This window comes from Gorilla gorilla, chromosome X (assembly GCF_029281585.2).
Source record: "Gorilla gorilla gorilla isolate KB3781 chromosome X, NHGRI_mGorGor1-v2.1_pri, whole genome shotgun sequence".
Classification (NCBI taxonomy): Eukaryota; Metazoa; Chordata; class Mammalia; order Primates; family Hominidae; genus Gorilla; species Gorilla gorilla.
Window position 1 is genome coordinate 159616776 of NC_073247.2, and position 72089 is coordinate 159688864.

Below are 72089 nucleotides of genomic sequence, written 5' to 3' on the forward strand. Positions count from 1 at the left end.
AACATCATACACTGGGGCCTGTCATGGAGTGGGCGGTTGGGTGAGGGATAGCATTAGGAGAAATACCTAATGTAAATGACGAGTTAATGGGTACAGCAAACCAACACAGCACATATATACATATGTAACAAACCTGCACATTGTGCATATGTACCCTAGAAATTAAAGTACAATAAAAAAAATAGAGAACCCAGATATAAATCCATTCATTTATAGCCCACTCATCTTCAACAAAAGCATGAAGAACATCCAGTGGAGAAAGGACAGTCTTTTCAATAAGTGGTGCTGGACAGGCTGGATAACTATATGCAGAAGAATGAATCTATACCCCTATCTCTCACCCTACACAAAAATAAAATCAAAGTGGATAAAAGACTTGAATCTAAGACCTCAAACTATGAAACTACTAGAAGGAAACACTGGGGAAATGTCCCATGACATTGGTGTGGGCAAATATTTTTTTGTGTAAGACCTCAAAAGCACAGGCAACAAAGTAAATGTAGATAAATCGGATCACATCAGATTAAAAAGCTTCTGCACAGTAAAGAAAACCTATCAACAAATTGAAGAGACAATCCACAGATGGAAGAAAATATTTGCAAACTATCCATCTAACAAGGGATTGAAAACCAGAATACATAAGGAGTTCAAAATACTCAATAGCAAAAAAAGTCCCAAATAATCTGATTTAAAAATGGGCAAAAGAGCCGGGCGCTCTGGCTCATGCCTGTAATCCCAGCACTTTGGGAGGCCGAGGCGGGCAGATCACCTGAGGTCGGGAGTTCGAGACCAGACTGACCAACATTGAGAAACCCCGTCTCTACTAAAAATACAAAATTAGCAAGGGTGGTGGCACATGCCTATAATCCCAGCTATTTGGGAGGCTGAGGCAGGAGAATCGTTTGAACCTGGGAGGCAGAGGTTGCGGTGTGCCAAGATCGTGCCATTGCACTCCAGCCAGGGAAACAAGAGTGAAACTCCGTCTCAAAAAAAAAAAAAAGGCAAAAGATCTATATAGACATTTCTCAAAATAATACATACAAATGGTCAACAGGTATATGAAAAAAAGTTTCGACATTACCAATGATTAGAGAAATGCAAATCATTAGAGAAATGCAAATCAAAACCACAGTGAGATATCATCTCACCACATTTAAAATGGCCTGTGTCAAAAAGACAGGCCCTAGCAGATGTTGATGAGGATGAGAAGAAAGGTGAATCCTCACACACTGTTGGTAGGAATGTAAATTAGTATAGCCACTAACAGTATGGAGGTTCCTCAAAAAACCTCAACATAGAATACCATGTGATCCAGCCATTCTACTACTTGGTATGTATCCAACAATAAAAAGGAAATCAATATATTGAAAGGATACCTGCACTCCCATGTTTATTGCAGCAGTATTCACAATAGCCAAAATATGGAATCAACCTAATTTCCCAACAAAGGATGAATGGATAAAGAAAATGTGGCATATATACAGGAAGGAATATTATTCAGCCTTAAAATATGATGAAATCTGGTCATTTGCAGCAACATGAGTGGAATTGGAAGTCATTATGTTAAGTGAAATAAACCAAGTAAAAAGCGACACATATCACATGTTCTTACTCGTGGAAATTATAAAACTGAATCTCATGGAGGTAGACTAGAACAATGGTTACCAGAAGTCAGGAAGGTTGAGGGGAGAGGGAGATGAAAGGAAAAAAAAAAGAATATAAATATATTTACTACCACTAAACTGTACACTTAAAGATGTAAAGGTGACAAATTTTATATGTATATTTTACCTCAACAAAAAGGCGTAAGAGTAAACAAAGAAGCAAACGATATTAAGTCTTAAGAAAGCAACTGGTTAATATTTAATTATATTATAATTTTTAACAAAAAGGAGAACAAACATCTGCATATTTTTCTATTGCGCTAATGAATAATAGCAATGGAATTACAGTATAATAACATTTGCACTATACCTCACAGTTGTCACACAGTTTCACCATAAATTTTAAACACAAATAAAAACTTCAAGTGGTATCATAGAATGACAGAACTGAAGAAACTGAGGTTTTTTTGTCTTCATATTTACAATAACTGTGCTATTGTTCAAACAGAGGAATGTTTAGCATCACAAGTGTTAGAAACATGAAGTAACTGTACCTGAAGGAAGCTTGAATGGGTTTTAAACTGTGATGAACTTTCTCTCAAAACAGAAATGTATAGTTAGGTCCAGGAAGCCTGGGGATTGCGTGTATAACTGGAGGTTTTCCAAATTAACTTCCATTTAGAATACAATGTTGATGAAAAGAGATGTAATTTAAATGTGCTGATTTGAAGTATGCTTATCTATTATTGCAACTCAACAGTAGTCTCAGCAATTTGTTTAGAATATAGCTCAACAAATGATTTTGTTTTCAGAGAAGAGCGTGTTCCCACTGACATGATTTAGAATTGTTGACATGGTGATAATAACAAAGCAGACCAAATTATAATTGGTTTTCTTCTTCTTCTTCCTTCTCTAGAGGCAGTGCACTTCCTCATTGCCTGCAACCAAGGAAATGCTCCCATTGCCCTGGCCTTGATATGTCACTGGTTTCCTACTGTGTTGTTCTAGAAATTTTTCCTGGAAGCCCAGATGAGCCTCCTCCTCCAGTCCTTCCTATAATTCTGTAATCAACAAATTCCCTATATGAAAATCCCTCTTTGCTTAAACTATCTAGTTATGTATTCTAACTATTCTAGTTATCTGCAACTAAACCCTGACTGATACAGATAGTAGGCAAGGAACAGGGGATTTTGCTTAGAGCAATAGCTGTTAAAAACATTTATTCCTTTATCCATCCATTCACTCAACAAATACTTACATGGATCTCTCTGTATATATAGCTATGCCTATGTGTTATTCAAATTTGGGGTATTTTCTCCTGAGAGCATTTAATTTTGACTAGGCGATCAAGTCATGCACGAGAGATGGATTGGACAACTATATTATTTACAAAGCGTTTGGCTGTCAGAAACAGAAACACTAACTCAAAATGGTTAAAACTATTAGGAAATATATTATCTTACAAACTGGAAGTTCCACAATGGGTCAAGTTTTGGGGTAGCTCAATGATATCATTAGGTATTCAGGTTCTTCCTGTCCCTCTCTTCTGCCATACTCCATATTGACTTCATCCTTATACCGGCAGCAAGATGGCTTCAGCTCAACCAGAAACAACAATGATCAGAGAAAGAGAACAGAATGATTCTCTCTTAGGAGTAAGTAGATTGCTGTGTCATTACGGCCCCACTCACAGGTGATCTGTAGGACAACGGGGAAGGGAACCTGTTGGGCAGAACTTTGAGTCATATATTTGGTTGTCCCCTTCGTCTGGAACTTGTCTTATGTGCCAGGAAGAAGAGAAAGGCTGTGGCAAGGATCTATGCTGAATCATGGCAGAGACTAATGTTGCGGCTGGATGGTCAGGGTCTTGGAAGAAGCAAGTTTGGAGTATTGCAAGTTTGGAGCAAGTTTGGAGCAAGGAAATTTGAGAAAGAAGTATGTGAATTGATCTAGAATGTATGTCTTGCATATGAATATTTATCAAAAGGTTCTCTTTGTAGGAGAGCTGCTAAATAGTCAGATGGGCTTAATGCCCATTCAGTGGATATCAATCAGACTCTCTCTACCACTCCGGTGCTTTGATGGATGAGCTCATATACAAAGTGGCCTTGGGGACAGAGATGAAAATATGCATGGACTCAATCATATGAATTTCTTCTCACCAAAACTTACTACTTCTTGGATGCCCAATTTACCAGCAGCAGCCATTAGCCCTGGGTCCCTGATATGGTATAATATCCTATGGGTACCAACGAGCCATCTTGGGACAGTTTGATTGGTTTGGACCCCTTTTATTACAGACTGGACAGTGACTTTTTTTCTTAACTTGAATAGATTGTAACTCCAAATTGGATTTGTTTTCCTGTTTACCATACCTCGGCTAGCCCTACCATCTGTAGATTTATTGAATACCTTACACAGCACTATTGTATCTCACACAACATTGCTTCTATCAAAGGAACTCACATTACCCTGATCTAAGTACAGCAATGAAATGAAGCCTGTTGGCTTCACTGGTTTTACCACATGCCAACTCACCTAGAAGAAATCAGCCTAATAAAACAATGAAGTCACCTCTTATAGGTCTACTTATGACATGGCCTAGCAAAAAACACCCTGTCAGTTTGGGGTACCATCTTGCAGGAATGTGCTGTACATGCTGAACGAGGACTAGTGATCAGCATATGGTGTTGTTTCCTCCATAACCAGAACACATGGGGCTGAGAACCAAGGGATGATGGCAAGATTGACATCTCATGATCCACCTACAACAAATTTTGTGTTTTGCTTCCTATTCTCACAACTTTGGTTTCTGCTATTTTAGAATTAGAAGCTTATTATTATTCAATATTTCTTTCAGGGAACACAACAATGATTCCCCTCAATTAGAAGCTGGGACTGCCACCTCATGCTGGTAGGCAAACCAGAAAAAAAAAAAGATAATTACTACCTTGGCTAAGGCAACTGATCCTGATTATCATTAAATGTTATACATTATAGGAATGAACTAGTTTGCTTTTATTACCCTACTGAGACATCATTTATGTTATTTCCACTGTAACAATGAACATTGTTGTACATGTCCCCTTGTACACATGGGTGAAAGGGTAGATACCTAACAGTGGAATTCCTAGGTCACAGAATATGTGAATATTTAACTTTACAATGTGTTGTCAAAAACTCACCAAAGTGGGCCAGGCGCAGTGGCTCATGCCTGTAATCCCAGCACTTCGGGAGGCCGAGACGGGCAGATTACCTGAGGTCAGGAGTTCGAGATCAGTCTGGCCAACATATAGTGAAACCCCTTCTCTACTAAAAAATACAAAGTTAGCCTGGCGTAGTGGCACACACCTGTAGTCCCAGCTACTTGGGATGCTGAGGCAGGAGAATTGCTTGTACCCGGGAGGCGGAGCTTTCAGTCAGCTGAGATCGTGCACTGCACTCCAGCCTGGGCAACAGACCGAGACTCTGTCTCTCAAAAAAAAAAAACACCAAAGTGGTTGTACCCATTTGTAACCCCACCTACAATAACCAAAATCCTATTTGTATATATTCGTGTGGATATTTATTTAGTTTTGCTAATCTGATCAGTGTGAAAAATCTCATTATTGATTTAACTTATATTCCCATGATTACTTGAGCTCAGGCATCTTTTCATGTCTGTGGTGATATTTGAAAAAAAAATAGTGTCAATTATGTTTTCCACAAGAACAGTAGTTACATTCTGAGCAGTGGTATGCACCATCTCATGAAACAATTCTTGTATTCATGCCCATGCAACACATTTTTATCTCTAATTAGGTCTGGGTTGTTTAGTATCAAATTTAGCTCCCTTGAGGGTGTAGGACAAAAGAGGAAAGCCAGTGCAGGATTTTAAATTTACATCTGATAATCTGTAAAATGGACACTTCACATGGCTTGTGTGTGTGTGTGTGTGTGTGGAGCGGGGGCCTCAATCTCTAATTAGTGTTGTGTAAACCAGGAAGTGCTGAGATGTAATCTTAGGGATTTTGTCCCTTGAGTTCCTGTTAGTAATTTGGGTTTCTAATGGTATAACGTGGATTGCATTGTAGTAGAACTGCCACGCCTCAGGGGTTTGCAGCAACCTCAAATGCTACAGTCAAGTATGAGTCATAGCATGCCAGAGCTGGATGGTATCTTCACAATCGGGCTATCCACAGCCCATAATTGGTGAAGGGGGGAAACTAAGGCGAATAGAGCTCAACCTGTGAGGTGGCAAAGAGCTGAGTTCCCAATTGCGTGCTCCAGCTTGATCTGAGACCTCAGGGTGGCTGTGCGGTGTCTGGTCATATGATAATTTTCCACCTGTGCTATGACATGAACAAGGCTGCTGTTGGGAGACAATTTTCCATGGATTTGTTGAGTTTCTGTATGTCTCAGGAGAGCTTTTGTCCTTTGTCTCTGACTCAGCAGTCTTGCATCTTCTGCCAGCATCTATAAAACTGCAACTAGTTACCTTGTTACTTGAAAGAAGAGTAAAATCTCAGATACTTCACAGCTCCTCACAGTTGAAAGCAGTAGTTTCAGAAGCTATTAATAAATGTTTTGTGTGATAAGAATCCTCTCATCAAATTCGTTTTGGAAAAGCTGAAGCCAAAAAAAGAATTTAAAAAAATATAGAAGGAAAGTGGGTTCTTTTCCTGTTAGACTCTTTGATAAACTAAACAGCATTATGAATGGCTCTTGGGCATGGGGCAGGGATGGATGGAGTGTGCTACGTTTCAAGAATTATTGGAATAGGAAGCCTTGCTTCTCCCTTCCTCTGTGGGATGCTTAGGAACACTGGAAATAACAATAGAATAAAAGTAGTAGAAACGGAAAGTACGTATAATATAATTATGAATAAGGATGGAAATGCAGTTGGGGTGGTTTTCATATCCTTTGTAAACTAGAATGTGGTAAGTTGACAGTTATGGAAGCAGTACCTACACAGTCCTTTTGCTGGTGTGCCCAAACCAAGGAAGATAATGGGATTTTGCCCAAGGGTCAGATTTTAGAGCCAAAAGGGGGTCTAGAAACAATGTCCAACCCTTCCATTTTACACATGAGGCACCAAGGCCTAGTGGGAGGAAGGCATTTACTTAGAGCCACCCAGTTCATGGGTGGTAATTTTAGCAATAAAACGTTAATGATTTTAGTCACTTTTCAGTGTTTGTCACACATTATTTGTTCTCATGTTATCGTATTGTTTTATTTATTTGTAACTCAGTTTTAAGGTTTCATAAGGCAAATAGCATTTTGTCTAACACGTAAAGCTTCTACTAAAGTGTAACAATCTATTGAATATCTACGATATTCACTAGTCACTCTTCAAATCCAATACTGCCCAAAACGACTTTTTGCCATGATGAAAATGCTCCAGCCGGACACGGTGACTCACACCTGTAATCCCAGCACTTTGGGAGGTCGAGGTGGGCACATCACCAGAGGTCAGGAGTTCGAGACCAGCCTGGCCAACATGGTGAAACCTTATCTCTACTAAAAATACAAAAACTGGCCAGGCGTGGTGGCGTGCGCCTGTAATCCCAGCTATTCCAGAAGCTGAGGCAGGAGAATGGCGTGAACCTGGGAGGCAGAGCTTGCAGTGAGCCGAGATCGCGCCACTGCACTCCAGCCTGGGAGAGAGCAAGACACCGTCTCAAAAAAAAAAAAAAAAAAGAAACAAAGAAAAAAAGTCCATATTGCCAGTGTCCAGGATGGCAGCCATAAGCCACATGCGACTATTGAGCACTTGTTAATGTGGCTACTGTGATTGAGGAACTGTTTTCTTAATTTCATTTAATTTTAAGTAATTGAAATTTGCATTTAAATAGCCACATTTGGCTAGCAGCTGCTGTCGTGAGCGCTGTAATGATGAACTGTAGTGACCATACACTACAGTGTGCACTCTGGGAATGAGGAGGAATTAACGGCTAAGGTTGGAGTCAGAATCCGAGTTATTCCTTTTTGTTGATCTATGGCAAGCAGTCATGCCACTGGTGCAGGCCTGAAGCCCCGTTCACTTGTTCCACAAGCATTTAGCAAGCACCTATATGCCAGGCTTTGAGTGGGAGTGTGGGGGTGCACCAACCACTGGCCACGTGGTTATAAGGGTCTGGGCCTGTGGAATGAAGCAGAAGACGTCATCGTGAAGGAATCAGTTTCAGGCCTCGCGAGAGTTGGCACATGCCACGCGAGGGTCACTGCCCCATTGGCTTCTGAGTCACAGACTGCCCCGGAAGCTTCTGGGCCACGGACTGCCCCGGAAGCTTTTGGGCCACGGACTGCCGGACCGTTGGGCTGTGAGGCAGCGTCTCAGCGAGGCGGCACCCGGAGCCATGTCTTCACAAAGGAGGAAAGCGAAGAGGAGGAATAGAGGAAGTCACCATGCCATGCGTGTGGCTCACTTAGAGCTGGCAACTTATGAGCTGGCGGCAACTGGGTCGAATCCCGAGAGCAGCCATCCTGGATACGAGGCCGCCATGGCTGACAGGCCTAAGCCAGGATGGCGGGAATCTCTAAAGATGCGGGTCAGCAAACCCTTTGGGATGCTCATGCTCTCCATTTGGATCCTGCTGTTCGTGTGCTACTACCTGTCCTACTACCTGTGCTCCGGTGAGTGCTGGCTCAGGCCAGGCAGAAATGCTGGGGGAGGGGGAGGGAGAGGGGGCGGGGTGTGGCAACACACCGGCACCAACCATAGGCCTTCCTGCCCCTTCCTGTCCTCTCTCCTCCCAAAGGCCTTTATGGCCCTATCCTCAGCAGTCCTTACAAAGTCCTGCCCTCTCTCGCCTGGCTGCAGGAAGTCTTTCCTGCCTAAACTCACTTATAAAAGACTTTCCCTCCCCAACTTCCCCTAACAAAAGCCTTCCCTTCCTCACTTCCCGCCACAAAATAGACTAACCTCCCTTGTCACCCCTTTTTAAAAATTGAGGACAAGGCACGGTGGCTCACATCTGTAATCCCAGCACTTTAGGAGGCTGAAGCAGGTGGATCACTTGAGGTCAGGAGTCCAAACCAGCCTGGCCAACATGGTGAAACCCTCATCCCTACTAAAAATACAAAAATTAGCCGGGCATGGTGGTGCACGCATGTAATCCCAGTTAATCGGGAGGCTGAGGCGGGAGAATCGCTTGAATTCGGGAGGTGGAGGTTGCAGTGAGCTGGCATGGTGCTACTGCACTCCAGCCTGGTGAGAAAGCGAGACTCCGTCTAAAAAGAAAAAAAAAAAAGGACTGGGTGCAGTGGCTCACGCCTGTAATCCCAATACTTTGGGAGGCCGAGGCGGGCGGATTGCCTGAGCTTAGGAGTTCAAGACTAGCCTGGGCAACAAGGTGAAACCCCGTCTCTACTAAAATACAAAAAAATTAGCTGGGCGTGGTGGCATGCACCTGTAGTCCCAGCTACTTGGGAGGCTGAGGCAGGAGAATTGCTTGAACCCGGGAGGCGGAGGTTGCAGTGAGCTGAGATTGCACCACTGCACTCCAGCCTGGGCGACAGAGCGAGACTCCGTCTCAAAAAAAAAAAAAAAGGCCGGGCGCGGTGGCTCATGCCTGTAATCCCAGCACTTTGGGAGGCGGAGGCTGGTGGATCAAGAGATCAGGAGATCGAGACCATCCTGGTTAACACGGTGAAACCCCGTCTGTACTAAAAATACAAAAAAATTAGCCAGGTGTGGTGGCAGGCGCCTGTATTCCCAGCTACTTGGGAGGCTGAGGCAGGAGAACGGCGTGGACCTGGAAGGCGGAGCTTGCAGTGAGCCAAGATCGCGCCACTACACTCCAGCTTGGGCGACAGAGCGAGGCTCCATCTCAAAAAAATGAAAAAAAAATTGAAGTGAAATTCATATAACATAAAATTAACTATTTTATAGTGAACAATTAAAGGGATTTCGTTCCTGTAAATGTTGTGCAACCATCACCCCATGTAGTTCCAAAATATTTTAACCACCCCAAATTAAAACCCATACCCATGAACCAGTTACTCCCAATTCCCCAGTCCATAAGGGTACTTAATTCCTTTTTATGGCTGACTAGTATTCCATTGTAGGGATATACTATATTTTTATCTAGTTTTTGAAATTTACCGAATTTGGGTTGTTTCCACTTTGGGCCTATTATGAACAATACTGCTATGAGCATTTGTGTACAAGTTGTTGTGTAGACATGTTTTGAATTCTCTAGGAGTAGAATTGCTGGGTCATATGGGAACTCCATTGATCTTTTTGAGGAAGTCCCACACTGTTTTACAAAGTGGTTGAACCGTTTTACATCTCCACTAACAATGTTTGAAGGTTTCAATTTCACCAATATACGTTATCTGTCCCCCTTGTTATACATTATAGCCATTATAGTAGGAGTGAAATAGTATCTCATTATGGTTTTGATTTATATTTTCCTAACGCCTAATGACGTTGAGCATGTTTTATATGCTTGTTGGCCATTCGTACATCTTTGGAGAAATGTCTTTTTAATTATTTGACCATTTTTAATTGGATCGTTTGTGGTTTTGCTGTTGAGCTTTAAGAATTCTTTATATATTCTGGATACTGGACCCTTATCAGATACCTGATTCGCAAATGTTTCCTCCCATTCTGTGGGTAGTCTTTTCACTTTCTTGATAATGTCCTTTGATGTAAAAATGTTTTTAATTTTGAGAAAGTTCAATTTATCTATTTTGTCTTTGGTTGCTTGTGTTTTGGAGTCATATCTAAGAATCCGTTGCCAGATCCAAGGTCATGACGATTACTCCCATGTTTGCTTCTAAGAGTTTTACGGTTTTAACTCTCATATTCAGATTGTTGATCCATTTTGAGTTGATTTTTGCATATGGTGTATGTTAAGGGTCCAACCTCATTCTTTTGCGTGTGGATAGCCACTTGTTCCAGCACCACTTGTTGAAGAGACGATTTTTTCCTCTTGGCAGCCTCCTGAAAAATCAGTTGATTATAGATTTGTAGGTATAGCTCTGGACTCTCAATTTTATTCTGGTCTACGTGTCTATCTCTATGCTGGTACCACATTCTTTTGATTACTGCAGCTTTATAGCAAGTTTAGAAATTGGAATGTGTGAGTCCATCATTTTCGTTCTTCTTTATCCATACTGTTTTGCGTATTCATGGCCACTAACAACTCTATATAAATTTGAGAGTCAGCTTTTCCGTTTCTGCAAAAAGGCCATTGGAATGTTGATAGAGTTGGCATTGAATCTGTAGATCACTTTGGAAGTGCTGCCATCTTAACAATATTAGGTATTCCAATCTGTGACCACAAAATGTCTTTCCATTTATTAATGTCTTCTTTAATTTATTTCAGTAATGTTTTGTAGTTTTCAGTTTACAAATCTTTAACTTCCTTGGTTAAGTTTATTTTTAGATATTTTATTCTTTTCTATGCTACTGCAAATGGAATGGTTTCCTTTTTCTTTTCATATTGTTTTTTGCTGGTGTATAGAAGCACAGCTGATTTTTACCTGTTGGTCTCGTACCCTGTAAAATTGTGAAATTAATTTATTAGCTCTAGTAAGATTTTGTGGGCTTTTTGGATATTCTAGACATTGAATCATGTTATCTGTAAATAGAGAGAGTTTTACTTTTTACTTTCCGATTTTCATGCCATTTATTTCTCCTTATTGCTTAATTGCTCTTGCTAGAACTTCCAGTACAATATTGAATAGCAGTGATGAAAGCAGGCATCCATGTTTTAGAGGAAGCTTTTGGTTTTTCAACATTGATTATAATGTTAGCTGTTCATCAGCTCTTCATCATGTTAAGTAAGATTCATTCTGTTCCTAGTTTGCTGAGTGATTTTATTACGACAGGGTTTTAGATTTTGTCGGATGCTTTTTTTGCATCAATTGAGATATGAAATTGTTTCCCTTTGTGTATTATGTTGACTGATTTTCTTATGTTCAACTGTCTTTAGATTAGTGGGATGAACCCCACTTTATAGTCATTGTGTATAATCCTTATAATACGCTGTTGCATTTGGTTTGCTGGTATTTTGTAGGAGAATTTTCTATCTATAATCATAAGCGATAATGGTCTGCAGTTTTCTTGTGGTGTCTTTGCCTGCCCTTGGGATCATGTTACTACTGAACTCCTAGAATGAGTTAAGAAGTATTGTTGCTGGAAGATTTTGAGAACGATTGATGTTAATTCTTCTTTAAATATTTGGTAGAAATTACCAGTGAAGCCATCCGTTCCTAGATTTTTTTTGTTGAAACATTTTATTTTTGATTTTATTTTTACTTTAAAAAAAGTTATGGGATACATGTGCAGAACGTGCAGGTTTGTTACACAGGTATACATGTGCCATGGTGGTTTGCTGCACCTATCAACCTGTCAACTAGGTTTTAAGTGGTATTTGTCTGAATGCTCTCCCTCCCCTTTCCCCCAACCCCTCGACAGGCCCTGGTGTGTGATGCTCCCCTCCCTGTGTCCATGTCTTCTCATTGTTCAACTCCCACTTATGTGTGAGAACATGCGGTGTTTAGTTTTCTGTCCCTGTGTTAGTTTGCTGAGGATGATGGTTCCCAACTTCATCCATGTCCCTGCAAAGGACATGAACTCATTCTTTTTTATGGCTGCATAGTATTCCATGGTGTGTATGTGCCACATTTTATTTATCCAGTCTATCATTGATGGGCATTTGGGTTGGTTCCAAGTCTTTGTTATTGTAAATAGTGCTGCAATAAACATACGTGTGCATGTGTCTTTATAGTAGAATGACGTATAATCCTTTGGGTATATACCCAGTAATGGGATTGCTGGGTCAAATGGTATTTCTGGTTCTAGATCCTTGAGGAATTGCCACACTGTCTTCCACAATGGTTGAACTAGTTTACACTCCCACCAACAGTGTAAAAGTGTTTCTATTTCTTCACATCCTCACCAGCATCTGTTGTTTCCATACATTTTAATGATTGCCATTCTAACTGGCTTGAGATGGTATCTCATTGTGGTTTTTATTTGCATTTCTCTAATGACCAGTGATGATGAGCTTCTTTTCATATGTTTTTTGGCCTCATAACTGTCTTCTTTTCAGAAGTGTCTGTTCATATCCTTCACCCACTTTTTAATGGGGTTGTTTATTTATTTCTTGTAAATTTGTTTAAGCTCCTTGTAGATTCTGGATATTAGACCTTTGTCAGATGGATAGATTGCAAAAATTTTCTCCCATTCTATAGGTTGCCTGTTCACTCTGATGATAGTTTCTTTTGCTGAGCAGAAGCTCTTTAGTTTAATTAGATCCCATTTGTCAATTTTGGCTTTTGTTGCCATTGCTTTTGGTGTTTTAGTCATGAAGTCTTTGCCCATGCCTCTGTCCTGAATGGTATTGCCTAGATTTTCTTCTAGGGTTTTTATGGTTTTAGGTCTTATGTTTAAGTCTTTAATCCATCTTGAGTTTACTTTTGCATAAGGTGTAAGGAAGTGGTCCAGTTTCTGCTTCCTGCATATGGCTAGCCAGTTTTCCCAACACCATTTATTAAATAGGGAATCCTTTCCCCATTGCTTGTTTTTGTCAGGTTTGTCAATGATCAGATGGTTGTAGAGGTGGGATGTTAATTCTGAGGCCTCTGTTCTGTTCCATTTTTCTATATATCTGTTTTGGTACCAGTTCTATGCTGTTTTGGTTACTGTAGTCTTGTAGCATAGTTTGAAGTCAGGTAGTGTGATGCCTCCAGCTTTGTTCTTTTTGCTTAGGATTGTCTTGGTTACACGGGCTCTTTTTTTGGTTCCATATGAAATTTAAAGTAGTATTTTCTAGTTCTGTGAAGAAAGCCAATGGTATCTTGATGGGAATAGCAACGAGTCTATAAATTACTTTGGGCAGTATGGCCATTTTCACGATACTGATTCTTCTTATCAATGAACATGGAATTTTTTTTCCATTTGTTTGTGTCGTCTCTTATTTCCTTGAGCAATGGTTTGTCGTTCTCCTTGAAGAGGTCCTTCATGTCCCTTGTAAGTTGTGTTCCTATGTATTTTATTTTCTTTGTAGCAATTGTGAATGGGAGTTCACTCATGGTTTGGCTCTGTGCTTGTCTATTCTTGGTGTATAGGAATGCTTGTTATTTTTGCACTTTGATTTTGTATCCTGAGACTTTGCTGAAGTTGTTTATCAGCTTAAGGAGTTTTGGGGCTGAGACGATGGGGTTTTCTAAATATATAAAATCATGTCATCTGCAAACAGAGACAATTTAACTTCCTCTCTTCCTATTTGAATACACTTTATTTCTTTCTCTGGCATGATTGCTTTGGCCAGAACTTCCAATACTATGTTGAATAGGAGTGGTGAGAGAGGGCATCCTTGTCTTGTGCCGGGTTTCAAAGGGGATGCTTCCAGCTTTTGCCCATTCAGTATGATGTTGGCTATGGGTTTGTCATAAATAGCTCTTATTATTTTGTGATGCTGAGAAGAATGTATATTCTGTTGATTTGGGGTAGAGTCTTCTATAGGTGTCTGTTAGGTCTGCTTGGTCCAGAGCTGAGTTCAAGTCCTGAATATCCTTGTTAATTTTCTATCTCGTTGATCTGTCTAATATTGACAGTGGGTTGTTAAAGTCTCCCACTATTATTGTATGGGAGTCTGTCTTTTTGTAGGTCTGTAGGAATTTGTTTTATGAATCTGAGTGCTCCTGTATTGGGTGGATATGTATTTAGGATAATTAGCTCTTCTTTTTGCATTGATTCCCTTTACCATTATGTAATGCCCTTCTTTGTCTTTTTTGATTTAAATTTGTTTTATCAGAGACTAGGATTGCTTTTTTTTTTTCTTTCTATTTGCTTGGTGAAATTTCTCCATCCCTTTATTTTGAGACTGTGTATGTCTTTGCATGTGAGATGGGTCTCCTGAATACAGGACACCAATGGGTCTTGGCTCTATCCAATTTGCCAGTCTCTGTATTGTAATTGGGGCATTTAGCCGACTTACATTTAAGGTTAATATTGTTATGTGTGAATTTGATCCTGTCATCATGATGCTAGCTGTTTTGCACATTAGTTGATGCAGTTTCTTCATAGTGTCATTGGTCTTTGTATTTTGGCGTGTTTTTGCAGTGGCTGGTACTGGTTTTTCCTTTCCATATTTAGTGCTTCCTTCAGGTACTCTTGTAAGGCAGGCCTGGTGGTGACAGAATCCCTTAGGATTTGCTTGTCTGTAAGGATTTTATTTCTCCTTCACTTATGAAGCTTAGTTTGGCTGGATATGAAATTCTGGGTTGAAAATTCTTTTCTTTAAGAATATTAAATATTGGCCCCCACTCTATTCTGGCTTGTAGGGTTTCTGCGGAGAGATCTGCTGTTAGTCTGATGGGTTTCCCTTTGTAGGTAACCTGACCTTTCTGTCTTGCTGCTCTTAACATTTTTTCCTTCATTTCAACCTTGGTGAGTCTGATGATTATGTGCCTTGGGGTTGCTCTTCTCGAGGAGTATCTTTGTGGTGTTCTCTCTATTTCCTGAATTTGAATGTTGGCCTGTCTTGCTAGGTTAGGGGAAGTTCTCCTGGATAACATCCTGAAGTGTGTTTTCCAACTTTGTTCCATTCTCCCCGTCACTTTCAGGGACCTCAATCAAACGTAGGTTTTGTCTTTTCACATAGTCCCATATTTCTTGGAGGCTTTTTTCTTCCTTTTCAATCTTTTTTCTCCAATCTTGTCTTCACGCCTTATTTCATTAAGTTGATCTTCAATCCCTAATATCCTTTCTTCTTCTTGATTGATTTGGCTATTGATACTTGTGTATGCTTCACGAAGTTCTCGTGCTGTGTTTTTCAGCTCCATCAGTTCATTTATGTTCTTCTCTAAACTGGTTATTCTAGTTAGCAGTTCCTGTAACCTTTTGTCAAGATTCTTAGCTTCCTTGCATTAGATTAGAACATGCTCCTTTAGCTCAGAGGAGTTTGTTATTACCCACCTTCTGAAGCCTACTTTGTCAAACCCATTCTCTATCCAGTTTTCTGCCCTTGCCAGAGAGGAGTTGTGATCATTTGGAGGCGAAGAGGCATTCTGGTTTTTGGAATTTTCAGCATTTTTGCACTGTTTTTTCCTCATTTTTGTGGATTTATCTACCTTTGATCTTTGAGGCTGAAGAACTTTGGATGGGATTTCTGTGTGGGGGTTCTTTTTGCTGATGTTGATGTTACTGCTTTCCGTTTGTTAGGTTTTCTTCTAACAGTCAGGCCCCTCTGCGGCAGGTCTGCTCTAGTTTGCTGGAGGTTCACCCCAGACCCTGTTTTCCTGGTTATCACCAGTGGAGGCTGCAGAACAGCAAAGATTGCTTTCTGCTCCTTTCTCTGGAAGCTTCATCTCAGAGGGGCACCAGCCTGTGCCAGCCAGAGCTCTCCTGTATGAGGCGCCTGTCACCCCCTGTTGGGAGGTCTCTCCCAGTCAGGAGGCACAGGGGTCAGGGACCCACTTGAGGATGCAGTCTGTCCCTTAGCAGAGCTCGAGTGCTGTGCTTGTAGAACCCTCCTTGTCAGGGTCCACTGCTCTCTTCAGAGGTGGCAGGCAGGAACGTTTAAGTCTGCTGAAGCTGCGCCGACAGCCGCCCCTTTCCTCGGGTGCTCTGTCCCAGTGAGATGGGAGTTATATCTTTAAGCCCTTGACTGGGGTTGCTGCCTTTCTTTCAGAGATGCCCTGCCCAGTGAAGAGGAATCTAGAGAGGCTGTCTGGACACAGCTGCTTTGCCACACTGTGTTGAGTTCCACCCAGTCCTTAGCACAGTCAGGGGAAAGCTGCCTACTCAAGCCTCAGTAATGGCGGATGTCCCTCCCCACACCAAGCTCAATTGTCCCAGGTCGACTCCAGACTGCTGTGCTGGCAGGGAGAATTTCAAGCCAGTCATTCTTAGCTTCCTGGGCTCTGTGGGAGTTGGACCCACTGGCTTGGCTCCCTGGCTTCAGCCCCCTTTCCAGGGGAGTGAACAGTTCTGTCTCACTGGGGTTCCAGGTGCCACTGGGCTAAGAAAAAAAAAACAAAACAAAGACTCCTGCAGCTAGCTCCGTGTCTGTCTGAACAGCTGCCAGTTTTGTGCTTGAAACCCAGGGCCCTGGTGGTGTAGGCACATGAGGGAATCTCCTGGTCTGTGGACTGCAAAAACCATAGAAAAAGCATAGTATCTGGGCCAGATAGCACAGTCTGTCACAGCTTCGCTTGGCTGGGAAAGGGATGCCTCCGCTCCTTGCACTTCCCAGGTAAGGCGACACCCCACCCTGCTTCTACTCACCCTCCGTGGGCTTCACCCACTGCCTAACCAGTCCCAATGAGATGAACAGGGTACCTCAGTTGGAAATGCAGAAATCACCCAACTTCTGCATTGGTCTTGCTGGGAGCTGCAGACCAGAGCTGTTCCTTTTCGGCCATCTTGCCAGCAGATGCCCCTGTTTTTGTATTTTTATATTGATATATCATAGTTGTATGTATTTTTGGGGTATATGTGATATTTTAATATGTATATACAATGTGTAGTGATCAAATCCAGGTAATTGAGATATCCATTACCTCAAAAATTTATCTTTGTGTTGGGAACATTCCAATTCTTCTCTTCTAGCTACTTTGAAATATAAAACAAATTATTATTAACTATAATTTCTCTATTACAAGGGAGGTTTTGTTTAGTGTTTCAATCTCTTTATTTGTTATAGGTATTCTTTGAAAGGTCTTCCCTCCTTAACCTCCCTTCACAAAGTACTACATTTCCTTTCCCTTCTTTCAGAAATGACTTTCTCTCATAGGTGACTTTCCTCCCTCATCTCTCCCAAGACCTTCTTTTCAGTACCTCCATCACATGGGACTAACCTTCTTCACCGCACCACTGAAACCACTAACCTCCATCATCTCCTCTCTTAAAGCTTTTCCACCCCTAACCTCACTTGCTGAGGTTACTTCACCACACATTTCCTCAATCACCTCCCTTCACAAAAGTCTTTCCTTGCTCATTTCCCCTCATGAAAGCCTTTCTTTACTCACCTTCCATCACAGAGTCCTACCCTCCCGCATGTTCACTCACAAATGCTTTCTTTTATCTCTCTCTAAAGGCTTCCTACCACACTTCTTCTGAAAAAGTGCTTACTTTTCTCACCTCAGTCGTGCAGGCCTTTAATTCCTCAACTCTTCACTAAAATTCCTTGTCTTCCTTCACAAAGACCTTCCTCCCTCATCTCCTCTCACAAGGGCCTTTCTTCTTTCACCTCCCTCATGAAATAATAACCTCCTTCATCTCCTCTTCATAGTCCTTTCTTATCTCACCAGTACATTCCCTGCCTCACCTTTGCTTATATAGTTCCAACCTCCCTTATCTCTCCTCACAAAGGTATACCCTCCATCTTCTCCTCTACCAAAATCTTCTTTCCATGCTCTCCCCTAACAAAATTCTAACCTCTTTCACCTCCCCTCACAAAGACCTAATCTTCTTTCATGGTTACCTTTCCTGCTTTCTTTACCCTCACAATTGACTTCCTTCCCTGCTCAAAGGCCTCCTTCCCTCAAGTCCCCTCACAAAACCCTAACTTTCTCACCTCCTTTCCCAAAAAACTTCCCTCCTTCACTTATCATCACAAAGGCCTTCCTTCTTTTACCCTCACAAATGCCTTCCCTCCTTCATCACCATTCCAAAAGTTTTTCTTGTCCTTCAGTCAAGGTCCTTTCATTTCTCACCTCCCCACAATGACTTTCCTTTGCTCACTTCACAGGCCTTTTCTCAAAAGCTTTTCATTCCTTATCTCACAGAGCCCTTTTCTCCTCTCTTAAAGTCTTCAGTCCCTTACTTCCCTTCTTTTACCTTATATCATCCTCTCCCTCTCTAAGCTACCTTCACTAAGGCCTTCCCCTCTCCCTCAAATTCCTTCCCTTACCTCTTTATTTACCCTCCTCCTGGCCTTCATTCACTCCCTCTCAGAAGCCTACTTTCAGCTCTCCAAAAGTTCTTCTCCCCACTCAGGTTTTCCTTCCTTCACCACCCAAAGGTACTTTCCACTTCTTCCCCAAAAGCCTTCTTTTCTTCCTTCCACTTAATGGTCTTTCTGCCTCACTTGCTTCACTCAAAGTCTTTCCCTCCTCCTCCAGATTCTCCCCACCTGAACTGCTTTTCCTTTTCCTACAACCTTCTTTCCTTCCATAACCTTCCTAAGTCTCAGATGGTTTTCTCAAAACAGCTTTCTCAATATTACCCATAATGGCGTGCCTTTTCTCCCAACCCCCTCACAAACGTATTTTATGTTCTCATCTGCACAAAGGCCTTAGATTTCCCACAGTCTCCTGCCTTTGAGCTCCAGACCCAAGCCCAAAGACTTCAGCATCCCCACCTCTAATCCCAAGGGCTTCTTTCTCCCTGCTCTCCCTAGAGGTTTTCCGTCTTCTCAACCAAGGTCCACCCACAGTCAAAGAGGGAGGCAAAGATTGGGCAGTGGCATCACAACTAAAAAGAATAGAGACTTCTATACACTATGTCACAACTACATGGGTTTCTAGGTTTTTGTGAGGAATGAAATTCGAAATTAAATAAAGTATATGCTGTGTTTTATCAATTATTTGAAATAAGTTAGAAAATATGATTTCTGTTCTTTGAAAAAATGTTAAGATATTTTTAATGATCATTTACAAATCATAATATTACTACAAATTATTCAGGTTTATTTCTACTATTTATCTAAAACACCAAAGTATTTCTGAATTACTGTATTTGTAATAGTACAATACTAAAAGTCTTCTTATCCTCTAAAAAAGTAAGCTGAAAAACAAAACTATAAATTGTGTATTTTTTCTTAGTCAGTGAGTTCTTCATTTTCTATTTCTATTTTGAGTAGAACTCCCACACAAAAAAGAATACTGTCTAATTCAGTGTGATTTCTTTATTTCCAGGAGTACTTTTTCCATTATAGGTCTAACATGTTTTCTCCTAAAATAATCTATGATTCATTCTTTACATTGTTAGATTTCCCAGATTCTCAGGAGGTAATATGTGACTGTATGAATTAAATTTAATTTGCATTTAAAATTATTTCACTTAATTAACATAACAAAATGCACTTGTTATGGGTTGAATTGTGTTCCCTCACCAAAAACAGTTGCAATTATAACCCCAATACCTTATTTGTGATCTTGTTTGGAGATAAGGTCTTCATAGAGATAATCAAGTTAAAATGAGGTCATCTGAAGTGTATTTTAATCCACTATGAATGGTGTCCTTATAAAAAGGGGAAACTTGGATGCAGAGACAGACACCCATTCAGGAAAGACTATTTCAACCTGCAAGCCAAGGAGAGGCGTTTCCTCACAATCCTCAGAAGGAACCAGCCCTACTAACACCTTGGTTTTGGACTTCTAGCCTCCAGAGGTGTGAGACAATAAATTTCTGTTTTAAGCCACCCAGTTTATGGTATGTTGTTACAACAGCCCTAGAAAACTAATATACATCAGAAGGTAAAATAATTGTCCATGGTCCTGTAGAATTATGGCGAAAGCAAAACATATGGTTCTGACATTAAAATTCCCTTTCTCATTTCTAGACGGACCCTAGTGAGTTCTCTTAGATTTAATGGTACTGACAGGAATTGAAGTTGAGTGACCTGAGGTAACTCTGGGATATACCTCCAGTTTGTATTGTCATTTGCATTCCCAAGCCACATTGCCTTTCAAGTTATATTTATGCAGAAGACGTACAGACCAGTGGCATACAGGATGAGGAGAGAAGCAAACTGTGGACTGGGAGTTTGATTCCACCAATAATCTGTAACCTATTCAGTCAGTCCTAATTGCTCATCCTTTTCAGGGAAATTTAAAAAATGAGAAATAAAGATGGACTAGTAGGTAATATTTTCAAATTGCCTTAGCTGCATGGACAAATCTCAGTAACTAGTTTCTGTATCATTATATTAGAATACTTTATTTATCTGATATCCTTGGGGAGTGAATGAGGCATTACACATAGAAAGTCTGGCTGCCTGCCGTGTACCTAATTGAGCACGAGGCTAGCTTTTGCTTTAACCCTGTGTACGTGTGGTGTAGTTGGAGGAGCCCTAAGCTAGGAATCAAGAGATCTAGGTTGCCCTGATTGTTCACACTAACTTGCTGTGTGACCATTGATGAGTCATTTTACCTCTTTAGGCTCCAGTTATCTTATCGAAAAAATGAAGAAATTTCACTAGGTGGGCATTTTTCCTGTGCAGTCAAAATGCTTGGTTATCTTAATGATACCAGTCATTCATATTTTCCTTTAAGCTACCTTACTTTTTTACATTAATATATTTATTTAAAAAGGGAACTGTACCATAGTTATAAATGGAAAGTTGACCATATTTGCTATTAAGAAAGTTATTAATAAAAATAAATATCCTGAAAACAAAGTAATGATATTAAATTTAAAATAGTAAGCAATAAAAATAAACGATGAAAGAGACATGTAACAAACTGTTTTGCATTGTATTAAGCACTTCACATGTGACTTCATTTAATCCTCATAACACTTCAAAATAAATATCACCATTTTGCAGATGAGTAAACTGAGGCAACGAGAAGTTTACTGACATGCTCAAGTTCACCACCTAGTATGTGGCAGAGTCAGGATACAAGCTCAGGTCTGTTTGAGGCCAACACCCAGAAAGACAATGGCATAGGTAGACCCTCAACTTGAAGCCTCAGTAAAATCCTTTAGAAACTGATACAGTTAGCCACTGCTCTTTCTGTCTCCTCACCCTGTCATTCAGTTTCTCATCTATTAGACCTCACACCAGAGCGGGGATGGGGGGGCGGGGGCAACATAATTTGTAAAATGAAAATACAAGATCTCTCATTCAAAATTCATGGATTTCAAAATGGCGATAGCAAAACATTAAACCAAGCATGGAGCTCCCCAAGTGTGGGGCCCTGTTTGACTGCACAAGTCACATATAGATGAAGCTCTCTGTCTGCACTGAGTCTGGTGTTTCTTTTCCGTTGAAATGTAGTTAGATTTTTAGTCTTTTATTTGTAACAGGGAAATTAAAAAATAAAAATTCTTTGTGACAAGGAAACATAATTGGTTCTTTAATATTTTCTACTACCAATTTAAAAGGCTGACTCCTAATCTTTTATTTGCTGAACATGCCAATGAGTGTAAAGATGCAAATTAGAGGCAAAGAGGATGACATTATTCTTCATATGAAAAATAATGGAGGAGGGGAAAAAGGCTGGAGGCTGTCTGGGTAGAGAGGAAGACCTGAGAAAAAGGCTTGTGTGCTAGCTGGTGGGAGACTTTGGAGAGAGTTAAAGAGGAAAAGGAGGCAATTGTCCCAGGGAAGAAAGAGCAGGGACAAAAGTTTATAAAGCCTAAGCAAAAAGAACAAAGCTGGAGGCATCACACTACCTGACTTCAAACTATACTACAAGGCTATAGTAACCAAAACAGCATGGTTCTGGTACCAAAACAGACATACAGACCAATGGAGAAGAACAGAGGCCTCAGAAATAATGCCACACATCTACAACCATCTGATCTTTGACAAACCTGTCAAATACAAGCAATGGGGAAAGGATTTCCTATTTAATAAAGGGTGTTGGAAAAACTGGCTAGCCATATGCAGGAAACAGAAATTGGACCCCTTCCTTATACCTTATACAAAAATTAACTCAAGATGGATTAAACACTTATATGTAAGACCTAAAACCATAAAAACCCTAGAAGAAAACCTAGACAGTTCCATTCAGGACAATGGCATGGGCAAAGACTTCATGACTAAAGCACCAAAAGCAATGGCAACAAAAGCCAAAATTGACAAATGGGATCTAATTAAACTAAAGAGCTTCTACTCAGTAAAAGAAACTATCATCAGAGTGAACTGGCAACCTATAGAATGGGAGAAAATTTTTGCAATCTATCCATCTGACAAAGGTCTAATATCCAGAATCTACAAGGAGCTTAAACAAATTTACAAGAAAAAAAAAACCCATCAAAAAGTGGGCAAAGGATATGAACAGACACTTCTCAAAAGAAGACATTTATGAGGCCAAAAAACATACGAAAAAAAGCTCATCATCACTGGTCATTAGAGAAATGCAAATAAAAACCACAATGAGATACCATCTCTCGCCTGTTAGAATGGCAATCATTAAAATGTATGGAAACAACAGATGATGGAGAGGATGTGGAGAAACAGGAACGCTTTTACACTGTTGATGGGAGTATAAATTAGTTCAACCATTGTGGAAGACAGTGTGGCAATTCCTCAAGGATCTAGAACCAGAAATACCATTTGACCCAGCAATCCCATTACTGGGTATATACCCAAAGGATTATAAATCATTCTACTATAAAGACGCATGCACACGTATGTTTATTGCAGCACTATTTACAATAGCAAAGACTTGGAACCAACCCAAATGCCCATCAATGATAGACTGGATAAAGAAAATATGGCACATTTACATCATGGAATACTATGCAGCCATAAAAAAGAATGAGTTCATGTCCTTTGCAGGGACATGGATGAGGCTTGAAACCATCATTCTCAGCAAACTAACACAGGGACAGAAAACTAAACACTGCATGTTCTCACTCAGGAGTTGAACAATGAGAACATATGGACACAGGGAGAGGAACATCACACACCAGGGCCTGTCAGGGGGTGGGGGGCTAGAGGAGGGATAGCATTAGGAGAAATACCTAATGTAGATGACGGGTTGATGGATGCAGCAAACCACCATGGCCCATGTATACCTATGTAACAAACCTGCACATTCTGCACATGTATCCCAGAACTCAAAGTATTAAAAAAGACAAAGTTTATAAAGATTTGCCATATGGCAAGTGATGTCAGCCGTGTTTGGTGTCATGGTAGGTTTGATATGTTACTCATATTTTTTTCTTTTACACTTTCAAATAAACTCATAGCAAACATTAATATATGCATAAATATTCATCTATGTTCCACCTAAAATTCTTATGTACTACTAGTGATAGACTACACTTTGAGACATACTGCTCAAATTAATTTAAAAATAATTTTCTTTCAGAGTACGGAAGAAACCAAAGGTGGAGGGCAGGGTAAAATATATTCTAGACTTATGGTTGAGACTGCCACTGATGTTGCTCATCTTAGTTAAGATGTTTAATTGTCGCTTTCATTTCAATGCCCATTGTAATGACCGAAAGATCTATAAAGGGTGAAAACCTGGAGAACCTAGAAAGTTTCCATCTGGCATCTATATGCCAGAAACTTGGAGGGTTCTCTGAAAGATAAAAACATGATGGAGAGAAATCACAGCAACTTGTGTTTCATGTCAAGCCAAGGGCAAGCCTGTCCGGCAGGGTCTGGAGGCTAGGGCACTCTGAGTTGGGGACTCTAAGTTGGGGGATCAATATTCTAGAGGAATTCCAGAGAGCACATAACTTGCTGAATATAACTTAGAATGGAGACTTGGGCCTCAGTGTGCTAATGTCAGCCAACACTTACTTCAGATGGTGTGCTGAATCGAGTGGCAACAAGGACAGCAAATTGACGAAGGGGGACACTGAGCAAACAAACAGCAATATGGAACTAAAGTCTTGTCAAGGTCCCTTCCATCTGTAGCTCCCTTCTCATGTCATGTAGGACAGAGGGTTCTCTGATCTGGCAAAATGTGCCTAGCAACATTAATCTCATTTCTTGTCCTTGTGCTGGAAGGACTCTCCCAGGCCCTTTGTTCAGCCAGCTACTTCTAGTCCTTTTTTTTTTTTTTCCACTTAAATATCATCTCCTCAGAGAGACTGGCTCCCATTTAAAGTAGCCGCCCTCCTTTATTCTGTATCAGTATCCACTTTTCTTCATAGCACTCATTACAATTTGTAATTACTTAATTTGTTAGTGGTCTGTCTTCTCCACTGCATTGTAGTAAGCTCCATGAGGGCAGGGATCTTGTCTGACTTGTTCACTGATATATCCTCAAAACACAGAATATAGTGGGTGTTCAATAATGAGTAAGCATTAGTAGAAAACAAGCAGGACAAAATGGATTATGTTTAATATTGTCAAGGTGTAATATATAGTGAAGATAAAATTGTCATGATTGAATATGCACTATTGGAATATATGAAACAAATAGTTTTAGAAATTTAAGTAGAAATCGTCAAAACCACAATCATGGTGAGATACTTTAATATTTATCTTTTAGTCCTTGACAGAAAAATAAAGATACAGAGCATTTGCATAATATAATTTAGCTTGATTTAACATTTATAATAGAGTTCATTGTGAGAGTACACATTCAAATGTATGTGTATGGAAGTTGCTCTCATTAAAATGAGAAAGAAGATATTATCATTGATATAAAGGAGATTTAAATGTTACAAGTGAATAGTCTTATGATTCCATGCTAATAATTGCTTTGTAAGTAGATGATTTCCTAGCAAAATAAAAATAACAAAATTAACTGTGACCATGAAGAAGCAAAAGATAAAGAACTACCCCTCTCCAAAAAATGAAGACTCAGACTTTTTCTGGATGAGTTTTCCCAAACCTTTAATGGATCAAATCATTCCTATATTGTTTCATCTGTTTTAGTCTAGAAAAAACAACAGGAAGCTTCCTAGGTTGTTTTATGAAACAGGTATAACTCTCATGCCAAAATTTACAGATGTAGCACACAAAAGAAAACTGCAGACACACTTCACTTAGGAATGTTGAATCATGAATCCTATATAAAACATTAGCACTTGTGGACTTTGTTCAAGAATGCAAGAATATTTTAATATTGGCAAATATATTAATAACATTCAATAATTAATAGGCAGGGGGAAATATCATCATGGCAGTAAATATTAAAAGGATTTGATAGAATCCCAGTTCTATCCCTGATTCAAAATGAAACAAAATAACAACAGAAAATTTGTAGAAAACTAAAACTAGAGAAATACATCCTTAATTTAATAAAGGGTATCTACCTTACACCAGCAGCCAACATTATACTTCATTATGAAATACTAGCACATTCCCATTAAAGTCAGGAATGACTCAAGAACGCCCATTATTATGGTTATTAATCAACATAGTTTAAACATTTCTAGGCAATACAGTGAAAGAAGAAAAATAATTCAGGTGTTAATATTGTAAAGAAAGGAGACAAAGTCATCTATATTTAGTGATAATATTATTGTCTATCTGGAATGAAACTGAAGAACAATGAGAACTAACGAGAGTTAACTAAGGGAGTAAGAAAATACATGTATAAAAATCAATAGCTCTCTTACATACCATCAATCCACTAGAAAATGTGGTGAAATGGATTATGTTCACAAAACAACAAAATATATATGATGCCTGGGAATAAATGTACTAAGAAAAGTGCAGGGCCTATCTGAATACAATGATAAACCTTATTCAGGGACATAAAAAGAGACTTGAATGAACAGAGAAACAAAACTACTTAGGTGAAAAAATTTTGTAACATTATCAATTCTCTCCAAATGAGTCTACATTTAATTGAATTCATGCCTAGCACGTGGGACACACAATAAATGATTTTTGAATGAATGATAAATAAGTGAACATAATTACCATAAAATTTAGAATTTTTTTTGACTTGACAAAATGATTTTAAGGTTCATCTAAAAAATTCTCAGAGCTGAAAATAAAATTTGATAGTAGAGACAATGAAAGGATTACCAGATCAGTTATTAAAACATAATGACATAAGATAGGCCGGGCGCAGTGGCTTACGGAGGCCTAGACGGGTGGATCACGATACCATCCTGGGAAACATGGTGAAACCCCGTCTCTACTAAAAATACAAAAATTAGTTGAGCGTGATGGTGCATGCCTGTAATCTCAGCTACTCGGGAGGCCAAGGCACAAGAATCACTTGAACCAGGAAGGCGGAGGTTGCGGTGAGCTGAGATTGCGCCATTGCACTCCAGCCTGGGCAACAGAGCGGTACTCTGTCTCAAAAAAAATAAAAGAAAAGATAAAATAAACAATAACATTAGTATTGGCACATGAATAGATAGGTTGGTGGAACAGAATAGAAAGTCAAGAAGCAGATCTATGACTATATAAGGATTTAGAATGTGATGATGTTATCTTAAGTATAATAGAAAAGGATGGATTTAATAAAGGGCCTTATGACTGCTGGAAAAATTGTATCCCTACTCCACAACACACTCCAAAATATACTCCAGGTGTATTAAATATTTAAATTTAAAAAGTACAACCATGAAAATGTTGGGAGTATTAGAGTATAGAATGGCTTTATAGAGGTAAAAATAATAAAGGAAGAGATTGATAGATTTAATTACATATAACATTTTAAGCTTCTGAGCTTCCCAAACACCATAAAAAAGGAAGGATAACCAATTACCTTGAAAAAAATATTTTAAATATGTGGCAGATTAAGAGTTAAGTTCTCTACTATGCAACACAATATGAAATATGTAAGCTCACTGATTTGAAAGTTGCAAGTTAAAACAAAAGATATTTTGTTTTATTTTGGCCATCAAATTGGCAAATAATAAAAAAATGGAGAGGTGTCAGAAAACTGGCACTTGCCTGTACTACTGGTAGAAGTGTATTTTGGGGTTGCCCTGCTGGAGGGTAATTTGGACATATTCAAGAGCCACCATGCCTTAAGAATTTATCTTAAGTAATTTTTCATGAATATTTGCAAATATATAAATATAAAGCTTCAGTGATAATCATTGCAAGCTAACGATAATGTAATGATAATCACTGCAGTATTCTTTATAACATCAATAAATTGTAAACAGCCTAAATGTTTTCCTATGGAGAAATTGCTAACTGAGTTATAATAGAGCCATATAATGGAATTCTGTGACATTATTAAAGATAGTTTTGGGAAATATTTAATGCTGTGGACAAATCTGTGTTATCCTCTTCTCTCATGTAGGAGGGAATTGTGTAAATAAGACTAAAAACCAGTTATTTAAAATAGTGAGAAAGAAGGATAAGGAAGGTTTTACTGTATGTAAGGCCTTGATTTTTGTCAATATATATGTAAGCCAACATATTTTCCAAGACTTTCTGTGATGGGATCTGATTTAGTTGGAATACATACTGTTTTCAGCTCATCAGTTGATTAGGCCTCTTCATGCCGTTTGTCAGAGGCAAGTTTACTATTGTAAATCAGCTTACAACAATGGCATGTGTCAGCCTATAGCTTAAGCATTTGTAAATTTAACACTTTTTCAGTTTCACAACAAAATTGCATTCTGATTATTAATGATGCTTAAGCTGTTATGAGATGAAAGTATATCTGTTAGCTATTTGACATTCTATAATTAATTTAAGCAAAGGTAATTACCATTCAAGGGTCATTGAAAGTGATAAATGCTTTATATGTTGGAATTAATAATTTTACTTCTTCTTAAGGGTCCTCATATTTTGTGCTTGCAAATGAAGGTATCCTGCCCAACAGTGAAAATGCTCATGGCCAATCTCTGGAAGAAGATTCCGCATTGGAAGCTTTGCTGAATTTTTTCTTTCCAGCAAGTAAGTTCTTGTTTGACTTTTTTTCCCCCTCTAATGTTCTTGTTTTGAAAAGAGTAATTAAATGTTTAGGAAGCAGTGTGGTGTAATGGCACTGGAGTGGGACAGAGCTGAGTTTGAATCCCGGCTCTGCTCTTTGGCTTAGGCAAGACAATCTCTCTGAACCTCAGTGCCCTCATCTTTGAAATGAAGATATTTACCACAAAGAATTATGAGGATGAACTGAGATAATATTCATAAGGCATTTCATAAATGTTTGTTACTGTTTATAAAATACTTTTCCTTCGCAAATATCTAAATCTTTCACAATTTACCTGAATGGCATTGCCTGAAATTCAGTCACTGACCCAGTATTGTGAAATTGATGTCTTCTGTGGCATTAGTGAGGGTACTGTGTGACTGATGTTATGGAATATGCCAGATGTTTTCCCATCTGTTTTAATGATAGAAATCCCAGGTTTCAAGTCTCACTGTCTTTTTGTGATTCTGTATATAATGTGTTTATCAAGCACATTATGACCCCTGAGAATTATTAACCACAAATAAACACGTTTCATTTTGTATAGCATGTGGTGCCCTTTCAAGGAGAAGCTTCATATAAATTGGAATATGTGAAGTACAAAGATAAAGCTCTTATGAAAAATCATGCAGAATTTATTCTAACAAAATTTGATATACTCTATAAGCACAAAATTATATCTGTTCTTTGATTCCAGGCCTTTCCACTGAATTCTTTAGTGAACTTGAAAAAATCTCTTTATGTTTCTTTATACTTGTTACATTAAGTTTAAAATAGGCATCTACCAATGAGAATAGCAAAATAAACAAGTTCCTTAAATAAACTCAAAATACTGCCGTGGTCAAATTGAGTAAATAAAAAAGAAATCTGAGACGGTGTTATGTCGTATAGGCTGAAAGAACGGTTTGAGTGCCAAAGTTAGTCGTAAACAACAACTAATGATGATTTAAGCTTTAAAGCTTATGAAAACGACAGATGTAAACAGTCGTATACTTACCTATAATAACTACATTGTACAGACACTGAAGCCACCTATAAAAATGGTTCGAAAAAGATATCTGCATTTCCCAAATATTTCTCCAACCTGGTGCAGGAAAGTAAGTCAAAATCAATTATATGAAGTAAAAATTTTGTCCAACAAAATAAAATTGTTCCATTTTAATAGAAACACCTGACCTAGGTTGATTCAAAAAGTGATTAAATATTTATAAAATGTACATACTGTCTTTGAAGACAATAACTACAGCTTCATAAAACGTGAAATATTTTTGACCAAGTTATTTCTTCCCCCACATAATTGAAAATAAACACTCTTACCACTTAAGCATGAAAAAAAAGTTCGTGTTTTGCCATTAGGCTACTATTTGTAAAATATTTATCTCTTGCAGATTAAAATGATAACCTTGATACACACTGGCAGGGAAGCTTGAGAGATCACCTGATCTTTCTCCCTTTGGACAAAATTACATACTTAAACCTGACAAAAAAAATTGTTCTACCTTTTTGATTCTTTAAAATTACCAATGCCTCTTAGTAATTTGAGCTTGAAAGTTAATTTGTTTTTGTTTTTTTGAGACAGAGTCTCGCTCTGTTGCCAGGCTGGAGTGCAGTGGCACAATCTCGGCTCACTGCAACCTCTGCTTCCCAGGTTCAAGCAATTCTCCTACCTCAGCCTCCTGAGTAGCTGGGACTACAGGCACATGCCACCACGCCCAGCTAATTTTTGTATTTTTAGTAGAGACAGGTTTTCACCATGTTGGCCAGGACGGTCTCGATCTCTTGACCTCGTGATCCGCCCGCCTTGGGCTCCCAAAGTGCTGGGATTACAGGCGCGAGCCATCGTGCCTGGCCTGTGTTAATTTTAATATCTAGCATAAAGTCCATCAGATGCACTTAAAGCATAAATTAACAGATGATCTTAGAGATCATATAGTCTAGTCTCTTCTACGATTTAACCCTAACCCTAACCCTCTCTTTAGCATTTCTGGAAAGTGGTGTTTGAACAGTACCCATGGTGAGAAACTCAGCATGCAAGGAAATCCATCCCATCTCTGAGTAGTCCTGACTATTGTCACCATTTTCTGGGTGTTTGACACCCAGAACTGAACACTTGATGCAATCCAACCTAGGGGAGAAGAGCCACTCTGGGCCTAGCAGAATTGAAGAACAGATTACTTAGAATATAGAACAACAAGTAGGATAAACTCTCATGTCTAAAATGTTTGGAAAATGAGTATCTAGGCCAGTTGGTAGTGCATTAAATTTTCGATCTTGCATAAGTTACTTTGATCCTTTATTATTTTTAAAACAGAGATTGTAAAACTCAATTTGGGAGTTTGTTGCAAAGATTAGTAATAAAGTGTGTAAAGCAAGGTTCCTGGCCCAAACAGGTGCCTAAATAATGGTAGATATTATTATTTTTACCTTGGCTTCAGCAATTGCCAATCTTTAAAAAAGAGGAATGTAGTAAAATATACTGAGGTTAAAATTTGCATAAAACAATTACATTGTTCTTTGCTGATGTTGAAGTGCTTTAGTGATTATAAAATATCAGTTACTACTTTTAAGTTTGTAATTGTTGATAGTATAAGAGATTGAACCGAATCTATTCTGGCCTTAACACATAGACATACTGTGGAGGTTTTTCTTTTTGAATGAAAATCTGATATTGTGCTTTTTAGTTTGTATTTGTTTCTCTTATAAAGCAGGATATTATAGAAAATAAGCTATTTGAGCTTGCAGGTCTTTTAGATTCAGGTATGTACGAATTTATTGCAGTTGCATGAATCTTGGTGTTAATGCCATAAATCATTGCTTGTTTAAAATTATAGAGTCATAATTTAAGGGTGAAACGAAGAATCTTAAAATATATTATAGTGCCAATATGATAAGTGTTCACAAAAAGTAGGTCAATGCCAGTGTATCACTTACTTTAGTCACTAGCAGCAAACTATGTAATTTTTACTTACATTCATTCTCATTGATGCATTCAATGAGTTTCTGTGGCTTAGTAACGTTAAGCCGGAGGATATATGTGGGATCATTTTAACAAGGGATTAGTTTTAAAAGCATTTGACTTGTTGTTATTTAGTTCCTTCTGTGTTATATTTGCATCATCACCACTCAGCTCATGATTTATTGTCCTTTTAAACTATCTTACCAAAGATTTTTTAACAACTTGTAATTTTCTGCAATTCACCTAGATTTGAAAATGTGATGTTAAATAACTTAGTGGTAACTTTTAGCTTAAGTCTTATTTTCTTTTAGCACCCATCATTAGTTGTATATGCCATTAAATGTTTGCTTTTCTTCTTTGTCTTCCAGTAATTATTTAATTAGGGAAAGTGGTAACTAACCATGCTGAATTCTCTTTCTTAAATTTCTGTTTTTAAAAGCTTGCATTCTGAGGGAAAATCAGGTGGTAAAGCCTTGTAATGAGCTGCAAGATCTTAGTGAGAGTGAATGTTTGAGACACAAATGCTGTTTTTCATCATTGGGGACCACGAGCTTCAAATGTTTTGCTCCATTTAGAGATGGTAAGTTATTCCTCTTTCATTTATTTCTATTTTTTAATATTAAATAAACAGATCGCAGTGGCATAAGTTCATATTTGGATTTCCTAGCTTAATACTTAAATGGGACTCCCAGTCCTAGAGCGGTGCTCCTTAGAAGGTCCTGAGGTGGTCATGACTCTGGTCAGGAGCAGTTTTTGCTTAGCCTTTGGATGGTGACTTTGGTAATACAAAAATTAGTCTCACATTTTCTTTTGCTTTAGTCACTATCTGTGTTTTGTCCAAAAGTTTCCAGGCTCTATGGAACCCTCAATGGCTGAGAGAAGATACCGGTTGGGCATGCCTTAGCTTACTTTTCTTTGCCCAGCTTTTCCTCCTAGGTAGAATTCTTCCCATTTGTCTTGTCTTCATGTCAGTATGTTACAGTAGACTTGCATGTTTCTTGTTAAGGTCTGCTTATTAGTTTTTCTTTATTGGGTATTTTTTGAGATAGCATCTCACTCTGTTACCCAGGCTGGAGTGCAGTGGTGACGTGATCACAGCTGACTGCAGCCTCGACATCCGGGGCTCAAGTGATCCACCCGCCTCAGCTTCCTGAGTAGTTGGGACTACAGACGTGCACCAGCAAGCCCGACTAATTTTTAATTTTTTTGTAGAGACAGGGTCTCCCTAGGCTTCCCAGGCTGGTCTCCAACTCTTGGGTTCCAGCAGTTCTTCTGCCTCGGCCTCCCAAAGTGCTGGAATTTATAGGTGTGAGCCACCACACCGAGTCTTGTTCTATAGTTTTTGAATTAGGTTCTTCTGAATATTTTTTTCTTTACAAAGTTTTGAGAACTACACCATCTGTTTTTGCTACCTTCATTTGGATATTGGGGATGTATTTCCAGTTGCTCTCATGATGCATGGATTTGATATGATGAAACACTAATACTACAAAAAGGATGCATGCAAAATAATATCTTAAGTTAATATAGTCCCTATTCAATTTACGACTTTTTGTTGAATATGTAGTATTAATACTGGAAGCTAAAACCTGATCATGAATATAATATTACAATTTTAACACTGTCACATGTTATTTGTAATTCATTTATCAGTTTGGTCTTTATATTATGTATGAAGCAACATTTGGTTCTTGCAGAGGAAAAAATTTAACTGTGACTTACAATTCCCCAATCACATTAGAATGCATTTTCCGATGAATATAAGACTAAAATATGCTTATTTCACCTGCACATTCTTGATTCCTTGTTTAATTTAATATTTTGTAATTTGGAAGTAAACCTGCAGCATCTGGTTATTCCCAGTCTCCCATCCAAGCACTAACCAGGCTAGACCTTGCTTAGCTCACAAGATCAGATGAGATGGGGCACATTCAGGGTGGTGTGACCATAGATTAAGAAGCTATTTATTTACCAAGTTAACGGTTCATAGATTAATGTGCTCCCCAAGTGCTCTAGGATATACAACATATGGCCAAGAGAAAAAGCCAATTTAGGGCCAGAGGAAGAAATATCATATGCATCATAGTAATCAATGATGGTACAAAAAGTAGGATCATTTTGTTAAGGCTTCATTAAGGGGTACATATTGAAAGTGTAGCCTTCAGTTGTATTTCAAGAACATTTCATGAACTCCTGTTCCTTATAAAGTAGCAAGGATATTTACCTGTCACATAAGAATACCTCCTCATTTCACTTTATTAACTGATAGTTTCTTTATAAAGACTTTATGAAAGAACTTGGATTTACTTCTCTTGCTTAAGTCATGAAAGTAACAGGATATAATTAAACCAACAGTGCCTAAACAGATGATGCAAATGTTTGGGCTTGGTGCGATCAGCCTGATCATCCTGGTATGTCTGCCCATTTATTGCCGCTCTCTTTTCTGGAGGAGGTAGGTGAATATAAACTTTTATTTGCTCGTTGCTAAGTATACATGAGTATTTGTGTATAGACATATTTATTAATACACTTCAGAAATACAGGGATTATGTTTGGGTTCTTTATGTTGAAAATATGGTAGCTTGGGAAAGACCTAAAACTAGAGTTGCCATAATATGTTTTTAAAATGCATGTTATCGGCCAGGCACGGTGGCTCACGCCTGTAATCCCAGCACTTTGGGAGGCCGAGGCGGGTGGATCACTTGAGGTCAGGAGTTCTAGACCAGTCTGACCAACATGGCGAAACCCCGCTTCTATTAAAAAAAAAATACAAAATTAGCCGGGCATGGTGGTGCACGCCTGTAATCCCAGCTACTTGGGAGGCTTAGGCAGGAGAATTGCTTGAACCTGGGAGGCCGAGGCAGGTGGATCACTTGAGGTCAGGAGTTCAAGACCAGCCTGGCCAACATGGTGAAACCCCGTTTCTATTTAAAAACTACAAAATTTGCCGGGCATGGTGGCGCACACCTGTAATCCCAGCTACTTGGGAGGCTTAGGCAAGAGAATTGCTTGAACCTGGGAGGCAGAGGTTGCAGTGAGCCAAGATCCCACCACTGCACTCCAGTCTCAGCAACAAGAGTGAAAATACGTCTCAGAAATAAAATAAAATGCGTGTTATTTTATTCTTCCATAGATTTTCTTCTTGCATAGTATCTGTACATTCCCTTATCAAACAAACCCACAATTAGAAGGAAAAATAAATTAGCAAGCTTGGTGTGTGTGCAGTGGGGGTGGCTATTAACTGCAAATCAGAACAGTTCCTGGAAGTGTTAGTTTCCATTGAGTCATCTGCCATTGGTCTTTAATGATCATCTACTATTGGGTCATAAAGCCTTGATCTGTCTTCAAGCCAATTGGAAAACAAATTTCTTCTTAGCATCTTATACAAAACGCCAATGGACTACTAGCATGATGCTTCCAAGCTTTTTTTTTTTTTTATAGCTCCCCACCTATGGGGACAGAGTGGGTACAGAGGTACAGAGCACAGTCAGGACTAGAGTGAGGTGAGTGAAGCACTTAGAGCACAAAGTTAAGGGAAGCACTCACTCTCAGGTTTGTGCGCGTGCAAGGTCAGCATTGTCACTACCCTGAGAATAAGTACCTCCTTAAATTCTCTGATAAAGAGAAGGTGCCTGTTGAAGGTTAAGCATGTTTTATGTTTTTATTGAAGTTAATGTGGAAGTAGTAGTTGAGTTACCAGAATATGGTTTAGATTTCGCAAGAAGAGTTAGACTATATACACTGCCTTACTTTGGATGAAGATCATCGAAGTGATTGGCAGTAGGAGTGGAATTTTTGACCCTTCCTTCTTCTCTTCAAAGGTTGATTTTGTATTAAAAAAATAAACCATGAATAACAATAAAGTAACATTTGCTAGAAATTGGTGGCTAGGAATATACCATGAAATTTAGAGAGTTTCTAGGATTATAAGTTTGGTATGATAACTTCATTATGGTCCCTGTGTTATACCTCTGCAAAGGAATTTTATGGGGGTGTTCAGGTCTCCTGGATTTTTTTTTTCTCTAAAATGAAATCCAAAGGATTGTTCTCGATCCTAATATATTTCCTTCTTTCTACATAATACAGACTGCTTGAGAAACAATGTGAATAAGTGTATATATTGGATACTATACATTTTGGTTTACTATGTTTTATTTATTTATTTTACTATTTTGTGCAAGAGCAGTATGCTCCTTCGGTCATCTTGAGCTGACTATCATGACCCTTGGAGCAGGTAGCAGATTCATCTTGCTGCCTAGCTGAATTTCCAGGAACAATGATTGAGAGTGGATGGGCACTTTCAGCCTATTGTGGTAGGCTGATTTTAGAGGCAAGGAGAATCATTGTGTAAGAACGGGGAAATCCCATCCCTGATATCAAACAAGGAGCCAAGTGCAGGCCATAGTCTGCTTTTGCAGGGCAAGATATCTCCTTAGAACGATTTCCTTAACTCACTTTCTGTTCTCCATTTCAAAGAATAAAGAGATAGATAAAATATTAGGGTAGGTAAAATAAATAACCCATAAAAGAGAAATAGACACAGCAGTAAAATCAATATGTGGTGGCTTAAAAAGGAAAAGAAAGAAGCCAAACACAGTTGTTTGTCCAAATCAGAGGTACCAAAAGCTATTATGACTATCTGCAGTAATGTGATTTGGGCCTCTTTTGGAAGACCTTTTTTTGCTCTTTCATCGTTGGAAGATAGCCTTAAGCTCCTCCTCCTGCTAAATCCTGTCTTAAACATTAAATAACTGAGAATTCCTTTAAGAAAGAGCTGTCGTAGCTCTCCTCTTGGCCTTCGGTTGCAAGCCAAAACAAACAATGTTTTGGTATTCCCCAACCTCTGCAATTTGGACAGTGCCTTTTTTAAGGATCACCTAAGGAGCCAGCAACTGACAAGAGTTGGAGAGCTTAAAAAATGAGAAGCACTTTGGGAGGCCAAGGCGGGCAGATCACGAGGTCAGGAGTTCGAGACCAGCCTGAACAACATGGTGAAACCCTGTCTCTACTAACAATACAAAAATTAGCCAGGCATGGTGACACGCGCCTGTAATCCCAGCTACTCAGGAGGCTGAGGCAGGAGAATCGCTTGAACCCGGGAGGCGGAAGTTACAGTGAGCCGAGATCGCGTCACTGCACTCTAGCCTGGGCGACAGAGTGAGACTCCGTCTCAAAAAAAACAAAAACAAAAACAAAAAAAAAATGTGAAGCAATTTGAGTTGGTGGGAGAACTAAAAGCAGTGTAGGTGAAAAGGGTAATTATGCACCAGAGCCATATGTACTTCAGTTTTTGGCGCCTAAGTCGTTTTTTCCACTATTGACCATATTCATTCAATGTTTGCCTGTGCCGGGTATAACGGAGGATACAGAAATTTTTAAGACATAGGCCCTACTTTTAAGGAGCTTAAATCCACCTTAAAACAAATCCCAAGTATGACACATTTAAATTACAATATAAGATGAAAATAATTAAGGACTAAAATGGATGGTAGCAATAACTTACAAAAGTTTTGAAGCAGTGGAGATCAGGTTAAGTAGGAGAGGGCACGTCAGGCTTCATGGTAGAGGTGCCGTTTCAGGTCGATTTTGAAGGGGGACAGATTTGGAGTAGGTAGAGAGGGGTCCTTTTCACAGAATTAATTACATTCAGATGGTGGTCTTCTCACTATAGACACCTTAATTTATTTCATTTCCTAGCAGATACAGCTTAATTTTGCCACTGAAAAAATCTATAACTGAATCTCTAGTTTACTTCTACTTGACTTGAGTTCTAGTGTGATATGAACCTGGTACACAGAGGACTCAAGCCAGTTTGAACTGGTTGCACATACAAAAGGAAGCAGAGAGCATTAGTGAAAAACTTTCTAAGAATTCACCAATAGCCATATTAAACTAACATATAAGATGTGTTTTTGAAATTTATTGTGTCCTTAAGGTTATGTAAGATCTATTTTTATCCTCAGTAGGGATCAGAAGCTTCATTAGGTATAAGTGTCACTAGTAGGCTTAAGCCTTTGCTTAGAGGAGAAGGAAGGAAAAGATCAAGTGGATAGCGACAAAAGGAAGCAGGGGAGAGGAATTCTAAGGGGAAGAGAAAAAGGGAGGTGGCTGAATTGTTCTTATAACAGCTATTACTGTAGCCAGCGACAGTAGTCTCAAGTGCAGTTTCTAATTCAGTTTCTAATCTTTATCTGTTTTTAGATAAAGTTTAAATCTGTGTGTATATGCCATTTAAACATCTGTGGATTATATAGAGATATGATACTTGAGTGTGTCTGTAGCTTTGGTAAGGTGGAAAACTTAAACATAATACCATGCCTGTTAAATTCAGATGAAGTGCATTTTCATGTTCTTTTTCTTCCTATCAGATTGAATTTGTAACTTTGAATTAAGACAAAATTCAGAACTCAGTCTGAAAATGACAAAACTGTGTTTTCTTTCAACTAATAAAATGTCTATTTTTTTTGAAGATTGTAGATCATCTGATACACAGATGATGTAAAAAGCACATCCCCCATACACTTTCAATGTTGCTACTTGCCAGATGGCTGTTACTGAAAATTTCTACATTTAGACAAATCCTGCTGCATGATTCCCTGTATTATAATCTGGTTTTCATTATGCCGATAGTCTTAGTGCTACTTATTTTCTTACAATGGGAGGTAAAGAACTGGGAATAAACGTGTCAAAAACTGCCTAAAAATCATCACCCTTTGAATTTAAAAAATAGACATTTACATTTTCAATTTCCCATGTTTGCATATCTCATTATACTGTACAATATAATTAGTAATGTTATTTTGAAAAGCTTTATGCAGTAATTAGCGAACTACTGGAAAGTTTGAAGTTCCTAGGATTATATACATCTGAATTCAGAGGAAGGAAATAAAATCTATAAATTTTGAAAAGTATGACTAGGCTCTAAGAACTTTGATAAAATATGTCAGATGAGAATGTGAGCAAACTGGAACTCTGCTCTAACATGATTCACTATAGGTTTGAAATTCGTATAAAGCTGGTACTTCTTGGACGCTGTTCATGGTAATTTAATTACTGAAATAATAAGAGAACCTCATTATGCGGATCATATGTCTGAGGTGTTCTCATTGCAAGGACTCCAAGGACAGCATTTTAGAGAACTCTGGCATAGTAGGTACTATTAAAAAGAACATTCTGTTGCCAAGTAACTAATAACTTCATTGCAAAATGAAGTGACCTTTTCTCAATTCCCATTTAATTTGATCTTTTTGTCACAGAGTACACTGTTGACTGCTCCCTTCTTGAAATTTCCCCCCCTTGGATTTCATTGTTCCTCTTACAATTTTGATCCATCTCAGTCTGCTTTTCTTTGTTCACCCAAATGTGGTTGTTTCCCAAAGCCTTACTCCCATTTATCAGAAAATGTTAGAAATATATAGTAGGAAGAACATTCTAAAAGATCTGCATTCTCATTCTGCTTTCGCCACGTTTCATGGATGTGTTTAAATTCTTTGAGTATTGATTTTCTAACAAAATTATAGTAGAGACTTGAGTTAGATAATTTCTATGGTATTTTCTGACCATAGTATTCCAAGAGTCTCTGGGTAAATTACTCTTAATTCCAAATCCTAAAATCTTCACCTCTACCTGTTCCATATTTCCAGTCACTCTCGTGAATTAGATGTTTTATCAGCACCTCAAATGCAACATGTGAAAAAGTGAACTCATTTTCTTTTTCTCCTAAATCATCTCCCCTTGACCCTTCTCCATTCCTGTCAGTGATTTCTTTAGTTTCCCAGGCTAGAACCTTAGAGTCTTTGGTGACTATTTCTTCTCATTTATCCTCAATATATAATCTTTTCACTTACTCTCCTTGTCATTGTGTTCTGTTTTGTTTTGTTCTTCTTTGGAATGAGTCTGGAATTTGCCCCTTCTCCCATTTTATTGTAATTTAGTACCAGCCTTGAGTGCCTTTTCCCATTCTAGGCAAGTGGCTTCAGGAGAGGAGCAAAAGGGAACTAAGGGTAGCATCTAAAGAGCAAAGGCAGGTTTCAGAGCTGAGAGGTCGTAATGATATATCTAATCCAAGAGATTCTTATAAGAGAGACACCATCTGAGATGGGGCCGCAAGTGGGGCTTGGAGGATGGCTAGGAGGTGGGTTCCAGAGAGGTTTCCTGGTACTTAAATAGGAATGTATAGCATTGGCCTTAGGTAAAGAGGAATTAAGGATACCTGCCAAACCAGTTTGGACATATACCTGGACTCCTTATCTACTCTCCCTCTAATCCATCCCGCAATGTCTTGCCAGACTCATCTTCCTGAAATATCTCTATTTCATTTCATTATATCATTCAAGAACTTCTAATGCTTTCAAGAATATCTGTGTTCCAGGCCTTGTGTTAGGTGCTGTGAAGGACAAAGAAGCAAATCAGATTATGCTCTGTGCTCTCAAGGAACACACATAGTCTATGTAATAAGGGACATATACAAGTATCCAAAGTAGAAAATCATTGTCCGTAAAAGAGGTACAGATAAAAAGTTAGCATGTAGATGGCTTCTACGGAAGTAAACTTGGGAATTTTTTTTTTAAGACAAGTTCTCGCTCTGTCACCCAGGCTGCAGTGCAGTGGCACAATCACGGCTCACTGCAGCCTCGACTTCCCGGGCTCCGGCAATCCTCCCACCTCAGCCTCCCGAGTACCCAGGACCACAGGCGTGTGCCACCACACCCAACTAATTTTTGTATATTTGGTAGAAACAGAGCTTCACCATGTTGCCCAGGCTGGTCTCAAACTCCTGAGCTCAAGGAATCCACCTGCCTTGGCCTCCTGAAGTGCTGGGATTACAGACAGAAGCCAACATGCCCAGCCCGTGGGTCCTGGGCTTTTCTTTTCCTGGGAGAGTTTTATTATAGCCTTGCTCTCGTTACTTGTTATTGGTCTGTTCAGGTTTTGGATTTCTTCCTGGCTCAATTTTGTTAGGTTGTATGTGTCTAGACATTTTTCCATTTCTTCTAGATTTTACAATTTATTGGCATATAGTTGCTCAGAGTAGCCACTATTGAACCTTTGAATTTCTATGGTATCAGTTATAATGTCTTCTTTTTCATCTCTGATTTTACTTATTTGGGTATTCGCTCTTGTTTGCTTAGTCTGGCTAAAGGTTTGTGAATTTTATTTCTCTTTCTTAAAAAAACAACTTTTTGTTTCATTAATCTTCTGTATTGTTTTCTTCATTTCAAATTTATTTATTTCTGCTCTCATCTTTATTATTTTTATTCTCCTAATTGTGGGTTTGGTTTGATTTTGCTTTTCTGGTTATTTAAGATGTATCATTAGGCTGTTTATGTGAAGTTTTTCCTCTTTTTGATATAGGTACTTACAGCTATAATCTTCCCTCTGAGTACTGCTTATGTTGTATCCCAGGTTTTGGTATATCATGTTTCCATTATCAGTTGTTTCAAGAAGTGTTTTAATTTCCTTCTTAATCTCTTCATTGATTCATTGGCTATTCAGGAACATATTGTTTAATTTCCATGTGTTTGTATAGTTTCCAAATTTCCTTTTGTTATTGATTTCTAGTTTTATTCCATTTTGGTGAGAGAAGATGCTTGTTATCGTTTTAATTTTTTTCAATGTTTTAGGGCTTGCTTTGTGACCTAACACACAGTCTATCCTTGAGGATAATTCATGTGCTGGGGAAAGAAAGTGTATTCTGTAGGGTTTTCTCTAAGTATCTATTAGGTCTATTTGGTGTACAGTGCAAATTAAGTCTGATGTTACTTTGTTCATTTTCTGTCTGGAATATCTGTCCAGTGCTGACAGTAGGGTATTGAAGTCACTAGCTATTATTGTACTGGGGTCTATCTCTATCTTTAGCTCTAATACTATTTGCTTTATGTATCTGGGTGTTCCAGTGTTGGGTGCACATATATTTACTATTGCTATATTCCATTGCTGAGTTGGCCTCTATCATTATGTGGTGACTGTCTTTGTCTCTTCATATAGTTTTGTTTTGAAATAGATTTTTTCTGATGTAAGTATAGCTACTCCTTCTCTTTCTTGGTTTCCATTGGTATGGAATGTCTTTTTTTCATTCCTTTATTTTCAGTCTATATGTGTCTTTATAGGTGAAGTGTGTTTCTTCATATAGTTTTGTTTTGAAATATATTTTTTACTGATGTAAGTATAGCTACTCCTGCTCTGTCTTGGTTTTCATTGGTATGGAATGTCTTTTTTTCATTCCTTTATTTTCAAGCTATATGTGTCTTTATAGGTGAAGTGTGTTTCTTGTAGGCAACTGATGATTGGGTCTCATTTTTATATCCATTCAGCCACTCTGTGTCTTTTGATTGGAGAGTGTAGTCCTTTTATATTCAGTGTTATTATTGATAAGTAATGACTTACTTCTGCCATTTTGTTATTTGTTTTCTGGTGGCCTTGTGGTCTTCTCCTTCTACTTTCCTTCCTTCCTGTCTTCCTCTAGTGAAGGTGATTTTCTCCGGTGATATGATTTAGTTTCTTGCTTTTTATTTTCTGTGAATCCATTGTATGTTTTTTGATTAGAGGTTACCATGAGGCTAGCAAATACTATCTAATAACCTATTATTTTAAGCTGATAACAACATAACATTGTTTGCATAAACAGTCAACAAAAAGGAAACTAATAAAAACTCTACCTCATAGTTTCATCCCCCAATTTTTAAACTTTTTATTGTTTCTGCTTGTATCTTATAGTAGTCGATGTTTTGAAGAGTTGTTGCAGTTAATATTTTTGATTGGTTCATCTTTAGTCTTTCCACTTAAGAGTAGTTTATACAACAAAGTTACTTTGTTATAATATTTTGTGGTTTTCTGCATACTTATTATTGCCAGTGAGTTTTGTACCTTCAGATGATTTATTATTGGTCATTAACACCCTTTTCTTTCTCATTAAAGTATTCAATGTAGCATTTTGTGTAGGACAGATCTGGTATTGATGAAATCCCCCAGCTTTTGTTTGTCTGGGAAAGTCTTTATTTTTCTTCATGTCTGAAGGATATTTTCGTTGGACATACTGCTCTAGGGTGAAAGAGTAGTATGTCTTATTTTTCCTTCAGCACCTTATATATATCATGCTACTCTCTCCTGGCCATAAGGTTTCTGCTGGTAACTCTGCTGCCAGACTTACTGGGGCTCCATTGTATGTTATTTGTTTCTTTTCTCTTAGTGCTTTTAGGATCCATTGTTCATCCTTGACCTTTGGGAGTTTGATTATTAAATGCCTTGAGGTCATCTTCTTTTGGTTAAATCTGCCTGGTATTCTATAACTTCTTGTACTTGTATATTGATATCTTTGTCTAGGTTTGGGACATCCTCTGTTATTATTGCTTTGAACAAACTTTTACCCCATCACCTTCTCTACCTCCTTTTTAAGGCCACTAACTCTTAGATTTGTCCTTTTGAGACTATTTTCTTTTTTTTAAATTTTTTAAATTTTATTATTATTATACTTTAAGTTTTAGGGTACATGTGCACAATGTGCAGGTTAGTTACATGTGTATGCATGTGCCATGCTGGTGCGCTGCACCCACTAACTGGTCATCTAGCATTAGGTATATCTCCCAATGCTATCCCTCTCCCCTCCCCCCACCCCACCACAGTCCCCAGAGTGTGATATTCCCCTTCCTGTGTCCATGTGATCTCATTGTTCAATTCCCACCTATGAGTGAGAATATGCGGTGTTTGGTTTTTTGTTCTTGCGATAGTTTACTGAGAATGATGATTTCCAATTTCATCCATGTCCCTACAAAGGACGTGAACTCATCATTTTTTATGGCTGCATAGTATTCCATGGTGTATATGTGCCACATTTTCTTGATCCAGTCTATCATTGTTGGACATTTGGTTTGGTTCCAAGTCTTTGCTATTGTGAATAGTGTTGCAATAAACATACGTGTGCATGTGTCTTTATAGCAGCATGATTTATAGTCCTTTGGGTATATACCCAGTAATGGGATGGCTGGGTCAAATGGTATTTCTAGTTCTAGATCCCTGAGGAATCGCCACACTGACTTGCACAAGGGTTGAACTAGTTTACAGTCCCACCAACAGTGTAAAAGTGTTCCTATTTCTCCACATCCTCTCCAGCACCTGTTGTTTCCTGACTTTTTAATGATCGCCATTCTAACTGGCATGAGATGGTATCTCATTGTGGTTTTGATTTGCATTTCTCTGATGGCCAGTGATGGTGAGCATTTTTTCATGTGTTTTTTGGCTGCATAAATGTCTTCTTTTGAGAAGTGTCTGTTCATGCCAAGTCAATCCTAAGCCAAAAGAACAAAGCTGGAGGCATCACACTACCTGACTTCAAACTATACTACAAGGCTACAGTAACCAAAACAGCATGGTACTGGTATCAAAACAGAGACATAGATCAATGGAACAGAACAGAGCCCTCAGAAGTAACACCGCATATCTATAACTATCTGATCTTTGACAAACCTGAGAAATACAAGAAATGGGGAAAGGATTCCCTATTTAATAAATGGTGCTGGGAAAACTGGCTAGCCATATGTAGAAAGCTGAAACTGGATCCCTTCCTTACACCTTATACAAAAATTAATTCAAGATGGATTAAAGACTTAAACGTTAGACCTAAAACCATAAAAACCCTAGAAAAAAATCTAGGCATTACCATTCAGGACATAGGCATGGGCAAGGACTTCATGTCTAAAATACCAAAAGCAATGACAACAAAAGACAAAATTGACAAATGGGATCTAATTAAACTAAAGAGCTTCTGCCCAGCAAAAGAAACTACCATCAGAGTGAACAGGCAACCTACAGAATGGGGGAAAATTTTCGCAACCTACTCATCTGACAAAGGGCTAATATCCAGAATCTACAATGAACTCAAACAAATTTACAAGAAAAAAACAAACAACCCCATCAAAAAGTGGGCGAAGGACATGAACAGACACCTTTTGAGACTATTTTCTAGATGTTGTAGGCATGTTTCATTGTTTTCTTTTTTCTTTTGTCTCCTCTGACCATTTTAAATGGTATTAAATGTATTTTAAAATAGCCTATCTTCAAGGTCACTAATTGTTTATTCTACTTGATCAATCTACTATTAAAAAACTCTGATGCATTCTTCAGTGTGTCAGTTGCATTTTTAACTCCAGAATTTCTGCCTGATTATTTTTAATTATTTCAACCTCTTTTTTCAGTTTGTCTGATATAATTATGCATTCCTTGTCTGTGTTCTATTGAATTTCTTTGTGTTTCCTCAAAACAGCTATTTTGAATTGTTTGTCTGGAAGATAATATGTCTCTGTTTCTCCAGGATTAGTTTCTGGTGCCTTATTTAGTTCATTTGGTGATTTCACATTTTCCTGGATGGTCTTGATGCTTGTGAATGTTTGTCTGTGTCTGGGCATTGAAGAGTTAGGTATTCGTTGTACTGTTCACTATCTGGGCTTGTTTGTACCTGTCTTTCTTCGGACAGCTTTCCAGGTGTTCTAAGGGACTTGAGTGTTGTGATCTAAGCTGTATTCACATTAGGAGGCATACCAAATCCAGTGACGCTGTGACTCTTGCAGACTTGTAGAGGTACTTCCTTAATGATCTTGGGAAAAAAACCAGAATAATTCTCTGGATTACCATCAGAGGCTCTTGTTCTCTTCCTTTCCTTTTCCCCAATCAAATGGAGTCTCTCTCTCTGGACTGAGCTGCCTGGAGCTTTGGGGTGAGGTGACCCAAACACCACTGAGGCCACCACCACTGGGACTGCACTAGGGCAGACCTTAAGCCAGCACAGCACTAGGGCTTGTCCAAGGCCCACTGTAATCACTACCTGGCCACTGCTTATGTTTGCTCAAGGCACTGGGACTCTACAAACAGCAGGTGGCAAAGCCAGCCAGCCTTGTATCCTTCCCTTCAGGGTGGTGAGTTCTTGCAGGCCCCAGGCATGTCCAGGGGTACTTTGCAGGAGCCAAGAACTAGAGTCAAAACCTTAGAAATATACCCAGTGTTCTGTTGTACTGCAGGTGATCTGGCACTCACCACAAGATGCAGTTCTTCCCACTGTTTCTTCCCCTTTCTACAGGCAGAAGAGCCCTACCTTGTGGCAATCAACACTGCAGGCCCAGCGGGAGTACTGCCAATGTTCTCTTAAAGCCCGAGGGCTCTTCTATCAGCTTGTGGTGAATGTTACCTGGCCTGGGACTCACCACCCTTCAGGGCAGTGGGCTCCCCTCTGGCCCAGGGCAGGTCCAGAAATGCCATCCAACAGCCAAGGCCCGGGATTGGGTACGCTAAAAGCCCACTTGGTGCTCTACTCCCCTGTGACTAAGCTGGTTATTTAAGGTTCAAGACAAAATTCCCTTTACTTTTCCCACTGCTTTTCTCAAGCAGGAGTCTCTCCCTGTAGCCACCACAGCTGAGGATGTGCTGAGTCACACCTGAATTCAGCAAGTCTCAAAGTCTCACCCAAGGCTCACAGCATAACCTAGGTATCACTGCTTGTTATTCAGGGCCCAAGGGATTTTCAGTCAGCAGGTCCTGCTAGGACTGGATCCTTCCCTTTAAGGCAGTAGATTGTCTCCTGGTTCAGGGTGTATCTAGAACTGTCATCTGTGAGCTAGGGCCTGAAAAGGGGACCTCTTGACTCTGACTGGTGCCCTTTCCCACTGTGGCTGAGCTGATATCCAAGATGTAAGACAAAGTCTTCTTTACTCTTCCCTCTCCTCTTCTGAAACAGATGGAAGGAGTCTCTTTTGGAGCTATGAGTTTTGCAGCCTGGAGTTAGGGGAGGGGTGGCACCAACATTCCCTTAGCCACCCTGGCTAGTGTGTCAGTAGGTTGTGTGCTTCCTAAATCCACTGACTCTTAACCCAGTTCAGCACTAGGACTAACCTAAGAATTGCAGTCCTGGTGGCCTAGACTGCCTTTCAAGGTTATTGAGGGCCCCAGTGAACTTTTGGCCCACAGTGGCAAGGCTTGCCAGATTCAATCCTGACTACTGGGATGGGTGGTTCCTCTCTGGCTAGGTCTGGTTTAAATAGTCCCTCTGTGAGTGGGCATCAGCTGAGTTCAGCCTGGTTTTGCTTTCTGCTTTGACAGGGCAGCTCTGAGTTCAATGTAATGTCTCACAGTTGCTGCACTCTTTCTCTCCCAAGTGCACAGATTCTCTTTCTGTGCCATGCAGCCACTGCTGGGGGATAGGGGAGAGGCGGCATTGGCAATTCAAGACTGTCTTTCCTACTCTCTTCAGTACTTCTTTCAGCTGTATGAAGTTAAAAGCAAGTACTCTGAGTGCTCCCCTGATTTTTGGTTCTTATGAAGGGGCTTTTTTTTTTCCTGTGTATATAGTTGTTAAATTTGGTGTTCCTATGGCGGGGTAGGATGGGGGTAATTGTTAGAGCATTCTGTTCTGCCATCTTGCTCTGTCCTCAGGCCATTTCTTTCTTTCTGATCAGTTATGTTAAACTCTTGAGGTTCCAAAACACCCAACAAATTTCTTCAATGATGTATGTTTTTGTTTCTTTGAGCCCCTAGCCTCAGAGTTCCCTGATATACTCAATCCGGAGGAATTGCCCCTTTACTCATCCTTGGCCACCCAGTTTCATGCCCACATCTTGAACATTGTTATTCACTCAAAATTGAACCTCTGAATCTCTGAAATCTTAAAGTTCAAAATCCTACTCTTTCACCATAGGTTCCTTGTCCTCCAGCTTTTTCTCTGCTTCATTTTTGCTGAACCTGTTCTTTAACACATTGAGGCCTCCAGTGTCTTTAACTCTCTCTTTTCTCCCGGTCTGCCATCTTCCTAACATCATTTGCTCTTTTTTTTTTTTTATCCAGCCTGGATCCCATTGTCGAGTACTTTAATCCATTCTTGTTTCCAGTCCCCTTGTTTCATGGAAACTGAATCCATACCACTTCTCTGCTCTTAGATCTAGGCTCCTGGGAATTTTTAGAAGAAAAAAAATGTCCCACAACTGTGTGGATCTGTGTCATTAGGAATTTCCAGTGAGCTCACTTAACATTTCCAGCCATGCCACTCTACTAGATGTTTACAAACAACATGCCACCTTGTCACTCTGAGTCTCATAAAGTGTATCTGCTGACTGAAATGCTCTTATGCATCTCCCCACCTCCACTTTTCTTTATCTGGCTCTCTCCACTCAGGCTGCAGGCCTCATCTTAGAGGTCACCTCTTCTAGGAAGCTTACTCCAAACCTCCTGCACACATTGGGTCAGGCTTCTTCTTGTCTGCCTTCTACCAACCTCTGATTACCTCTACTTGAACTCATCTCAACATAATATTGTTAGTCTGTATATCTACTTTCCCTTCTAAATTTTAAGCTCCTCAAGGACAGGTACCATATCTTAGTCATGTTTATGTCTCTAGTACTTAGAATAATGTTTATTTAATAAATGAGCAAATATATCAGTGAGTGAATGAGTGTGCAAGAAATTGACCTTTTCCGTGTGCGTATTCTGGTCATGATATATGACACTTTATATGAAAAGAAGAAAACCACCTCTAGGACACTGAAAAATCATTTCACTCCTACTCTCTCCCTTGGGCATTTTCATTGCCTATTAGGTAGAATAGCTAACCTTGGATCTCAGTAGTAAATGTTAGTCATATAGCCAGTTAGTGATGAGGCTGAACAAAAACCAAGTCCTCTGAAACCTAGGTCAGTTTTGAAATAATAAGGCTGTGTTGCTTTTTTGTTGTCAATTAAGGTGAAATGTACATGACCAAATTTAAAAGAAAATCTGTAGATAAAGAAAACATAGTCATTTTAATTATATAAAGTAGGCTATATTGACGTCACAGCATTAGAAAAAAGCATAAGTTCTCAATTTCTTCTCTAAAATCCTGAAATTCAAAAATTTCTGCAAACCTAAAAATTTCGTTGTATTCATTTTGCGACAAACCTGGACTGAGATTCCTTCTAGTCATTATTTAATTCTTAGAGTGAATATTCATATATTTGTTGCAGAAATGTTACTGTGTTTGATTATGAGATGCTACCCCAGACCCCATGGGAATGTCATGTAGTATTCAATATATCGTGTCATATTACCTTTCTAAATCCAAAAGAATCTGCATTCTCAAGCACATCTGGCCCCAAGGTACTGAGAACTGTGTAGTTGTTTCAGTTATTATTTTTTTTGGACTGTAGGTAACAACATGGCAACATAAATAGGCCATAGATAAATCATATAAATATATTTTTTGCCTTCATTCACCATTTCATTTATGCCCAGAGACATTTTTTTGATTAATTGGGAAAGAATTTGTTTCTTTGCCCCACATTTGTCTTACCTAGTGGAGGTCAGTGTCAACCCAGTAATACAGTTTTAGGGGAGAAAAGTTAGTATTACTTATCTTCAAAGTCATAATTTCAAAGGCAGACTTATCTTTCTCTGGGACCCACATGCTCAGAACCTTGTTTTTCTGTACAGCTAAGTAGCACTTACAAGGTCCTGGTATCTTCTTCTGTAAGCTACCTAGCTTGAGCTGAGGATAGGATTATTTATCTGTCATTACCTCTTCATAATATTGTGTGCAAATCTTTCTCTCTTTTTTTCTGTCTTTGAATTTTTCTCTTTACCTCTGCCATGAACATTACTATTTTTTTTTCTTCTTGGCTTATGTTTAGTTCTTTAGAAAGTAAAAGCCCTATAAGCATAAAAATCAACAAACATTTCCATTTCCTCTGTGGGATATAAAAAATGATAAGGTAAGGTTCCAGTCTGAAGGAATTTACAAGCTTTGAGGAGAGAATGAGACAGGTTAGTGTAGTAGGAGAGAGATTGTACTTTAGATTTAGGTAGGTCTGGATTTGAATCCTGGTTCTACTACTGAGTAGTTTGGTGACCTCGGCAAGTTACTTTCCGTCTTGGTGCCTCAGTTTCCCCATATGAAAAATGGGAATGATAGAAATAATGCCTGCCTCATCAAGTCGTTAATGAAGATTAAATGAGATCATGCACATGAAGTGCTTGTTATGCACATAGGAAGTTTATCATACCTGCTGCTAGCCATTATTCACGAATACTGCAAAGTGGTCTAATGGAAAAAGCTTGTACTTTAGAGTCAAACAGACCTACGTTTAAATTCTAGCATCTCCATTACTAGTTATCTGTGACCTTGGGTGAATTATTTTACCTCTTTAAGCCCCAGATTAATCATTTGCAAAATAGGAAACACACTATCCACCTTCTAGGGTTGTTATGAGGATTTAATGAGAAAGTATATAAAGCACTTAGTGAAGTTCGTGGCATGTGGTAGCCTCTCAAGTGCCCCTTTACCAACTGTCCACACAAATACAAGGAGGTACGAGATTGTATACCCAATGACAACAGGAGTAAGTGAAAGTGCTTTGAAAATTGTAAATGCTAATACAATGTGAGCCATTACTGTGTAGATTTGAAGTTCATAGGAGGAAGGAATCCCTCTAAACTAGCAGTGGAAGAGCTGGCTTCCTAGACAAGATAATATCTAAACTTACCGTTAAAGAGTGGGTAACATTGATGTCAGCACAGGGAAGTGGGAGAGCATTTCTGTTACAGAAGGTCACATAATCAAAATGACTGTATAGAGAATAATAATGATGGTTATGATGATCAATATGAGCAAGCCAAGTGGAATAATTTCTATCGGATTTATTAAATCTGGTGAGTTAAAAATATCAGGTGGGAAAGTATAGTTATCTGGGCAAATATTTTTTTCCTTATAACCCTCCCATTGTTATTCTATCACTAATGAGAAATAAGGTTTCACTTGAACTTTTTATGTTACAGCGAACGGGCCGATTATATACAAAGGCAGGACAACAGAGTTGTAACGGGTTTGAAGAAACAAAGAAGGAAGCGAAAGAGGAAGTCTGAAGTGTTACAGAAAGCAGCAAGAGGACGTGAGGAACATGATGAAGAGTAGCAAGAGACCAAAGGTAATTGACAATAGGATATAAAGTTGAAGTGCTCAATCTCTGATTCTTGTTAGCTTTATATTTCTACCATCATTTTGGCTTGACTGACACATTTTTTTTAACCACACAAATGTTTGGATCACAGGAGGGCCAGCTTCTGAACAAATATTTATCACTAGAGATATTGAGATGGTAGGAAAATGGATAAGAAATGTGCCAAATTGTTTTGAGTGCCACATTATATGGTATACACAGGTCAGCTTTTCAGAGGGAGAAAAGAAGTTGATCCTGCCCACTCTGACTCTATGGCTCCCTGATAGACACCCTTGGTAAATAATGAAGGCCACAGTCCTCATATGTGACCACATCACATATCCAGGGGAAGGAGAATGGCCTTAGGAGTCTGACAGAGCTGAGATTGAATCCTGGATCTTACCTGTTAGTCTTAGCTACCTGTTCTTCAAACCTGCACTATGTAGTGTTAGAAGAGGTTGAGAGAGGGATCCCAGAATCATATACTAGGGACTACTTTGTACAGGTTATACTTGTACAGGGTTATAGATCCCTAGCCTTGACTTGGGTCTCCTCCTCCCAAAATAACTGTGAAGGGACAAGTAAGAATAAAATGGTTGGTGAGAAACAAAGCTGTATCTCAGGGACTGGGAGTAAGGAGACCCAGGTCATTAACTAGTAGTGTTTCCATGGGCAGTGAAATTAACCTTTCAGTTCCTTGATACCATCATAGATTTTTTGTGTAACTTAAACAATATAATGTATGTGAAAATGTTTTGAAAATTGCAGTGCAGTACCCAAAATTACGGTATTAAGTTACAGAGAAGCAAAGGAATGGAATGACAGGCCATTGAATTCCGTGTCAGGAGACTCTGGCTTTAGTCCCAGTTCTGCCATTATTTACAGTGTTTGCTTGAGCAAGTCCTTTAACTTTCTTGGGCTTCATTTCACCAATCTTCAGAATGAGAAGGTTGATTTGATGAATAGGAAAAGTGATTTATCTCAGAAGAAAAAAAAGAAAATCTTTATATAAGGTATCATATATGTATATTTGATACATATTTACTTAAGGTAACACATAAATATGTATTACTATAATAATGCCTGTGTATTATTATTCATATAAATATATTACCTTGTATTAGTTTAATGCAATACATGTGTGCATATGTACACATGTACACACACATATATACATATGTAACATTATAACTAGACTAACAAAACTTGGTTTCTGTGGACCATTCACTGAGACATGGAAGTTAACTTTGTTATTCAGAAATTATCTCTGTAATGATATTTGCTCTAATCTGTTTTATATGTATGCCTCACAGTAACAGAAGATGATGTACTGGCAAACTGAAAATACATAAGTTAATCATAACATTCAGTATATAGAATTTGATAATTTTGTTGCAGGGACTTCTTTTATGACAAAGTGCGATATGTGAATACCAGCCTTTTCAAGTTGTTTAACCCTACTTTACTTTTCTCCCATAGCATTATTTTCCCCTCAAGACAACAGAAACCATTCAGAGCAGAGGGGACTGTCTCAGCCATGCAAACCTCATGGAGCATTTTGGAAAGCTAAAAATTGGTTCTTATTTTTGTCATGTTTACTTTCAAACATGAAATAAAATTGAGTTCTGTTTTCATGCATCAAACCAGAATCTGAATTCTTTTTATTAAAAACAGTTCCTACAGAATCTTTAAAAACATGCCTAAAACACCGGTGGCATTCAGATCCTAAAAAGTTACATGATTTTTGCAACTTGGGTTATTGTATCAATGTATACTTCTGTTGGTACTAAATAAGACAGATGTTCCATATTGTTATTCACCTGTCAGCAAGCAGAGAGAAAAACCCCAATGATCATATGTTGCAGTGTGTGATACTTTGTTTATTTTGAGGAAAAGAGGTGAAGATAATTTGTAGGGTTTTTTTATTTTATAAATTATAATGTTATTTTTCCCACTATAAAAGTAAAATACACTTATAGGAAATTTGGTAAAGAAGAATATATAGGATAAAGGAAAAAATCAAATCATAATTTCACTAGTGCTAAATACTGTTACCTTGTTGTGTTTTCTTTTCTTTTTAAATAATTGTGTTCTGTGATATATATGAATTTATTATGCTGTTTTTAAAAATTATGTCTTATGATTCACTTTTTTCTTTTGAAATATGTGAGACTCAGGTTTACCTGGGCTTGTTACTCATTCATGTGGCAAACATTTATTGAGTTCCTGTTATGTGCCATGCACTCTGTGTGCTTGGAGATAGAGTCATGAGCAAGACAGACTTGGCCCTGTCTTGATGGAACTCACAGTATAGCTGGAGAGGAAGCCAGGTAAAGAAGTAATGACAGGGCTATGATAAGAAGAGTACCAAGTTCTGTGGCAGCACATAACAGGGGCACCTTGCCCCAGACTAGTAGTCGCTTGGAGAATGAGAAGAACTGAAAGGGGAGGACACTCAAGTTTCTCAGGATTCAGTTATGATATGAATAGATTGCAATTTTGAGGGAAGAAGTCTTGGTTTTTGGTGATCAGAAGAGAAAAAACTCTTATTACAAAAACTTTAGATAGATCCAAAGCTCGCAGATATAATGAGAATAAAAGAGTTCCTGTCAAACGGAGGTTCATAAAGACACCATACCTGGGAAATGTGCACATCTCCATATGTGCTCTATTGCAGGAGGCGTCATTTGAGCCAACAAAGCACAAAGCCCCACAATTGAAAATGCTTGCTGAAGGTAAGATCCACAACATGTGCATTGCAAGATTTATCAAGACAGCAGTATGATTACCTTCTGAAGAAGCTGTCGAGATGTTTGATAGACACCAGAGAGAAGGAGACCTGTTGCAGATACCCTTTTGAATCAGGAGTCCAAACTTTTCAGTGCAACTCACTTGGATGCAAATGAAAATAATGTGGTCATTTATTCATTTCTTCAACAATATGAGCTAGGTACTGTGGTGCTGGGGAGACAGAAGCAAAAAAAAAAATACAAAAATATCTGCCCTTATAGAGTTTACATTCTAGTGAAGTGGCCAGAAAAGAAACAAAATCAATCAGTAAAATACATAGTATGTTAGATAATGTGTGCTAAGGAGGAAAAAAATAAAGCAGGGAAAAGTACTAGGGAGTATGAGGGAAGTATGTAGTTTTACATAAGGTGGTCAGAGTAGGTCTCACTGAGAATATGGTATTTGAGTGAGAATCTCAGGAAGGAAGGGAGAGAAAGCTGTACAGATATCATTAGGGTGTGTATGTATGTGTATTATATATATATGAACATATCATATATACACAAATAAATGTATTATAAGAAATTGGCTCACGTGATTATGTAGGTGGACAAGTCCCAAGATCTGCAGGGTGAGTCAGCAAGCTGGAGATCCAAGAGAGCTGGGTTTAGTTCTAGTCTGAGTTCAAAGGCCTGAGAACCAGGAGAGCCAATGGTATAGTTTCCATTCAAAAGTTTGTGGGCTTGAGACTCAGGAAGAGCCAGTGCCTCAGATTGAAGGTATTCTGGCAGGGGGAATTCTTTCTTACTCAAAGGAAGGTCACTCCTTTTTGTTCTACTCAGGCCTTCAAATGATTGGATGAGGCCCACTCATGTGAGGGAGCACAATCTGCTTTACTTAGTCTACCAATTTAAGTGTTAATCATATCCCAAAACACCCTCACTGACACACCCAGAATAATGTTTGACCAAATATCTGGTCACCCCATGGCCCAGTCAAGTTGACACACAAAATGAACCATCATAGTCTAAAGTGCCTAGGACAGTGTCTGATGTTCAGCAAATAAAATATCTGTGTGTATAATTGAATTAGAAACAAAAATGACTTGTGGAGTTCTTGGCTTTTGCTATGATGAACAGGCATCTCCAAGGCAAAGTGAAATCTTAGAAAGGAGTCATCATGTATACCAAATGATCACCAGAGTTCAGTAAACAAGTGTTTGCTTTGAAAGTTATTTCCCAAGAATCTGATATTGCTGCTCTAAATTTTCAGAGCTGTATTCAGCAAAAACAAAATGAAAAAGAGCAACAAAAAAGTTCGTTGTGTAGAAATAAATAATAAAATAACTACATAAGAAAACAATTCCTTTAGAACAAGCTTGTCCAACCTGCAGCCCATGGGCTCCACGTGGCCTAGGACGGCTTTGAATGCTACCCAACACAAATTTGTAAACGTTCTTAAAACGTTACAAGAGTTTTTTTTGCAAATTTTTTTAAAGCTCATCAGCTATCTTTAGTGTTAGTGTATTTTATGTGTGGCCCAATTCTTCTTCTTCCAGTATGGCCCAGGGAAGCCAAAAGATTGGACACTCCTGCTTTAGAACCTAATACTGAAATTTTAGTGAAGACATTTGTAATCTATAAAGAAGATAAGCATAGTCTGAAGTAATACTTTGAAAGCAATAGAGAAGAATTATCTGCAACTATTCTTTAACAGATTAGAAGTTAGGTTTCAGGGTACACAGACAAAGATTATCATTAAGTTGTCAAAGAGTGTGAGCTTAGAGTGACTGCTGAACAGTTAGTGCTGTAGAGTAAATGCTAGACCAGAAATGAAAATTGAGGCAATCGAAGGTTGTTATTATTAACGATTAAATGCCAAAGGGACTCACAAGAGTGGGAAGGAAATAAGGTTGTTCAGAATGCTGTCTCCAACACCAGTGCCTAATGCAGTACCAAATCATGTCTGACATGGATGTTTAAGCCCTGCAAGTCATAGATGGGTAGATAATAAGTGTGTCACTAATGTACAAGCATTAATGGTCACAGAGTCATTTCCCTCAAGCCATGACCATATCTGTTCCAAATGAAAAGATACTAGCTAAATGAGAAGTATTTCTGATGAAGAGCCTGAATTTAACTTGACTAGGGTGACTGCTTTAAGCCAGAGGTGCTAGACAATCTCCTTACTTCCACAGACACAGGGACTTTAAACCAAGGATCACTAAGTGGTCAAAAACAAAGATCTTTCACTTCAGCCCTAGGACAAGCAGACTTCGGTAGAGAATCTGGATACATGTAAAGTTCAGTCACTTGGAAAATGTGGACAAGCTCTCTCTTGGCTATTAGCATCAGCATCGTGGACAATGGAAGCTCTATAAAATAAGTGGCTCTTTAGTGTAATAAAGGAATATTTTATTCATTATGACATTTTGGAATGCTTTTTGTATTTATGGTCTAAATGATACACAAATTTCCCTTGTGGGGACTGGGAGAACTGATACTACTACGGGATTGCCAGCCTGAATTCAGAGCCCCAGTCCAAGCTGTAATATGCGGGCACTCCAGGTTAGCGGCTGCCCTCCCCACATCTCAGGCAGGGGACTTGCCAAGAGAATTTACCTGTAGATGAGTTATAACTTCAAGGGTGCCAAACTCAAATGGAAAGGTATTCAGGACTAGCAGGACTGGCTATTTGACGTGTGGGGCCTAGTGCAAAATGAAAATATGGGGCCCTATTTCAAGATAGCAACAGCAGAGCATTAAACCAAGCATGGGACCCTTCTAAGAACAAGATGCTATGTGACTGCATAAGTTGCATACTCAGGAAGCCAGCCTTAAGAAATAGGTTAGCTCATAGGATTGATGCAGTGCTTAGCAAGGGATATCAAGGTGTATTGTGAATAATAAACTCTACTTAAATATTTCATTGGCTTCAATTTTGCAGGAGTGCATATATAAAGCAGAATGCACTGTTTATAGTACTATCAGGACACTATACTCAGCAATTCATTCATTCATTCATTCATTCATTCAAGAAATACTTATAGAGCCCTTATTTTTTGTCAGTTACTGTTCTATGTACCAGGGATATAGCAGTGGGCAAAATGGACGAACATTTTTGCTCTCACGAACTCCACATTTTGCGTATGTGTTTGCTGTCTAATTGAGGCTTATTTTAATTTCACGCATTATAGTCTCTTGCATAGCCAAGCCTGGCTATTTGCATCATGAGGACAGAACCACAAAGTCACTGCCCACTTACTGGCAGGATACAGTGGGTGAAGGCAGAATAAATAGGCAGAAATGACTCTTTGAAATGTAAAAGTTGAGAATAGTGTTACGAATGCACTGAAACTATGACTTGACAGGTAAGAGGAAGTATGAGGGGTAGAACTCTAATGGGTAGGTCCATTGCTTGCTAGTCAGGATTCCTAAATCCTTCTCATGGCTTGTACACACTACTTGAGTGATGTTGGCCCAAATGATAAGAAAAAAATAATAGTTGCCTGTCTTCTCCTAGAGGAAAGTTCTCTGAAAATAATCAAGACAGTATATGTTGGGTTATGAGATGCTAATTAGTTCATAACATTCTCTATAATTACGCTAATCATTCAACACAATTTAACAGCCTCCTACTGTATGTTAGACACTGTGTTAAATACTGGGAGAGGGTAAAAATGAATAGCCACAGTCCTCCTTAAGAAGCTTGCAATCTAATGAGGCAGACATTTGTCAACAGTGCCTTAGACTTAGAAACAGATCACTGCTATGGGAACAGAGAGGAGAGGTGCCTAACATTCTTTGTGGTGGGTAGAGCAGGGAAACATTTTCCAAAGTTCTAAGGAATTTTGAGCAAACAGGAAAGAGAGATGACATCGGAAAGGCAAAGAATGTCTGAATGTGCTGTAAGAGCAAAGGAAGGCAATTGACAAAATTTTTAAAGGCCTATGTTTCCTCTTGCTTGCAAAGTTCCTTTAAATCAGCATACTGGGTCATATTGAACAGAAGTTGTCATGTTTGGCAAATCAAGTTATTATATATGGCTCCCTCCCCCATATTCCACTCCGCCAGTGCCAGAAGATTGATAGGGGAGTTAATGGAACTTGGTGTCAAACAGCAATGAAAAGTCTAAAAGTCTAACAACGAAGTTTTTCAAAGATCTTTGAGCAGGGCCAGTATATGAAGGGAAATGTACAAGATAGGGCCTACGTATGGTGGAGTGGTTAGGGTAAAGGTTTCTTTTTGCAATCTTTACTTTCCCCTACTTGTTCTTAGGGTCATACCCCAAATTTTTCAGGTGAATTTTACTGAAATTTCAGAACAAATAATCCCAATCTTATATATGTTGTTCTACAAAGTAGAAGAACAGAAAAAGCTGCTCATCGTGTTTATGAAACTAATATGCTGTAGATATCACAACCAGCCAAAGGTAGTGCAAGAAAAAAGTGATAGAGGCCAATTTAACTAACAGACATAGATATACAAATCTTCCAAGTCTGTCTATCTATCTATCTACCTATCTGTAATCTCACGATGTACTAGGTAGACCTTATTTTAGGAGTTCAAGGATGTTTCACTGCTGGAATGTGCAGGAGTATAATTACATTAATGGAACAAAGGAGAAAAATTACATCATTTTCTGAAAAGTTATAGAAGAAAGCAATGGATAGATATCAATGATGATTTCAGATTTAAAGAACTCAGTACACTAGAAATGGAAGGGAACTCCCCTAACCTTATAAAAGTAAGCCAAAATAAAAATATTTAATGGAGAAAATGTAGAAGCATTCCCTTTAAGGTCAAGAGCAAGGCAGTGATGCTTGTTATCACAGCTACTATTTAACATAATACTGGAAGATCTAGCCAAAGAAATTATATAAGAGAAAGAAATGACCTCTAAAGTCCAAATCAGGGATTAGTAAGAGAATTAAAATTGCTAGACCCAGCCCCTAGAGCCTAAATGTGGCCTGAAACACATACAAGTCCATTGCATAACTGCTTCCCCTTACTTAACTGCATTGGGCAAAGATGGCCAATTACCCGGGTTGCCTAGGATGGAAGAGTTATCCTGGATGTGGAACATTTCATACGAAACCTGAGACAGTCATCCTAGTTCTGGCTCTGATTTCTTTCTTTCCTTATGACCCCTGGAAATTTACTTTCCTTTCAAGCTAGGCTATGCATTAAAGTTGGATGGTTTAGGTATTATATTTTATTCAGCATTCCTAGATGTTTTTAAGCAGAAAGTATATATTCATATCAGCTCAATCTGCTCTTTTGCCAGAATTCTCCTTATTTAGCCCTTAATAATAATGAAATGTTTAATGGCATGGGAAAGTGCTCATGTGTAGAGTGAAAAAAGCAGATTATAAAACTCTCTATATAGTTGGATTCCAATTTTGTTGGAAAAATGTATCACATATTCATGTCCTTGAAATTTTTGTGATAGCTACCTAAACTTCTGCCGGTATAATTGACTTCAGTGTCTTTGTGGGGGAAAAGTTATTGTGGATAGGTGGGGAAAAGAAATCTTACAGGAAGAGTAGCTGGAAAAAGGGAAGGATGGTGGGGTAGGGGAAGAAAAATGATGCAGATTGGAAGAGGTAACACAGTGGGAATGTTTCCGTTATAATGAGAGGGTTTGCATTTTAAATACTTATGACCCATAGCTCTTTTGCACATTGGAGATAGAAAGTTATCGAATGTTATTCCTTAGAGCCCTAGATCTAGTTGTCATTGTCTTATTGAGCATGTAACTAGGTCATTGGAGGAGGCATTTTAAACAATTGCTTACTAAGGGATTTTTTTTTAATCTAGGCTTCAATACCAACAAGAATAGAATAAGTTAATTAAAATATATTTGAATATTAAATATCCCTAGAAAGGCCCTGATATAGCTCAGATTTTTTTACGGCAATAAAGCAAACTGGTAGTTTTGAGCTTAGGCTCAAAACAGAGGTTTGACAAGTTGTCAGAGATTTCTTTGCAATGAAAATGATACAACTGTTCTCGGAGCTTTTAGGTATAGGTCACAACAGGAAAATCCCATCTGCTGCGGCACATTCCTTAAATCGCTAAAAATAGATTAAGTAGATAGGAGGAGGATGGGTGTAACTGTAAATGTTTAGCACTAGGGAGATCCTTGTGGTGATGGAATACAGCAGGTCCTCGTATAACATTGTTTCATTCAACAATGTTTCCTCATAACATCCATGAGGAAAAAAATTGATTTTCTGCCAGGACCACTGTCTGTGTGGAGTTTACATGTTCCTCCCATATCTGCGTGGGTTTTCTCTAAATACTCCGGTTTCCTCCTACATCCAAAAGCTGTGCACCTTAGGCTCATTGGCCTGTCTACGTTGTCTGAGTGAGTGTGGAGGTGTGCGTGAGTGTACCCCGTGACGGAATGCTGTCCTGGCCAGGGTAGGTTACTGCCTTGCACCCTGAGCTGCAGGGATAGGCTCTGGCCCTCCAGAACCCTAAACTGGAATAAGTAGGATGGAAAATGAATGAATGAATGAGTACAAATTATGGTAAAATAAAAATTTGTAAAGCCTACGGTAATCTTACACATACATGACAATACGTGAAATGGTAAGAAAGTGATCAGTGAGCCTGCCATATATGTTGTTGCTTGTTTCTGAACTGAGTGGTGGGAGGAGGTGTTCCTAACAATGTTCACTTTGCAGACATTTATTTCTTTATTTAATCCATTATCACTATGACCACTGTCATTCAGTGATTCACCAAAAATTGGGTAAATAATTATCTTGTTTTCATTAATCTTTTTAAAATGTGGGGATAGCTTGCATTCATTTCAGTGTTTAATATTAGAAGTGTTTGAGGTCTATATTTAAAAGTTTGGTGATGTTTTTGTGACCAGAAATATACCATAGAAACTTGACTCTTGTTTATATCAGTTAGCCTGTGGTCAAATTGGCTTCATTATACATAATTTCACTTTAAAGTCACAGTTTCCAATAACTATCAACAACATTAAGTGAGGACTTACTGTATTTCTGCATTTGGATTTCAGTGCTGGTTACAAAAAATCTACACATGTGATCAAATGGAATAGAGCTATATATACACACATTGTTCCAATGCCAACTTCCAAGTTTTGATAGTGCACTGTAGTTATGTAAGATGTAACTATTGGGGGAAATGGGGTGAAGAATACACCAGATCCCTCTTTTTCATCTTTGCAACTTCTAATGAATCTGTCGTTATTTCTGTTAACCTAAATAACAAACAGAGAGAAACCTCTTTAAAAGAAAAGATGTTTATTTGGGAATAGAGTATTGTAATGAGAATACTCATGTCATATTTAGGGAAGTAAAGGAAGACAAAGCTTTTTCAAGGAAAAACGGGGCAAATTGTATATTTGTTTTGAAATAATTATCTTTGGCTACAAAGATCAATAACAAGGATGATACCAGTCCAAGGTTGGACAGGCAGTTGTTGGGCAGATAGTCCTGTGGAAGTATTTTTATGTATTCGGTTGTGATGGCCCTGGTGTAAGGTTGTGTTTTTTGTAGTATTCTGAAATTTATTTTTTGTTATTGGTCATACAAGCATGAGAACCCTCTCTTCATGGCGTTTCCTGACTCTATTTGTTAGGGTGTTCTTAACATTAGTAACTGCATTTTGATTTTGACAACTTTTGCATTACAAAATAAAATTTTTAAAAATATAGAAACAACAATAAAATAAGTCAAATAGACTAGACTCTCCCAGGAAAAGCCAACATGACCCTCTTATGTCCTGCCTACTCTGTCTTAATTGGGCACCAAAGCTGGGAGAAGACGCTTGGGCTGACTGATGCCTGTGTCTCTTGCCAAATAATGTGATAGATAAGGGAAAGCTAAATATAGCTTTGTTTACTTTCACTTATATAGGCCACAGTGTCTTGCTGACTTTAGAGAAATGCCCTTCCAAAACATTATTCTACAACTGGTTTATTTGGACAGTCCAGTCAAATGACCAGTTGATTCACTGAAGGGGAAAAAAAAAATCACCTAACGAGTTGAATGAACACTCAGAATATCAACTCCTTCACCCGGTACAGACAGTCATGGGATGCATGTTCATGATAAAACAGCTCCCAGAACAGCTTTTAGGTAATTTAACTTAGGCTTTTTAAAAGTAGAGAGTCATACTTGGAATAAGCATTACAAATAATTAGAACTTTGGAAATGTGCTAATTTAACTGTAAAAACTAAGCTGAAATGTCACAAGAACATTTAGAACTAGAAAAGACCAGAACTGTTCCTGTGTTAGTTTCCTAAGGATAATGGCCCCCAGCTCCATCCATGTTCCTGCAAAGGACATGATCTCATTCATTTTTATGGTCGCATAGTATTCCATGGTGTATATTCATCACATTTTCTTTACCACATTTTCTAATACCACATGTTCTACCTTATAAGTGGGAGATAAATAATGAGAACCAATGAGGACAAAGAGGGGGAACAACAGACGCTGGGGCCTACTTGATGGGGGAGTGTAACAGGAGGGAGTGGAGCAGGAAAAATAACTATTGGGTACTATGCTTAGTACCTGGGTGATGAAATAATCTGTATACCGAACACCCATGACATGACAAACCTACACATGTACCCCTGAACCTTAAATAAAAGTTAAGCAATAAAAAAGACCAGAACTCATCTACTCTAATCACTTTATAGTAGCAGAAGTTTATATCTGAGTGAAAACTAAATTTCAGACGTATCTGGGCATCCGTTTCCGTAGGTTCATTATATTGGGACTGGGGCCTTGGAGGAGTTTGTTTTACTTTCTGGCCCTTGAGGGAAGAATCTTGGTGATCAATGGGTGAGCAGAATGCCTATTCCTTTGACTGGCTCCATAGACTAGGCCTGAGTCCTATGGAAAGAAGAGCATTCTTTCCATTTCTCCTCAGAACATAGCATGTGTTAAATGCAGTGCGGACTGAATGGAAGCTGCAGATTGGGAGCACAAGAAGGCAGTGTTTCAAAAACAGTAGCAATGGCAGTGACTTTTCTGGAAGAAAAGAGAAAATTTGTCTATTTATTTAATAAATATTTGTCGAGGACTTACTATATTCCAGGCACTGTTCTGGGTGCTTGTGATACAGCAATGCTCTCAAGGAGCTTAAATTCTAGTGATGGGGGTATGGAGAGTAAGAAGAGAAGAAACAACAGGCATAATGAATAAATAAATTACATAATGCACTTGAATGTTGTAAGTAGTATGGAAAAAAGTAAAAATGCAGAAGGAGAGGGGTTCAGAGTGGCTCTGAGGAGAGGTACAGGCTGTACTACTGAATAGTTAGAATAGACTTCATTAAGCAGAGAAGATTTGAAGGACATAAAGGAGTTAACAGAGCTGACATCTAAGGGAGGTGCATTCCAGCAGAGGAGACAGCCAGAGCAAAAGCCCCAAGGTGGGCATGTGCCTGCAAGTTTGTGGAATGGCAAAGAGGCCTGTGTGACTGATTGAGAGAGGACAAGGGAAAGAGTATTGGGTAAGGAGTTAGAAAGATGATTGCACCGGATGACATATAGGGCCTTGCAGGCCATGGTGAGTACTGGGATTTGACTCTGCAGGAGATGGGAGCCAGTTCAGGGTTTTGAGCAGAGGAGGGGCAGGGCCTGGCTTGTGTTTGAATGCAATCACTCTGGTTGCTGTGCTGGGAATAGACTGTAGGATGGCAAGAAGATAAACAGAATGCCAGTGATGAGCCTGTTGCAGCAATGTAGGGGCTCACACCAGAGTGTTAGCAGGTGAGAGGTGGTGTTAAGAAGGTCAGATTTGGCCAGGTGTGGTGGCTCACACCTGTGATCCCAGCACTTTGAGAAGTCGAAGTATGTGGATTGCCTGAGCTCAGGAGTTTGAGACCAGCCTGGGCATCATGGTGAAACCTCTTCTCTACAAAAAATACAAAAATTAGCCAGGCATGGTGATGCATGCCTATAGTCCTAGCTACTTGGGAGGCTGAGGTGGGAGGACTGCTTGAGCCTGGGAGGTTGAGGCTACAGTGAGCCATGATCATGCCACTGCACTCCAGCCTGGGTGACCCAGTGAGACCCTGTCTCAAAACCAAAAACAAACAAAAAAAAAGTCAGGTAGAAGGTCAGATTTTGGGGAATGAGTTGAAGGAAGTGTGTATAGGTTGTGTATAGGATCTCCTGACAGATTGGATGTGAGGTGTATGAGAAAGGAAGTAATCCAGAAAGCATGAGAAGGATGGAGTTGTTATCAGTACTGATATGGGGCAGAGCACAATAGAAGCTGGTTTGAGGAACCAGGAGTTGGCCGTGTTGAATTGGAGATGAGTATTAGACACTGAAGTGCAGATGTTGAATAGTTGCTGGATATAAGAGTAAGGAATTCAGAGCTAGAGATATAAATTTGGGGATCATCAGCAAAAAGCTGATATTTAAAGCTGTGTAGTAGAGCAAATGAGATAGTTACAGAAGAGGACCAAGGACCAATCCCAAAATTGACGTAGGGAAAGAGAGGAAAGTCAGCAAAGGAGACTGAGAGTGTTGAATGAGGTAGGAGGGAAACACAAAGTGTAGGGTGTTTTTGAAGTCAAGGGAAGAAAGGGGAAGGGTGTAATACAAGCTCAAATGCTGCTGCTAAGTCAGGTGAGAGATAAGACTTGAAGGTAGGTTTATCAATATAGAGGTCATTGTAGACCTTGATTAGGGTAGTTGTGATAGAATGGTAGGAGTGAAAGATTGATTGTAGTGATTCTAAGAAAGACTAGAGGATGCCTGGGTGTGATAGCTTGCAGTTGTAATCCCAGTGCTTTGGGAGGTGAAGGCAGGAGGGTCGCTTGAGGCCAGGAGTTTAAGACCAGCCTGGGCAACATAGTGAGACCACATCTCTACACAAATTAAAAAAGAAAAATTAGCCAGGTATGGTGGGATGTGCCTGTAGTCCTAGCTATTTGAGAAGTTGATCATGACACTGCACTCTAACCTAGGCTAAAGAGTGAGATTCTGTCTCAAAAAAGAAAGAAAGAAAGAAAGAAAAAGAAAGAAAGAAAGAAAGAAAGAAAGAAAGAAAGAAAGAAAGAAAGAAAGAAAGAAAGAAAGACTAGAGGAATTGGAGACAGCAGAGATAGGAACTCTTTTGAGAATTTTTGCCTCAAACAGGAATGAACAAATCAAACAATAATTGGTGGGAGGAGTGAGGTCAAGGGAAATGCGTATTTTCTAAGGTAATGTATTTCATAATTTAAAAAGGAGATTGTTTCCACTTTTGAAGTTTATCGACAAATGCCCAATTGATGCAGATTGTGTTGAATTAAGATATGATGTGTCAAATGTAAAAAGAGGGTGTAGAGCAGTGATTTTCAAAGTAAGATCCCCATAACAGCAAGAGCAGTATCAACTGGGCGTACTTGAGAAATGTAAATTCTAGGAGGCCACATCCCAAACCTACCAAGTCAGAAATTCTGTGGTTCAACAAGCCCTTCAGGTGATTCTGATGTACATTAAATTGTGAGAGCTCCTGGCGTAGAACACTGTTATCAGGTGAGTTTACTTCCAAATCATTAACATGAATGAATGAAGAATGTTTATTTTTTCATTAAGAGCAGAAGGTATGTTTTTTTTTCCTGTCCTTGCCCAACCACCTATTGTTCAGATGTCTCCATCCAAAGGAAAATCCCCCCCGCCCCCGCACTCCCCAACTCAGAAATAACAGCATATTTATATGTTGGTGGAAATGATCCAGTAGAGAGTAAAACATTAGTGATATAGGAGAAAGAGTGTAAAAATGTTGGAGTCATGTACTTCAATAGGTGAGAGAGGAAGGATCAAATACATAGGTGACATTAGATAGGAGCAAGTAGAGCCTCACATATGGTGATAAGCAAGATGGCAGAGAGCATAGGCACAAAGGCGGTGGCAATAGGAGTCTGAAGTTTCTTATTGCTTCAGTTTTCTCAGTTAAGTAGGAATCAAAGTCATTAGCTGAGAGTGAGAATGGAGGAGTTTTGACAAGCTTGGCAACTCATTCTGTGGGCAATACTCTATGAAAATAGTCACTCAAACATTGCTAGTGGGAGTGTGAAATTATAGCGACTCCTTTGGAGAGAGATTTTGCAGTATTTTTATCTTTTGACGCAGCAATCTCACTTCTGGTATTTTAACCAGAAGATTCCCCCTCCACAAACAAGAAACAACGTATGTACTGAGGTTATTTATTGCAGCATTGTTTGTAACAGAAAACAATATTGGAAATAACCTATATGATCATTTATAGAGGACTGGCTAATGATGCATCATTAGGTTGTTTATTCTGAGTTTTTCTTCTTTTTTTGATGTAGGTGCTTATTGCTATAAATTCTCCTGTTAGTAAAGCTATCACTATATACCATAGGTTTTCGTATGTTGTTGTGTTTCCATTTTCATTTGTTCGAAGACATTTTTTAATTTCCTTTTTAATCTCTTCATTGACCCACTGGCCATTCAGGTTCATATTGCTTAATTTCCATGTGTTTATGTAGTTTCCAAAATTCCTCTTATTATTGATCTCTAGTTTTATACCATTGTAGTTAGAGACAATGCTTGATATTATCTCAATATTTTTAATTTTTAATACTTGTTTTGTAGCTACTATATGGTCTATCTTTGAGAATGATCCATGTACTGAGAATAATGTGTATTCTGCAGCCATATGATGAAATGTTCTATTCTGTAAATATCTGTTAGGTTCATTTGTTCTATAGTGGAGATTAAGTCTGATGTTTCTTTGTTGATTTTCTGTCTGGAAGGTCTGTCCAGTGCTGACAGTTGGGTGTTAAATTACACAGCTATTTTTGTATTGGGGTCTATTTCTCTAGCTCTAATAATATTTGCTTTATATATCTGTTTGTTCCAGTGTTGGATGCATATCTGTTTAAAATTATTACATCCTCTTGATGAATTCACTCCTTTGTCATTATATAGTGACCTAATTTGTCTCTTCTTATAGTTTTTCTCTTGAACTCTATTTTGTCTAAGTACAGTGACTCCTACTTTTTTTTGGTTTCCATTAGCATGAAATATCTTTTTCCATCCCTTTATTTTCAGTCTATCTGTGTCTTTATAGGTAAAGAGTGTTACATTTAGGCAACCGATCATTGGGTCTTGCTTTTTAATCCCTTCAGCCATTCTATGTCTTTTGATTGGAGAGTTTAGTCCATTTACATTCAATGTCATTATTATTAAGTAATGACATTCTCCTGCCATTTTCTTACTCGTTTTCTGGATGTTTTGTAGTCTTTTTTTTTTTTTCCTTCCTTCCTCTCTTCCTTTTAGTGAAGGTGATTTTCTCTGGGATATATTTTAATTTCTTCCTTTTTAATTTTGTGTATCTGTTGTATGTTTTAAGATTTGAGGTTACCATGAGGCTTGCAAATAATATGGCCCATATTTTAAACTGATAATAACACATTACATAAATTAAAAAAAATCAACTAGCAATAAGAAGACTAATAAAATCTCCACACTTTAACTTCATTCCTCCAATTTTTACTTTTTGTTGTTTCTATTTCTATCTTACCATACTGCCTAAGTCTTGAAAAGTTGTTTTAGTTACTAGTTTTGATTGGATCATCTTTTGGTGTTTCTACTCAAACTACGAGTAATTTATACACCATAATTTCAATGTTATACTTGTCTGTTTTTCTGTGCACTATTACCAGTGAGGTTTTCTTTTTGTCTGTTTGTTTGTTTGTTTTTTGAGATGGAGTTTTGCTCTTGTTGCCCAGGCTGGAGTGCAATGGTGTGATTTCGGCTCACTGCAACCTCCGCCTCCCAAGTTCAAGCAATTCTCCTGCCTCACCCTCCCAAGTGGCTGGGATTATAGGCATGCGCCACCATGCCCGGCTAATTTTGTATTTTTAGTAGTGACGGGGTTTCGCCATGTTTGCCAGGATGGTTTCGAACCCCTGACCTCAGGTGATCCACCCGCCTTGGCCTCCCAAAGTGCTGGGATTACAGGCGTGAGCCATGGCGCCAGGCGCGGATGTTTTCTTATAGTTCATTAGCATCCTGTTCTTTCAGACTGAAGAACTCCCCCTAGCATTTCTTGTAGGACAGGTCTTGTGTTGAAATCCCTCAGCTTTTGTTTGTCTGGGAAAGTCTTTATTTCTCCTTCATGTTTGAAGGATATTTTGTCTGGAAATGCTAATCTAGGATAAAAGTTTTTTTTTTTTTTCTTCAGCACTTTAAGTATGTCATGCCACTCTTTCCTGGCCTGTAAGCTTTCTACCAAGAAGTCTGCTCCCAGACATATCAGAGCTCCATTGTATGTTATTTGTTTCTTTTCTCTTGCTGCTTTTAGGATTCTTTCTTTCTTTTTTTTCTTTTTTTTCTTTTTTTTTTTTTTTGAGATGCAGTCTTGCTCTGTCACCCAGGCTGGAGTGCAGTGGCGTGATCTCGGCTTACTGCAAGCTCCGCCTCCCGGGTTCACGCCATTCTCCTGCCTCAGCCTCCCCAGCAGCTGGGACTACAGGCGCCAGCCATCACGCCCGGCTAGTTTTTTTTGTATTTTTAGTAGAGACAGGGTTTCACTGTGTTAGCCAGGATGGTCTCGATCTCCTGACCTCGTGATCCGCCCGCCTCAGCCTCCCAAAGTGCTGGGAATACAGGCGTGAGCCACAGCGCCTGGCCAAGGATTCTTTCTTTATCCTTGACCTTTGGGAGTTTGATTAATAAATGTCTTGAGGTAGTCTTATTTGTGTTCAGTGTGCTTGATGTTCTATAGACTTGTTTTTGTACTTGAATATTGGTATCTTTCTCTAGGTTTGGGACATTCTCTGTTTCTGTCTCTTTGAATAAACTTTCTATTCCTATTTCTCTCTCTACCTTCTATTTAAGGTCACTATCTCTTAGATTTGCCCTTTGAGGCTAGTTTGTAGATCTCGTAGGCATGCTTCATTCTTTTCTTTTTTTTTCTTTCATCTCCTCTGAGTGCAGATTTTCAAATAGCCTGTCTTCAAGCTCACTCTTTCTTTCTTCTGCTTTATCAATTCTGCTGTTAGGAGACTTTGATGCATTCTTCAGTATGTCACTTGCCTTGTTCAGCTCCGGAATTTCTGCTTTCTTTCTTTCTTTCTTTCTTTCTTTCTTTCTTTCTTTCTTTCTTTCTTTCTTTATTTATTTATTTTTTGAGACAGGGTCTCACTTTGTCACCCACGCTGTACTGCAGTGGTGTGATCTTGGCTCACTGCAACTTCTGCCTCCTGGGTTCAAGCAATTCTTGTGCCTCAGCCTCCCGAGTAGCTGGAATTACAGGCATGTGCCACCGCACCCAGCTAATTTTTGTATTTTTAGTGGAGACAGGATTTTGCCATGTTGGCCAGACTGGCCTTGAACTCCTGGCCTCAAAGTGATCTGCCTGCTTCGGCCTTCCAAAGCACTAGGATTACAGGCATGAACCACTGAGCCAGGCCTGCTTGATTCTTTTTTAATTTCAATATCTTTGTTAAATGTATCTGATAGGAGTCTGAATTCCTTCTCTGTGTTATCTTGCATTTCCTTGAGCTACCTCAAAACAGCTATTTTGAATTCTGTCTTAAAGGTCACATATCTCTGTTTCTTTGGGATTAGTCACTGGCGCCTTATTCAGTTGGTGAAGTTATGTTTTTTTGGATGGTGTTGATGCTTGTGGATGTTTATCAGTATGTGGGCATCAAAGAGTTAGGTATTTATTGTAGTTTTCACAGTCTGGGCTTGTTTGTATCCTTCCTGGGATCTTTCCAGGTATTTGAAGGAGCTTGAGCGTTGTGATCTAAGTCTTTGGTTACTGTGACCATATCTGCTTTGAGGGTTCCCCAAGCCCAGTAATGCTGTGGCTCTTTAAGACTCGTAAAGTTACCGCCTTTGTTGTCTTAGGTAAGATCTGGGAGAATCCAGGCAGAGACTCTTGTCTTCTTCCCTTACATTCCCTGAAACAGAGTCCCTCTCTCTCTCTGTGATGAGCTGCCAGGAGCTGGAGGAAGGGTGACACAAGTACCCCTGTGACCACCATGACTAGGACTGTACTGAGTCAGACCTGGAGCCAGTACAGCACTGGGTCTTACACAAGGCCTGCAGTCACCACTGCCTGACTACTGCTTATGTTCACTCAAGGCCCAAGGACTCTACAATCAGCAGATGGTAGAGCCAGCCAGGTTTGTGTCCTTCCCTTAAGGATGGTGAATTCTCTCTGGCTCTGGGTAGGTCCAGTGATGCTGTCCAGTAGCCAGGGCCTGGAGTTGGAAACCTTAGAATTCTACCTGGTGCTCTATTTTATTATGGCTGAGCTGGTACCCATGCCAGGAGACAAAATCCTTCTCACTCTACCCTCACCTTTCCTCAAGCAGAGGAAACTCTCCCCATGGCCACCACCGCTTAGGCCCACAGGAAGTGCTGCCTGGCTACCACAGATGTTCAACTAAAGACCAAGGATTCTTCTGTCAGCTTGCAGTGAATGCTGCCAGTCTTGAGTCTCTTCAGCATTGTAGATTCTCCTTTGTCCCAGGGCAGGTCCAGGAATGCCATCTACGGTCCAAGGCCTGGAAACAGGGATCCTAAGTGCCTGTTTGGTGCTCTACCCCACTGTGGCCAAGCTGGTACCCAAGCTGAAAAAGAAAGTCCCCTTTACTCTTCCCTCCCCTTTCCTAAAGCAGAAGGAGTCTCTCCCCATAGCCACCATAGCTGGGAATATGTTGGGTCACACCTGAAGCCAGCACAACTCTGAATCTCACCCAAGGCCTACAGTGAGTGCTGACTGGCTACCACTGCTGATTATTCTGGGCTCAAGGGCTCTTTAGTCAACAGGTGATGATTTCTGCTAGGACTGAGTCTTTCCCTTTAAGGCAACAGTTTCCCTTCTGGCCCAGGGTGTGTTTAGAAATGGCATCTGGGAGCTAGGGCCTCAAGAATCTTCCTCGGTTCCCTATTCTACTATGGCTAAGCTGGTATACAACTTGCAAGATAACATCCTCTTTGCTTTCCGCTCTTCTCTCCTCAAGCCCAGGGAAGGAGTCTCTCCCAGAGCTGCAAGTTGTGCTGCCTGGTGTTGAGGGAGAGGGTGATGCAAGCACTCCCTTGGCCACTCCAGCTTGTCTCACTATGTTGTGTGCCCCCTAGTCCACTGGCTCCTAGCTCGGCAGAGCACCAGGACTTGCCCAGGAGTTGCTGTCCTTGTGGCCTAGACTGCCTTTCAAGTTTATTTAAGATCCTATAGCCCTTTAGCATACAGTGGTGGGGCTTGCTGGAACTTAGGTTCCAACCACTGGGCTGGATAATTTGCCTTTGTCTAAGGTTGGTCTAAATGCTCCCTCTATGGGCACCGGCTGAATTCTGCCCCATGTTGCTTTCCACTCTGACAGGGCAGCACTGAATTCCAATGCATAGTCCCACAACCACTGTGCTCTCCCTCCATCAAGTGCGTGGATTCTCTCTCCATGTGCCGTGTGACCACTGCCGGGGAAGGGGGAGGGGTTGTGTAGGCGATTGGGGACTGTCTTTCCTACCCTCTTCAGTGCCTCTTTCTTTAATATGATGTTATAATAAAACCAGGTACTGTGATTTCTTAATTTTTGGTTCTTATGAAGGTGTATTTTTGTGTAGATAGCTGTTCAATTTTGTATTCCTGTGTGGGGAACAATTGTGGGAGGCTTCTATTCAGCCATCTTGCTCTACTTCCCCCTCCAACTGAGGTTTCATATAAATTTGAATATCAGCTTATTAATTTTCACAACAACCTTGTGACTTTTTGGGGGAGAGATTTTATTGACTCCATAAATGAAGTTGGGAGGAAATGATATATTAACAAAGTCAAGACTCAAGCCTATGAACATGTATATTCATGTTCATAAGTATATTCCTATATTTAAATCGGTTTTTAAAAAATTTCTCAGAAATATCTTATGGTTTTTAGTGTAAAGACCTTACACATCTTTTTAAAGATATATTTCTAGGTATTTGCCTATTTTTGGAAGATATTGTAGTTTTAAAAATTTGTACTTACTCTCATGATCTAGATAAATGAAATTGATTTTTATATTTTGAACTCATACCAACCTCCTTAAAACAGCTATTAATTCAAAACTTTTGTAGATACTTTTGGATTTTTTTCACTTCTAATCCTTATACCTTTCCTTCCTTTCTTCCTTGACTTATTATGCTGATTAGGATCTCTAGTATGACATCAAATAGAAGTGTTGCTAACAGACATCTTATCTTGTTCCTGATCTCAGGGGAAATTTTTAAGATAATTTAACAATAATTATGATGTTTGCTGTAGGATTTTTGTAGCTGCTATTTTTTCAGATTGAGGAAGTTCCCTTGTCTTCTAAGTTTGCTAAGAGGCTTTCTTTTTTTTTTTCAAATCACAACTGAAATTAGAATTTTATTAAATATCTTTTCTGCATCTAGTGAGGTGATCATATGATTTTCTGTCCTTTTTTCCTGTTAATATAGTAAATTATAAGTTAAATGAATTAATTTTCCATAAGCTTCATGTGGTTGTGATATATTAGCATTGTTAAATATCACTAAGTTAGATTTACACACACACACACACATATTATTAATGTGATTTTTATTTCTTGGAATGTCCTTTACAAGTTTTGGTTTTGGTGGCTTCATAAAACAAGATGAGAAGTGTTCCATGTTTTCTCTCTCTTTCTTTTTTTTTTTGGAAGTATTCGTGTAAGATTAATGTTATTTACTCTTCAAGTGTTTGAAACACTTTGTCAGTGAAGCCATTTAAGCCTGGAGTTTTACTTTGTGGTGAGGTTTTTAATAACAGGTTTCAGTTCTTTCATAGATCTAGGACTATTTATTTTTGTTTCAATTTTATTGAGTTGTGTTTCTTAAAGAATTTGTCCACTTTCTCTAAGGCTGCTTCTACCCTAACTCCCTTGCTCTTCTTTTCTTAGGTCCCCCAACTACACTTATATTAGTCTTTCCCACTATTATATATATATATATCTTACAACCTTTTCAGGAATATCAATGCTTTTTACTTCTACACTTCATTCTAGATACTATCTAGTGCACTAATTCCATTTTCAACTTTGCCCAATCTGCTGTTAAATCCATCTGTTGAGCTCTTAATTTTAGCTATTTTATTTTCTGTTCCAGACTTCCATTTGGCTTTTTATTGTAGATTCCAATTCTGTGGTGACATTCTGTCTTTTGCCATATATTTCCTTGAACCTGTTCATCACAATTATTTTAAAGTCTTTGTCTGATAACTCCAATATTACCTGTTTCTGTTTCTAGCCTCTCTCTTTTTCTCTTGCTCCTATTTATTTGTATGTCAGTAATTTTTACTGAATAGATCAAGAATGTGAAGGATTAGACCCTCCTCCTCCCTGCCTATTTGTGACCCAAGAGATGAGGCCTAAACT

General features: G+C 38.9%; 1 protein-coding gene across 1 annotated transcript; it reads left to right on the plus strand.

Moving 5' to 3' along the window:
• Nucleotides 1-7830: 7830 nt before the first annotated feature.
• Nucleotides 7831-51616, plus strand: FMR1NB (FMR1 neighbor). The gene is made up of 6 exons (XM_004064977.4): nucleotides 7831-8219; nucleotides 27938-28057; nucleotides 31469-31609; nucleotides 33385-33481; nucleotides 49813-49961; nucleotides 51453-51616. The coding sequence occupies exons 1-5, from the start codon at nucleotides 7943-7945 to the stop codon at nucleotides 49946-49948; spliced, it is 771 nt and encodes a 256-aa protein (XP_004065025.2). The 5' UTR covers nucleotides 7831-7942; the 3' UTR covers nucleotides 49949-49961; nucleotides 51453-51616.
• Nucleotides 51617-72089: the final 20473 nt, after the last annotated feature.

What these genes read in the sequence shown, in the direction of transcription:
- FMR1NB (XM_004064977.4), top strand. Translation starts at nt 7,943, where the DNA reads ATGTCTTCACAAAGGAGGAAAGCGAAGAGGAGGAATAGAGGAAGTCAC. An exon ending in GTCCTACTACCTGTGCTCCG is followed by an intron (nt 8,220 to 27,937) that starts GTGAGTGCTGGC and finishes CTTCTTCTTAAG; the next exon opens with GGTCCTCATATTTTGTGCTT. An exon ending in GAATTTTTTCTTTCCAGCAA is followed by an intron (nt 28,058 to 31,468) that starts GTAAGTTCTTGT and finishes TGTTTTTAAAAG; the next exon opens with CTTGCATTCTGAGGGAAAAT.